Genomic DNA, 72,089 nt, shown 5'->3' on the forward strand with positions numbered 1-72,089 from the left:
TTTAGGATTTTCGGGTTGAGGGTTAGGTTTTTTTTAGGTTAGTGCTTTTCTTGTACACGTGAAGATGAGAAGATAGCAGGAAATGAAAAATGGATAAATACATTATAACTGTCACAAATATCTTATACATGAGTAAAAACATAACTTGAAAATGTTCATAAATACTAAATTTCGTGAGATAACCGTAGGTTGGTTATATATATAATTTTTGAATATACGTTAAAATTATAAAGAAACGTGTTGTTTTATATGTAAAATATTTATGAACTGTTGTTTTACATGTGAAATTTTAATGAGTTTTCTATTTTACATGTAAAATGTTATTGAAAAATGCTATTTTACATGTAAAATATTAAATTTTTACATGTAAAATTTTAAAGAACTGTTGTTTTACTTGTAAAATGTTAATTTGATTTGTTGTTTTACGTGTAAAATGTTAATGAAAAGTGTTATTATTTATGAAAGATATTAATTTTTACATGTAAAATTTTAAATAACTGTTGTTTTACATTTAAAATGTTAATAACATTTGTTGTTTTACGTGTAAATGTTAATAAAAAATGTTATTTTACATGTAAATATTAATTTTTACTTGCTAAATATTAAAGAACTGTTATTTTACATGTAAAACGTTAAAGAGATGTGTTGTTTTACTTGTAACATTTTAATTAAAAGTGTTATTTTACATGTAAAATATTAATGAACTGTTGTTTTACATATAAAATATTAATGAGATTTTGTTATTTTACATGTAAAATATTAATGAAAAGTGCCCCACCCAAGCTAAAAAACCTAGACCCACTAAAAGCTAAACTAAACCCGAATGCTAAACTGAGTTGAGTTTTTTTCTCGAACAGGGTGTTAGAGCATTAATGTCTAATGCTAGGTCTAGTGGGCTAAAGATTGTCAAATGTATTGTGTAAAGGGCTTAAAATGTCATTTATGTAAACTGTTTGGAACATATACGTCATAATCAACCGTATAAGACTTATACGGAGCGCATAAGTCTTATACGCTGACCATGGACTTATACGTGACATGGAATAGTATATATAGGGCTTTCATGTTCATTATTTGTAACATTTGGAACAGTTCTGAATTTGATCTCAATTTGTTAAGTGAATGTGTTGTTTATCCTTTACGATATTATTCCGTAATATTGTTAGTATAGCAAATAACAAGTTAATCGGTCCTTATCATAACGTTTACACGTAAATGATGTCATGCATGATCTGAATCATGTCCTTTCAAGTGGTATCGGAGTAAAAGGCTCATATTTGCTACTGATTACAACACATTATGTGGTTAATTGTTGAAGATTTGAATAATCTTAGCTAACGTCATTACTGATTGCATATTCTTCAATTACTCTCTGGTTTATGGATCATTTTTCAATACCTTTGGTAAAGATGTTCGTTGTTACCTAATAATCATTTTCGCACGAATGATTTTGATTAATTCAAGCTCAAATTCAAGATTAGATTATCAAAGATGATCAGTACGTATGGCATATAAGTTTTTATGTTCACGTATGAGTAAATCTGTTGGAACCTATGTTTTAGACCGACGCATCGAATTAATTTATGGGTGAAAAATATATTGGTTGGTCCTAACCAAGGGTGGATGGCTTGAAGACCAAGTCATGCTAGACTAGTATAAATAGATGTTTTTATTCATTTATCTAGGATGAGTGAGTATTTTGTGTATTGAGTGAGATCTAGGGTTTTATCCCTTTGAGAGAATCTCCACCTCCAGGATGAGCTCTCCTGGTGGCGTCTGATATTTATTAATCAATTGTATCTATGAATGTATGTATGAGTGATTCATCTTTCTGAGAATCATTTGACTAATATAGTCATACTACCGTTTCTTTCTTGTTTGTGTTTTGATTACAGTTGTTCATCCTATTATTGATTGTTAATAAAATCAGGCGCTCTCCCAATACACCTCATCCGTCCATACATCTTTCAAAAGTGAATATGAGTGAAATTCGATCCTAACCCAAGATCCGAGCTCCACACCGTTAATACCGATTATTCACGCTTCCACCATGGACGTTAAACGATGAAGTTCGTTGAAATTAATTTTGGGGGTTTTGAAATTATTTGATATTCGGAGAAAATTTTATGGATTGATGTTTGGTTTGATGACTCGTTTGGAGATCCAACATCAGTTTCATGTTAATTTGGTCAGAATGGTCCAGATCTGATGTAACAATATTATTTGGCTCGTTTTGGGGCAACTCTATTCATTTGATGATTTCCAGATTTGAAAAGGCTGTGGATAAGATTGAAGATAGATTTCTTTTATTTATTTCGAGATGACCTGGATATTGCTCATCGATTCTTTTCAGATTTCGGAACTACTTTTTCGATCTGAATGAATTAGGGTTTTGTTTGCTCGATATTGATTTTGATAAGTGTGCTGCACAAAAAGGATATGGTATGTTGGAAAACGTTTCCGTTGGTACAAAATGATATGAAGAAGGTACAAGTAAAAAATGAACAGGTACTAAGGGCAATATTATCATTGTTTGTTGTAGCAAATGCAAAGTGAATATTCAAGCAGGTTCTGCAAGGGCAAATTAGTGATTGATGATGCAGAAATGAATTTTTGATGTACCGGGCATACAATGAACATATAAGATTGTTTTCGAGTAATGATAATGGTTAAGTGTTGCTTCGGGCACAGTTTGTGTTTTGCCCAAGCACAAATTTTTGGTCGGCACATCTTATCTCGGGCACATCAAGTTTCAGTGTCGAGTAACCCCTTGCATATCCTTGGTCTTCTCAAGAAAACTATCTTTTAAGTTCCAAGCACACTTTCTACTAGTGAAGTGCTTCTGTACACACTTGTGTGCTAGTGAAAAAAATTGAAAAATCACAAGTTTTTGCTTCCGGGTACACTTCCGAGCACACTTTTGCTCCCGAGCATGCTCGGTGAAAAATGAAAATCACAAGTGTTTCTGAGCATGTTCGGTAAGAAATCCAAGAACACTTCTGTGCTAGGAAAGGGATCCAAAGCACACTTCCTTGCTAGGAAAGTGCTTTCTAGCACACTTTGTGCTAGTAAAGTGCTCCCAAGCACACTGTGTGCTAGGAAACAGAGTTTGTGAAACATTTCAAAGTTTTGAAGAAACTTTTGAGATTTTTGGTGCCGTTGACAGTTTGACCAAGTTGTTCTCTACGGAAGATATATACTCAGGGGTATTTTGGTAATTTTTCTCCAATCATCAACAAGCTTATGGAATTCAAACCTCATCTAATTTCACGACTTCATCAAAAGCTTTACAAGAACAAGTGTTGACCAAGCTTAAGGATTTAATCACTTTTAGTGTTAACCAACATATGAATATGTTTATTTTCATAACCCAAACATGATTTGAAGACACATTTATTAAAGACAATTGCAACGAAATTGGAGGAGTAAAAATCTTTGAATTTCATTGCAAATGGCAAGCTTCAAATCAAGTAAAAGACTCAAGTTAAGGAAAAGCTGATAAAGATCAATAATCCAAGGTTTTTCAAAGATGTTTCATCGTTTGTAAGTTTTCAGATTTCCTAGTACGGATGAGAAGATAGAGTCATCACGAGTAACAATGAAACATAGAGGATGATTAGTAGAGTTTAACCTCCAATGAAATAGTCACTTGAACAGTCAATAACGGGTTATGGTTGAATTGAATGCTATCTTGTTTCAGGGAATGGCTTGAAGATGATTTACAAGAGAAGAGACAAATTTGAAGAATTGAAGATTATTTGATGGATCACATTGAGTTTATTTCTTTTTGTGATAACCTTGTTACATGATGTTGATCTTTGAAGTTCAAAGCCTCGTTCATATGCCCATACAACAATATCCAAAAGTGGTATAAGAGTGATAATTTGAAATGAACAATGGGAGAAGCTTAACGTGAGGGGGGGGGGGGGATTTCAACGAAAGACAACTAGTTATGAGGTGATCATGGAAGAAATTCGATGGCATCGGTCTAAAGGGGAGATTGTTGGAACCTATGTTTTAGACCGAAGCTTCGATTTAATTTGTTGGTGAAAAATATATTGTTCGGTCTCAATCTAGGGTGGATGGCTTGAACACCAAGTTATGCTAGACAGTATAAATAGATATTTTTATTCAATTGTCTACGATGCGTGAGTATTTTGTGTATTGAGTGAGATCTAAGGTTTTATCCCTTTGAGAGAGTCTCCACCTCTAGGATGAGCTCTCCTGGTGGTGGCTGATATTTTTTAATCGATTGTATGTATGAATGTATGTATGAGTGATTCATCTTTATGAGAATCATTTGACTAATATTGTCATACTACCCTTTCTATCTTGTTTGTGTTTTGATTACTGATGTGTTGTAACACACACTTACTTTCCTTATCGTTTTATCATGATTTAATTGCTTTTTAGTTTAATTATTAAGAGGTTTAGCTTGTTTTTGCTTAATTTTACAAAGATGGATGTTTACTTGTAGGTTATGAGTTATAATGAATAAAAGTGGCAAGTTTGAAGACTCTAGGGGCTTATTTGAGCAACTTTGAAGACTACAACTCAAGGCCCGACCCAAGCCCACAAGTTAGAAGCCTTACATGCATAATATATTAATTAAACAAAAGAAAAAAAGAACCGTAACAACCTAAAAATCCCGAATTCAGCAGCCCCAAAATCTGCCCAAACTTGCGATCGGCCAGCAAGGAAGAAAGAAAGAAAAAAAAGTGTGGCGACTGAGTTGGTGGCTATAGTGACGGCTGGAGAAGAAGAATAACACCAAGGAGGGATTGCTACAGCAGCTAAGGGTTATAATCATCATAATCTCAGCCATATAACCATAAGTATTCATCCATAAACTTTGTGTTTTTGTTCAAGAACCCTAACTAGTTAAACTTGATCTTTTTGTTGGATTGTTTTGCAAGTAATTTGAAGTTTGACTTATGTTTGATTGTTCTTGATTATTGAATGAGTTTATGTTTATGTTGATATTTATGATGTTTTGTTTGAATATTAGCTGCTGTCCAAAATTAATGTGTAGCTAAACTTGTTAGTTCTACCTAGGTTAGATGATTATTGTTAGGTTTTAGTAAGTAGTTTGGATTGTTGATGATCATGACTTGATTTGTTAATGTAAAGTTTGGTTTAACATTGAATTAGGTTGTGTTTAGTGGCTGTGTTTTGATTAATAATACTCAATTACCTCTTGCTTTGATTGATTGAATCGGTGATAGTTGATTTTAGCTTGTTTGAACTCTCTACTTTGTGTTTAGAGATTGTTTGCGGGGTGTACAACCGTAGGGTAAGTTTGGGTATATTAATTAGATAAAATCAGCGGGTAGACACCATCCTTGAGACCGAGAGGTGATAGGAAGTAAACTCGTCTCATAGCTTTTACTTGTTAGGATTAGGATCGCGCGAGAGCGGATTCGGTTCTTGTCGGGTTTGGGTTTGTGAGTGATTAGTTGACCTAGTTTAAGTTAAACTGAATTGTTCCTCTATCCTTGGTTGCGTAGTATTCGTCTCCATTAGGGTAGTGTGTCGGTGACACCGAGAGGAGAGTCGGCATTAGGGCACGTTAACAATTCGTCACCCGGTTTGTTCTTAAAATCAACTAAGTGTAGGTTAGGGATTGTTAGTGAGACCGAGAGGTAATCTAGCTTCCTGAGTGAACCTTAGTTGTGTCATTCCTTAGGAGCCGGTGTCGTGAGATTCTACAATCCAGTAGCTTATTATACCTTCAATAGGATTCTTATCTAGGTAGACGTTTTTCCCATTGATAAATCTTATTTTCAAAGTTTCGTTTAGTCTTCTCAAATTTAGTCTTTTAAGTTAATTAAATTAAGTTAGGTTAAGTATTTAATAATATAAAAATCAATTTAAAATATATTATTCTTAGGTGAGTCTTATTTAGGGTTAAGTATTAGATACGTTTTCACGTGTCCATGTGTTCGACACTCGGACTTCCTTAGTGCTATACTATTAGTGATCGGTACACTTGTCGGTTTTGTGTGGCTTCTTTAAGAATTTCATTTAATAAATTTAAAGCTTAGTTGTTAGAGCATCGTTAGACACACATCAATTACAGTTGTTCATCCTATTATTGATTGTTAATCAAATCAGGCTCTCTCCCAACACACCTCATCCGTCCATACAACTTTCAAGAGTGAATATGAGTGAGATTCGATCCTAACCCTAGATCCGAGCTCCACACCGTTAATACTGATTATTCACGCTTCCGCACCGGGGCTCGGTTATCGCAAAATCCCACATCTAATGTAGGGCACTGGGATTGGGGCCTTACAGTGCAGTTATTTTATTAATCATGCATATCCCTTAAGTTGCGGGAACTTTGAATTTTAAAGTCAATTGGTTATAGTACAATTTTAAAATAAACTGTTGCAGTCAAATTTTGGGTTGAAAGTTTTGATTACGGCACAACAGTTTGCAAGCTGGTCAAACTTAAAAAAAATAATAATTTCGTTTTAACATTTTGTCTAAGGGTTAGTATTGATATGGTCAAAACTTTAGTTGAGTGTTTTGGATATAAGTCGATGTAAAAAATAAATAAATTACTAACAGGTCATTATTGACTTCAAGGGACAAGATTAAAATTGTTACTGACAAATTTTTGGTTTCGAGGTGTGTCAAGAGTTTAGAATACGGGTTGAATATAAGTGTAACAACTATATATGAGCTAACTAATTATGTGTAAACGGAGTATTTGATTGTTTGACTTTTGAAAGTCAAAGTTCCACAAGAAAGCTTGTCAAATATGTTTCTAAATGATTTATTGGCTAAATTTGTAGGTTTGCACGTCAGTGAGTCGTGATCATGAGAATGTTGGAGATACAAACACATGGATGGTGATATCTGTGTGGTTTAGATTTACAATTGTTTTGTGGTGACATGAAGTATGCATATTCCAATATCAACATAACATCTTATTATTAAATCTGCATTTTTTGTTTTGTACATAATTAGATTGTTGAACTACGATCGATATTCGGATCCCGCCGCATCGCTTGGATATCATACTAGTATATATATATGTGTGTGTGTGTGTGTATATATATATATATGTATAGTTAGGTTCAAAAGTGAACACCAAAAAAAGAGAGGAACTGGGAAACACTCTTCCCAACCCTTAATCAATTCTTCACATCCCTATGGTGCACCATCAATCACCTAAATCACATTATTTTTTTAAAGAGAAAAGAACCCATAAAAAAATTAAAAAATAATCAAAAAATTACATAATAAAAAAACGTAAATAAACCAAAATGTTTACTTATTATCACCGGTAAAAAAAACCCCTTCAAACACATCGAAAAACTAAATAAAAAACCAAAAAAACCAAAAAAATATCTAGCAACCCAGCTCCACAAAAAATCTCGGTTTTGCATTCGGGTTTATAGCTTTTAGTGATAGAATTTTAGGGGGTTTAGGATTTTTGGGCTGAAGGTTAGGTTTTTTTTGGTAGGGGGCTTCTCTTGTACACGTGACGATGGGAAGATAGCAGGAAATGGAAAATGCATAAATACATTATAACCGTCACATTGAAACTCGCTGTTGAGTCAACATTTGACCTAAGAGAAGTATAAGGAAGATTGAAATCTTCTCATCCTCCTCAGAAATCGCTAGGTATGGAATCCGAGCACACTTGGATCCCCAGGCAAGATTTTCTTATCCTAGCAAGGTATTTTGTCCATCGGGCAATGTTATCTTCTAGAAGTCTTCTTTAGTGTATACCCGAGCAGGGTTCACTATGTCAAGCAAGTTTGTTCTTCATAGCCTAGCAGGGTTTGCCTTCGAGTAAGCTCTTGGCTAACCAAGCTCAAGAAGCCAAGTGATTGGAAGATCGGGCAAGGTATTCATTAATAAAACAATGGACCAAGCAGGCTTGATGTGAGTAATGAAATTTCTCAAGTTACATCGGGCTGGGTTCAACTCAAGTAGGATACAGTGTTACCAGCACACTTTGCTTTGCTAATAAGTTATTTTGTAGCAAGGAGTTGGAAGGATCATTGAAGAACAAGGTTGATCGTAAGATCATGTCGGGCAAAGTCTGATATGATCAAGAAGATTGAAGTCTTCTAGGTGAGTAAAGTCTACCCAGAGAACTGTTCCCGAGCAAACTTCAAGGTTACCAGGTCTACCCGAAGAAGACAAAAGGCACAAAGCCTACTCGGTGAAGACAACTTATGCAAAGTCTACCTGGAAGACCTGTTTTTACCCTAAGTATAGTTTTGAATATGTAATTTGAATATGTATTATTTTGTTAGGGTTTCTAAAAGGAATGACAGCTGTCTGGAGGTGTCAGGCATATAAAAGGAATATTTTAGGGCACGCCTCCTGATGGACAAGCCAATTAATTCAGAGAGAATATTTGTGAGTGTGGCGGCTGTCAAAGAATAGTACAGATATAACTTTCCATCCAAGAAACCCTAAATAGATTAACGTTTGTATGACTTGTTTCTATGAATGGAAATCTTTTGAGTGATTCTTGTGTGTTAGTTACCTTTCATTAATCGTATAACAACTACACTGTTTGTTATTGATTCCGCCTTTAACAAACGGTTTTCTTTCCCAAAATAGAAACCTTCATTAACTCTCTTGTCGACACATTTATTGTGTGAGTTATGACTTGATTGTGATTGTGAGTGATTATTCGGGACCGTCAAGTGGTATCAGAGTTTATTCGTTTCTGATTTGGGTAAAACATTTGTTGCTGATTGAAGATCTGAAGAAGAACAATAACGTAAGCAGAACACTGTTTCATTGAATAGTGACGTCAGCTGCTGTGTTCTTCATTTCCATCCAGATCTACATATTACCGGTGTCTTCTTTTACTTATTTTTTTTAAAGTTCTCATCTTTTTTACTTAATCTTGCTCTAATCTGTCACACCCCAAAACACGGCCTAGGAATGTGATGCTTATGTTGGTACCACGTTTGTAAATTAATCAGAGTTACGTTCAATTAGCGGAGGACTTATAAATGTGCGGATTAAAGTTGTAAATATTTATATAAAAAAGACGGTACATAAAAGTTTCCCGTTTTAGTGTTCAAAATATTACTTGTTTTATTGTTAGAAAACCACCATTTATAATTTAAGTTTATACAAAACAAATCCGAGCCATCAGATATTCATAGCACTTCGACACTCCAAACACTATCCTTGTTCACCTGCAAAATGTAAGAAAATACGTCAGCAACGAATGCTGGTGAACACGCTGACGCTAAAATATTTTATTTTACTTTATTACCCCTCGAGACTAAGCCTTCCTCAGCCCATAGTGGCTTAGGAATAACAAAGTTAAACAACACATTTATAAACTCGAGTCTATACACTAGGTCACCTCAGCAAACACCACAGCGTTCGACTTAGTTAAGTACCCGTACGTATACACATGGTCGTGCTTCCCTCGGCAAAGCATCCTGCGGCCAGGCGTGGTGCGATGTGCCCACCGCGTACTACCACATATGTAAGGATCCAGAAAAATGTATACTATAGCCTGAGGGCTAGGCTTATACTCTTATTTATAACGGTTTTAGGAACACGTAGTCCCTTGTAAATAATTTTCATATACATATTTGACTCGTTTGAAAATATGTTGTAAACTTTTGGGGGCGTATTTACTTTTTCGCTTTGGGATTGGCTTCAACACCATCCGAGGGTCTTTCCCTTGCTATCTCGCACCTATAGTACGAGTATAACCATTTGTTTGTCGGATATACAATCCGGCTTAAGACCTTTAGTCTTATTTTATAAACTTTACCTCGATGAACCTTTAGTTCATAAATCTCTTTTACTTGAAAACCTTTAGTTTAAAAGTAATTATAAACCTTTAATTTATTTATAAATACCCGACGTTTCTTCTTCTCTAAGAAATGTATTCTTTTCTTTATTATTTAAGAATAGTTATTATTACTTAAATAATATTTTCATAACAAAGAATATATATATACTTGCACACTTATATATATTTTCTATCACTATTCACAAACATATCCTTTATTCTTTCTTTGTTATGTTTTCTTTTCTTTTCTTTTATCGAGGTATCGAGTATAACCTCGACTTAAGGTTTAAGCCTTTATAATATTTTATTATTATATTCATTGGCGTTACGCCTACCTTGTTGGCGTTTAGAAACCTTAACAACTTGAGCAGCACTCCAACACCACTTTGCTTTCTTGATTTTTTCTTGATACACCTTTCTTGACACGCCAACCGATAGCACCAATCTTTCACCACTTGACGATACACCTTTCGAGAGTAATCACCATCTTGATATTGAGAACAAACACCTTTTTGGTCGGTATGTTGGTGGAGGGTGGCACAATCTTCGAGTAGACGTCAACACGGAAATCGAGAATCGGGATACGTTTATCGAGGAATTATGGCATGAACTTCGAGGTATGATATAAAGGCTAGTGAGATGTTAGAGAGAGAAGTGAATAGCTATGTTTCGGATGTGATGGCCTCCTGGGCACCCTTCGCGTATCGCGAAGTAGCCTTGGACAGTCACCATATAGGTCTGCCACGTTTCGCCACGTGGCAGACGGTGTGCCACGTGTTGACACGTGACGGGCGACGTTCCACGTGTCGCCACGTGTCGGGACATGTGGCTGATGGTGTGCCATGTGTAGACACGTGGCAACACTGGTGCCAGAGGTGTCAGTCCACGTCATCGCCATACGTGATGACCGCTTTGCTTTCTTGATTTTTTCTTGATACACCTTTCTTGACACGCCAACCGATAGCACCAATCTTTCACCACTTGACGATACACCTTTCGAGAGTAATCACCATCTTGATATTGAGAACAAACACCTTTTTGGTCGGTATGTTGGTGGAGGGTGGCACAATCTTCGAGTAGACGTCAACACGGAAATCGAGAATCGGGATACGTTTATCGAGGAATTATGGCATGAACTTCGAGGTATGATATAAAGGCTAGTGAGATGTTAGAGAGAGAAGTGAATAGCTATGTTTCGGATGTGATGGCCTCCTGGGCACCCTTCGCGTATCGAGAAGTAGCCTTGGACAGTCACCATATAGGTCTGCCATGTTTCGCCACGTGGCAGACGGTGTGCCACGTGTTGATATGTGACGAGCGACGTTCCACGTGTCGCCACGTGTCGGGACACGTGGCTGATGGTGTGCCATGTGTAGACACGTGGCAACACTGGTGCCAGAGGTGTCAGTCCACGTCATTGGTTAACAGTAATCGCGTATCGCTGTTAACTTCTTCTGGCACCTTTTTGACCAAGCCGTTCGCGATACGCGATGGGCTTGTCTTTTGTCCCGTCGCGTAGCGCGATAGGACAAGAAAACAAAATTTTCATTTTAATCCCTAAGGTTTGGAATTTTGGCATTTTTGTCCTTAGACTTTGGAATGTTGACAATTTGAACTCGGAATTTTCACGATGTTACATAATTGAACCAGATACATCAGATCTGAAGATCCGGTTCTCAAATCTGATTATTTTCAAAATCTATTTTTAATGATTAACTGATTCTGCTTTTCAAAATGTCTGGTTACGAAGAACAAGAGGTTTCTACTAATAAGATTCCTAGACTTAATGGACAGGAAAATTTCACGAAATGGTAGGTCTTATTTGAAGCAGCTGTTTGCGATAACGATGTGGATATGTGGAATTCGATTAAGAATGGTCCATAAGATACTACTGATGGTGCAAATGCTACTACAGCTATGCATGAAAGAATGAGAAAAGTGGACGACAGGGCCTTAGCCATGATCAAGCTAGGAATGTCTTGGGAGATCTTGACCAAGGTTGCTCATCACACAAATGCTAAGGCAATGTATGATGCAATCCTTGAGATGTTTGAGGGTAACACTGAACTGAAGAACATAAAGAAACAAAGGCTCAAGCAACAGCTAGAAAGATTCAAGTACAAGGATAGAGAAAGACTGAAGTCAATTCTAGAGAGATTTCTAGCAATTGTGAATGATTTGAGAACAACTGACTATGTGACGACTGACTTTGATTTAAACACCAAGTTGCTCAATTCAATGCCGAAGGAATGGTACACTGCCTACAAGTTCATCCTTCAAAAACCCAACTTTGAACAATTAAAGGTGGATGATGTAGTCTGCTTCCTTCAGGCTGCTGAAATTGAGATGCTTGAGAAAGAAATGATCAAAGAAGAGAAGCCATGTTTCCATGTGACCAATGCTCTCATTTCACCTATAGGAAACTTGTCAACCAAAAACCAACAACAGATTCCCATCATAGAGGAACCAATTGAACATGGTGTTGATACACCTAAATCTTTTGATGGTGGTAGCTCAAGCAACCCAAGAAACCAATCAAGGTTCAATGTCCAACTCTTAGAAGACAGTGATTCAGCCTCAATGGCAAATGGACATGCACCTTTTCTTGGTGGAAATGGAAGTCATGGATCTAATTACCAAGCCTTGCTCTCAATGTTCACTGTATCTTATATTACTTTTGTAGCAAAGAATATGGTTCATACCAGCATTGTTCAAGATGATTTAGAGCAGATAGATGCTGATGATCTTAAGGATATGGACTTAAAGTGGCAAGCGGCCATGTTGGCTCTTAGAAGCAAGAGGTTATAGAACAGGACTGGTAGATCACTTCTATCAGGGCCAAATGAGAGAATTTGTTTTGACAAGTCAAAAGCCATCTGTTATAATTGACAACATCCTGGTCATTTTGCCAGAGAATGCAACATGCCAAGAAACTTTCAAATGAATCAGTTCTATAACCAGTCAAGAAATCAGCAGCAACAGTATCAACAGAACAAGCAGAGAACCAACAATTCCAACAACTTCAACAACTATAATATCCAACTTCAACAACTTTAAACAGCCTCAAGTGAATAATAAACAAGTTTTGCCTCATAATCAAAGTTTTCAAAGAAACAACAACCAAAACCTTCAAATTACTCCAACCAGCTCAAGTAGAACGAATCAAAATCAACCAAGAAATCAAGGGAATGTAGCTTTGGCTTCACAGCATGAGGGTGATTTTGACTCGAGCAACCATGAAGAGGACATCTCAAGAACAAATGTTGCTTTGATGGCTATTGCTGAAAAGGAGGCTGGAACATCATCGTAGGTACACTCTACTCCTATAGTTGATTTACATGAAATTATCAATGGATTAACTATAAAAGAAGGCAAGCTGGAGAGTGAGTGTTTTAGGAAACAAAGTATCATCAATGGGTATGAGTCAAGTGATTTGATTAATGAAGAGAAAATAAAGAGTTTGGAAGATGATTGTATGATCAGTTATAGAGCTGATAAGAGATATATCACTGAGATAGATGGATTGAAGAAGATGATTGTTGAGGAGAAAGTGCAGAACACAAAACTGCAAATTGAAATTGATTTTCTGAAGAACTTGGTTTCCACAGGAAACATATGTGGTATATTAAACCAAGTGAATGAAGAAGACAAGTACAAAGCAGTTCCATCACCATTCAACAACAACTTTTTACCTAAAGTTGACAAAGAAAAGAGATAAGCATATCCGACTAAGTGGGTATTTAAGTGTAAGAAAGAAGATCGAGGTGTGGTCGTAAGAAACAAAGCACATTTAGTATTGCAAGATTTTCATCAGCAAGAAGGTATTGATTATACTGAAGTGTATGCAACAGTTGCAAGATTAGAGTCGATTCGAATCTTTCTGGCGTATGCTGCTTATAAGAATATCAAGGTCTATCAAATGGATGTTAAAAGTGCTTTCCTCAATGGTGAACTACATGCGGAAGTGTTTGTTTTACAGCCTCCTGGTTTTGAAGATCCTGATTATCCGGACCAAGTTTACCGATTAAACAAGGCCCTGTATGGTCTACATCAAGCCCCGAGAGCTTGGTATGGCACGCTCGCCGACCATCTTACTGATAATGGCTTCAAACGTGGGACTGTCGACTGCACTTTATTTCATAAATGACACGTTGTCTTTGGGTCTACAAATGACATTATCTTTGGGTCTGCAAATGACACGTTGTGTAAGGAGTTCGAGAACTCCATGCAAACAAAGTTCAAAATGAGCTCGATGGGAGAGATGAACTTCTTTTTTGGGTTGCAAGTTCACCAGTCTGCAAACGGAATTTTTATTCACCAGACCAAGTATGTGAACGATGTCTTGAGCCGATTCAAGATGTCTACCGGAAAAATCCCTTCTACTCCTCTCCCCGTGGGTCACAATTTATCACCGGATGAATTGTAGGATACTGTTGATCCTACCCTCGATCGTGCCATGATCGTTTCATTATTGTATCTAACGGCGTCTCGCCCCGACATTATGTTTGCTGTTTGTCTTTGTGCTAGGTTTCAAGAAAGTCCCTGAGTGACTCACCTAGGTGCGGTTAAGCGAATACTTTAGTATCTGAGGGGAAATCCAGACATCGGGTTATGGTACCCCAAGGACGATAACTTTGACTTTACTGCCTTCTCAGACTCGGATTACGGAAGTTGCAAGATCAACTTCAAATCAATGACGGTAGGATGTCAATTTTTGGGAAACCGGCTTGTTTCCTGGCAGTGTAAGAAGCAGACAACGGTCTCCACTTCAACCGCCAAAGCTGAGTATGTTGCAGCATCGAGTTGTTGTTCCCAAGTTTTGTGGATACAACAACATCTTCGCGACTACGGTTTGAATTTTTTTACTACTCCTATATTAATTGATAATTCTACTGCTATATCTATCACAAAGAATCCCGTACAACATTCAAAAACAAAACATATCGAAATTTGATATCATTTTATACGGGATTGCTTTGAGAAGAAATTAATTGACTTTGAGAAAATACATACTGACTTTCAGAAATCCGATCTATTTACCAAAGCTTTTGACAAAACGCGTTTTCATTTTTTGCTTGGTTTAAATGGATTGAAGACCCTTACTGATATCCTGAAACAAGGATGACTATCTTTATTTTCTGTTAATTTTATTTTATACTTTATTTTGGTTTTTGGTTTTAGGGGGTGAGAAACTAGAAAATACAAAAATATTGTACTTTTCATTTGTATAGGTAAAACCCAAAAACATTGAAAATTAAAAATTTTAAAATCCAAAAACATTAGAAAATTTTGAAAAAATCAAAAATATTGTGATCCTTTTCTTTACTGTTTCTCGTAAAATATTTTGAAAATCCAAAAGTATTTTAAAAAATATGAAAAGTCAAAAAGATTGTGTTTTTGAGTTTGTACAGAAAAATCCAAAAATTCAAAAAGATTGTGAAGTTTGTTCTGTTTATATGAAAAGTGAAAAAGACAAAAAGATTGTGTTTTTAATGTATGTATAGAGAAAAACTAAAAAGATTTTTGCATGTGTTCACTGAAAAATATGTCAATTACCCAAATTTGAAGGACATGTACTCGTATATGTTTGGTCCTAACGTTTACATGTAAATGATCGGGTAAGCCATTCACCTGATAATGGAAAGTAGTTGGGGCGTTCGTTATGCGTTTTAGAGTATTTTCTCGCGGAAAATTATGTCGATTATTTATGTTTGTGAAGCATGCTTGCATGTCTTGGTCCTATTATTCACTTGTGAATTAATAGGTTAGCCATTTATTTATAGACTTAAGTTTATTGGGGCGATTAAATTTTATCTTTATTTTTTGTTTTCTACTCCTCAAAATTTTGAGTTTTTGAAGCAAAAAGGGAAAATGATAGTACATTGATTATCTTGACCCCAAATCCAGCAAGAAATAAGCTTAAAAGACTGTGTGCTTAATTGCATTGGTGCATTGGTAGGTCTTAAAACAAACAAGTAGAATAAAGTATGTGATATAAACATAAAGAAATGCCAAATTGAAAGAGGTGTGAGTCTCTAGCAAAAGTCTCGGTCAGGATGGCAGAAATGTAATAACCTGTCATACTCAAGCCTTATATTTGTTTGATCACCCAAAAATAAAATAAAGCAAATAACAAGCTTTGAGGTTCTGGACACTATGAGTCTTTATGCGGCTTAATCATCTGGATATTCATATGCATGAATATTTCACTCGCTTTTAGAGCAAACCCAAAGTCATTAAACTTGATCACTGTTGTACTTCGTACAAATCCAAATTACTGACTTGATCAAAATCCGCTGTTAGTCATACTTTGTTCCTCCCTTGTGTGCGTCTCAATACCATAAAGAAACAGACCCCAGGGGATAAAATGTATGTAAGCCGACAGATGGACTCGTGCATATTCACTCATAGTAACAGAAACTCATTGCATTGCTCATAAATCTTTATAAAATTCAAATTTTGATCAGCAATATAATGGTTTAAGTCAAGTTGTGGTGATATGGAAAAAATCAAATTAAGCTTGAATCGGGATTAGAGGCTGATAGTTTATGATATTCTGTTCTTTAATTGAACCGTTAATCATGTCACAAAACTGCTTGAAAGTTTGTTATTAGATATAAGTGGACAACAATACCAATGACCGACTTAACACAGTCATAATATCGCTGTGATGGAAGGGCAATTTGGTCAATATGATTCTCTGCTCAAACTCAACAAAATTCCAAAAATATGTATTGCTTTTGAAAAACATTCAAAACTACAAAAATATTTTCTTGTTTACATTTTATTTTTCGGATTATTTTCTGGTAAATATTTAGTTTATGTCGAAAAATTTAAAATACAAAAAGGGTTTACATTTTCTTTTTACATATTATTTAAATACCTTATTATTGATGCATCAGGTGCAGTTCCTGCCTTGATACAATTGAAATTATTTATATTCTTTTAAGTTATTGGTTTTCAAAATGTGAAACGTTTTTAAGTTATTCAAGTATCTCCTACACGTTTTAGTTCATTGTTTGGGTGGGCGTCGAGGTGGATTTGATGAATGCCGAATCATGCTGCAATCGGCTTTTGTGGCACTTGTTCTCAAAAAACCATTTAACTTCTCAGAAATGATATTCTATCATCTAAAGGAACAAGTTCAACAAACGGCCCAAAAGAAGATGTTCTTAATGTATCCACGGTTCCTAATGCTTATTATTCAAGACCTGATTCCAAATTTGGTCATCAATCAAAATTTGGTAGAGTATGTGTTAGACATAGAGCACATGAAAGCTGACATTGTACGTCGAATGACGATCTATCGGAAAGAAAAACCAAGGACCAAACGCCTGATTGGTCACCTTATTAATCCTGATTATGTATGTCCTCCTGAGAATCGTTGGATCCATGATGACTTGGATTCCGAGCGTGAGGGAGGAGAAGGTGGAAACAATGATGGTGATGATGGAGATGATGGAGGTAATGGTGGTAATGGTGATGCAGCTCTTCGAGAACCACAAGCTGCAGTTGAAGCTGCGTTAGCTAATACTATTGCAGCTCAACAAGAACGTAAACGAAAGGGTAAAGAACTGGCAACTGAAAGTTCATCAAAACGTTGAGTGTCGGCTGGGGCTGGCATTTCATTTGGAGTTCAACTTCCTAGGTCATCCACTCCACAACGCCCTGCAGTGCCGCTTACTACTAGCACTCCGGAGCTTACATTGATGATGAAGATGGTTGCTCATGACAGGCTTGGTATGATTCCTTAAACCGCTTTGGCTGAGATACCAAGACCTCCTATTACTTCATCAACTGTTTCTCCAACACCGTCCATGATGCCTCCTCAACCACATTTTGTTCCATATAGACCTCAGGGACCAATTCTGCCAGTTCATCCATCTCTATATGCCATGCCAACACATTGTCAAACTAACATGCTTTTGAATCTCCATCATCTGTATGAAAATCAAATTGCTGCTGATCGTCAAAATCAAGAACAGTTGATGGAGAATCAACGAAAGTTGATGGGTTATATTGCTTATTTCCAGAAAGATACAAAGGCCCTTCGTGAGAGTGTTGAGTCTCAGGGGGTGAAAATCAAGGAACAAGAGGTGCTTATTCTGCAACTTACATGCAAAGATGACACGCTGAAAAAGCTTAAGAATGATGATGAGGATCCGGATGAGTCTGGTGTTGTTCGTGAGAATAAAAAAGCTCAAGACCCAGCTTCTAGTGCGGGTACGAGTTTGGTTTATGATTCGGGCAAGCAGGTCATTGTTTATCATGATTATTCGGCTGCAAAACCAATTGAGATGATTGAAGCTGATACAATTATATTTGTGGATGGATCGGGGGTGGTCAGGAGTATGGTGAATAGAGATGAATTGAAGAAGGCCAGTTTGTTGATAAGTCTCTAACACGAGAGCAGATTTCCATTCTGCTTGGTTTGAATGACGATGAGTTGACCGTGTTAGAGGCTGAACCCGATGTTGAGGTCGAGAATGATGAGGAGATCTTGAATGATCCGTTCACTCAGATGAATACGAGTTTTATTTATGAAGATGAGGAAGTCGAGGTTGAAGATGTCACTAGTGAGGAGTATCCTGACTTGTTTCAACACACAAACGTTGATCAAGGTGCTCCTGTATTTAATGAGAAAACTGTAAAAGAAGCAGAAGATCATCTTGAGAAGACGACCAAAGGGAAGAAGGTCGTTGATACAAGATTAGACTCGCTTGAGAATCCAACTGATGATGACATTGCTTGATGGTTCAGTCATAAGAAAGTTGGTTAGATTATTGATGCATTTCCGTACGTGGATCAGGAACAGAAAGAAGAAGCTGTTGCACGTGCCAAAGCCAACCAGAAGACTAAATTCAAGGCCGTGTCAAAAGTACAAGGTGATATCGTTTCTTGGCTTTTTGATTCTGATCTTAAAGTATGTATTGTCAAATGGGAGAAGGGCGTCCAGTACTATGAAAGGATGTCTGATGTTCTCTCATTACCGAGATGGGACGCACGTACTCTGGCGTATCGTCCATTTATTAATCGTGGCAGGAATCATCATGAAAAGTGGTTTCACCAACATTTATTGTTTGAGGTAAACCACAGTATTAAATTTTTTAAGCCACAGATTCCAATCCGCAAGCGTCTTGATGAGAACGACCCAAGGACAGGTTGGACAAGCCGGTACATAAAGTAAAGCCGCCGAAGACGATGAAGCGTGTTCCGGTGAAGCTGATGAATCAACACATTTATTTATCTTTCAACCGATGGTACTATGACAATCGTACTGGCCAGGCCGTCATTTTCCTGGGTAAAGGGTTGAAGACCGAGCTGATCAAGATCATCGATCCGATGTAGCTGGTTAACTTAACTGAGACCGATAACGACATGCTACACAAGAATAAAATATTGATTGAGCGCAATGAAGACTATGATCTGGCTATGCAGTTCCAACGCGTTGTGCGTGTATGTTATGAGAACGGAATTCATAGTTGCAGAGACTGGCGGTCCAAGCATTTCAAGTAAAGTAAAGAAAAAGACAAAGAGCTCGAGACGAGGGGGTGTCTGTTAGTACACGGTTTTGCGTCTCGAGTCTTTGTATTTATCATTAACGTATTTATCATTTTGTTTAATGTAATAAACAATTATTTTGTCTTATAGTTCGTTAATGTAATGTCTAGTTCGCTAAGGATGTTTAGCGAACTAGATCTTTGTTATTATCCCCTCTGATTCGTTAAGGATGTTTAACGAATCAGGGGGTTATTCGTTAAATATATTTCATTTAATGTATGTAATGAAGTGGATTCTAGTTCGTTAGGGAATGTTAACGAACTAGATCCATCTTCTATATATAGTGAACACTGTTCACTGTTAATTTAAGCTTGGAGTTTTTATTATCGAAAAAAAAGTAAAATGGCGGGAAAATTTTTCTTGCGCGAATTTTTTCCTGAATACACCTCGTAAGTGAGATATCATTTTTAAAAATTTTGGCGATAATATTTATTTTTCAAAAATTTTCGGTGAATTTTTGCCAGGAAAAATATTTCTAGGATGTTCCTAACGTATTGGAAACTCTCCGTGCAAATTTTGGTAATATATTTTTTGGCCGACTTTTTATGCGTTTCAATTGGCCGAGGGGAGCCCACGAGTAATTTGAAGAGGAGCTTATTTTGTCAAGAAAAGGGGGACATAAAACTTTCAGCTGAGTTTATTAAGCTTGCATCTTCCTATGTTTGCAAGATTTCTTGAAAAAATACTTCAATTTGGTTGGTAATTCATGCTTGCAATGCTACGTTTGACTGAGTTCAAGACTGCAAGTGTTCTTCGATTGGTGATTGATCTGTTCAAGATTGAAACCTGACTATGTGGGATACGAGTGTCTATTCGTTTACTTCTTTTTGAGGGACTTTGATCCTGACTATGTTGGCTACGAGTAAATGGAGGATTACTTCTGTTGAGGGGAACGATCCTCGAACGAGTTGATCTTATTGAAGAATATACGAGTCTTGTCATTGGATTGAAGAATTTGATCATTTGGGGTTTATTAATGGAGGTTGGAACTCTGAATCTTATGCCCAAACATTAGTGCATCTTTGCAAAGGGGATGTGGAAGAGCTTCAAAGGGTATATTTGGGATACACGTTATCAATAGAGGGAAAACCAAAGTGAAAGATGTTGAATGATCGAGTTGTTCACGAAGATGTGTGACGAGGTAAAACGTAAAGATATGTTTTCTTTACCGGTGCTGACAGATAGCTGATGACTTGCTGCTGATTGTTAAAAGATTGAACCATATCATACGCTAGTGGATGATCGGGATGATCTCCAAGAGTTGCTCACTTTGAGGGGGAGATCTAATATGAGAAGCTACAAGTTATTGGTTTGCTGAAAAAGAATAAAGATTGTTTATCTGCACAAGCCCGAAAATAATCAGGCAAGGGAAAGACTGTTAGTGCACGGTTTGTGACTGGTGATTTGCAGTTAAAGTATTCGATAGCTACGGAAAAGGGGGAGTCTGTTAGTGCACAGATTCGGTGTCCTTAGCGATCGAATAAGTTATAGGTTGTCTAGTATGTGTATTTAATGTATATTGTAAAATAGCCTATAAATAGGGAGCTCATGCTCATAATTTAGTAGAGAACTTGTACATAGATCTAAATTATCCTCTCCATAACTTATTATTCTCTCTAATGTATTCATCCATATTTACCAACAAAGTATATATTTAAAGTATCGATTTTGTGTTGATGTATCGTATTAGCAGCTAGATCTTGGTCTTTATGACGTTCTCTCAATAACCGTAGGTTGGTTATATATATGTATATAATATTCGAATATACATTAAAATTATAAAGAAACGTTTTGTTTTATATTTAAAATCTTTATGAACTGTTATCTTACATGTGAAATTTTAATGAGTTTTCTATTTTACGTGTAAAATGTTAATGAAAAATGATATTTTACATGTAAAATATTAAATTTTTACATGTAAAATCTTAAATAATTGTTGCTTTACTTGTAAAATGTTAATGTGATTTGTTGTTTTACGTCTAAAATATTTAATGAAAAGTGTTATTTTACATGTAAATATTAATTTTTACATGCTAAATCTTAAAGAACTGTTGTTCTAAATGTAAAATGTTAAAGAGATCTATAGTTTTACATGTAAAATGTTAATTAAAAGTGTTATTTTACATGTAAAATATTGATGAACTGTTTTTTTACATGTAAAATGTTAATAAGATTTGTTGTTTTACGTGTAAAATGTTAATGAAACGTGCCCCCCCAAGCTAAAAAACCTAGACCCGCTAAAAGCTAAACTAAACCCGAATGCTAAACTGAGTTGAGTTTTTTTTCGAAACGGGGGTGTTAGAGCATTAATGTCTAATGCTAGGTCTAGTGAGCTAAAAATGTCAAATGTATTGCGTAAAGGGCTTAAAATGTCATTTATGTAATTTTTTTGGAACGTATAAGTCATAATCAACCGTATAAGACTTATACGGAGCACATAAGTCTTATACGCTGACCATGGACTTATACGTGACATGGAATAGTATATATAGGGCTTTCATGTTCATTATATGTAACATTTGGAACAGTTCTGAATTTGATCTCAATCTGTTATATCAATATATCAGAGCTTAAAAGTGATGTTAATCCTCTACAATATTATTCCGTAATATTGTTTAGTATAGCCAATAACAAGTTAATCGGTCCTAATCATAATGTTTACACGTAAATGATGTCATGCATGATCTGAATCATGTCCTTTCAAGTGGTAACGGAATAAAAGGCTCATATTCTCTACTGATTACAACACATTATGTGGTTAATTGTTGAAGATTTGAATATTCTTAGTCAACGTCATTACAGATTACATATTCTTCAATTACTCTCTGGTTTATGGATCATTTTTCAATTTCTTTGGTAAAGATGTTCATTGTTACCTAATAATCATTTCTGCACGAATGATTTTGATTAATTCAAGCTCAAATTCAAGATTTAGATTATCAAAGATGATTAGTACGTCTGGCGTATAAGTCTTTATGTTCACGTATAAGTTGTCATTCGTGTGTATATGATGTTATACGGAGTATAAGCTTTGTGTTGACCGGATAAGTTTGTTAAACGTATAAGACCATTACATATAAGTGAGTTACACGTGAATTTAGTTATACGCTATAATTGTCCGGATAAGGTGTTATTGGGAATAGGTTATACGTTTGCTTGCTATACGTTCCAAATGTCCGTTGATGTGGTCTAAAATATACATATTATTATATAAATATTTCCTTCACTTTTAAGTGTATTTCAGATTGTTTTCAATATATTATACTCTTTCAAGTTCATATTAAAAGTTTAAATGTTTATAGAGATAACGAATTAAGCCGATTTAAAAATTAATATTTAATGTTTCGACATTTAATCTCAAAAACATGATTAGAAATTTAATATCATATTGGGAATGTAGAACTGATTCTAGTTCTCATTGATTATTATTGTTTGATTATATTAAAGAACAACTTCTTTTATTTATAAAAGGAATAAATATTTATGTATGATCTCAGGGAATTCATAAAAGAAGTAAGTTTAACCGTGGGCTCAAAAGAAAGAAAGAAAGGCATAACTATCAAGGCCCATGAGATTGAAAGCCAATTACTTAAAAAAGGCCACATAACAAAAAAAGAAAAAACCTACAGAAGTCGAGAGGTGGTGAGGAGCAAGTAATGTTTCCCACGAAGGTTAGGTCCAGCAGAGTAAGTTGTACTTCAGGGAACCTGCAAAACAGACACCGTAAGCTCGTCACTGAGAAGGGGGGGGGTTCCTCCTTGTGACCACCCTCCGGCGTGAGAATCAGTCTATATTGCTCTTTGAATATAAAAGTATATGAATACTATTAGAGCAGTTATCAAGTAAGTTATACGAGATAGTAGATGATGAAATGATAATACCATTTGCTGTCTTTTATAGCCGAAGGTGGGTTTCCAAGGGGTTTAGCCGGCCCAACACGCTACCAACTGTAACCTATGCACGTGCCCTACCTGTGAGTGGTGGATAGGTAGCGGCTGACACAGAGCAGGCGTGCCGTGCACTCTTCGTCTTCTACCAACTGCAGGCTAGGCACGTGGTCTGGCAGGAGTTGGTGGGCAGGCGGCGGCTATTGGTCACAGTGCTGTGGCGTGCTGTCTGCCACGCTGCTGTCAGTGAGCTGTCGCATTCTTGGTCAGATCTTTTGTCTTTACCTCGTCAGGTATCACGCAAAAGATCCTCCATCATACGGACTGGCCCATTTTGGCGGGAGTTTTCCCCCTCCCGCCTTTGCTCATTCTTTCAGGTGACACTGAATTTGTAAGTGTTAAGCCTTATGCGTGTAGCTATGCTGTGCGGGTAGCCTTCCCTGATGGCTTGTATCCGCAACTGCGGGAACAGGCGGGTTACTTTACCATTGGGAGGCTTTTCCCTGCGTATGCAGCTTGCATACTGCGCGTAGGCTTCTCTGAGCATGGTGGGTCCTGCGGGAGTAGATGGTCTTTGCGCAGACATCCCTGTTCAAGGTGAGTCATGCGGGACCAACTGAGCCCTGCTGGGACCTACCTCTTCAAGTCCCCCCAGTCCAATGTTCTTCTCACGAATGTCTAATAAAGTGAGGTGAATTTTTGGACTTAAGCAAAGGGTTTTGAAAAGGGGTTTTTGTAAGGTTTTCCATGGGGGTTCTTCCCGCGGAAGTCCTTGTCACTTGCAGAAATTCCCGAGTTTCCTGCTTGGTCTTTGGGTATGATGCGGGTAGGTCTGTAACCTCCTCGCAAGTCAGGAGCATTGAGTCTTAGTTGTGCGGATTCTCCCTGTGGTTCTGGTAGTTTTTGAACATAGTGATCAATTATGTTTAAACCACCAATTCCATCTTGGAGCCTCAAACAACGTAGTACTCGATGTTCCCGCAATGCGGGGATATTACTTCCGTTTTCACAAGCATTGCCCAGAAGATCCTTCCTGGTTTCAATTCTCAGCGGGTGCTAGGTATGTGAAGGGTTTTGCCTTTACACTGTACCTGCGTCCGTCTTACGGTTACTTTACTTCCAAGGTATTCCTGGCGTCCATTCCCTGCGGGTGCTAGGTATGTGAAGGGTTTTGCCTTTACACTGTACCCGCACCCGTCTTATGGTTACTTGGTTGCCAAATATTTTGGCTTCAATTCCCTGCGGGTGTTAGGTATGTGAAGGGTTTTGCCTTTACACTGTACCCACACCCGGCTTATGGTTACTTGTTTGCCAAGGTAAGGGGTATTTTCCCGCTTACTTTTTTGAACCTTAGTCTTCAAATTTTTAAATTTTGAAATTTGAAGAGTTGGATGGATCAATACCTCAAACGTCGTGCGACGGTTTCTTCTGACTGTGTCAGGACGTGCCAGAAGTTATGGCGACATGACATTATGTGGTCATTCCAGTTGCTTTTTCAGGCGCGTGGGCACGGGATTTCGGGCGCGTGGGCACGGGATTTCGGGCGCGTAGCCGCGAAATCTCTGGCACACGTCCTTTTTGACAGCTGTTGCCAGTTTGCTTTTGCCACGCGTCATAGTTTCATTGCACCTTTGATTTCTCTCTCTTCCGTATTAAATTCATCGCATTAATTGCGATTGCTATATAAAGGGGGAGAAGGTTATTTGCAATTCACACTTTCCACTTTCATCTCTTCTTCTCCAGTAATTTCCGGCGAATTTCTCTTTTTCAGTAAAGCATTGCTCTGAAATCTCTTCTTTCTTCCACCATGTCTTCTCACGATGCTGATGATCAGAAGACTGCTGGCGAATGCCAGTGTTATCTTCCTGTCGAGCTGTACCAGTATATCGTCAGGAAGTTCATGCTCGAGTCTCTCGAGCCTGAGTTTCCTGAGCCCCACCATACTGTGTACGATGCCCCTAGTGGCAAGATCGGGGTTTATGCTGCATTCTTTGTCTACGGGAACCTTAGGTTTCCGTTGACAAAGTTTGTGTACCGTGTCCTAGAGAGGCACGGTGTGCACCTGACAGAGGTGCACCCCATGGCCATTGCCAAGGTCCGGCACTTTGAGTGGGTGTGCCGGATACTGGGCCTTGAGCCCCTCGTTGACCGCCTGATGACCTTCTATACTTGGAGGTGCATCCAAGGGTGGTACACTCTTACAACCCGTATCAAGGGTTTAAAGATTTGTACCACCGAGCGGAGTCTTCGCTCATGGAGAAGAGAGTTCTTCTTTATATCCGCTCGAGCCATCCCCATTGCCATGAAGTTCAAGAATGGCCAGCCGCTTCCGAACCTTCCCGCCATCAACTACGAGGAGGCGGAATGGTTCGCGAAGATATCCCGGGTCCAGTCTCCGGTTTTCCGTTTTCCGGAGTCGGCGATGGTGATGCTGGGGATGAGCCGGGTGTGGAAGGCGGCGAATGCGGATAAGGTTCCGATCGTCCTTGAATATGGTTCGAACTCTACCCCTTATGGTATGTCTTGTTTCTTTTTTGCTGACTACGATTTTTTCTAACTTTCTTGTTGATTTCAGAGGGTAACGATCTTCAGTCGCTCCTGAATCCGCGGGAGGAAGATGGTCCTGCGCGGATGGGTACTCGTGCTCTGGACGAGAACGAGTTGCCCATCTTAGAGCAGACTGCGGGTCGGTTCGTGGAGGTTTACCCGCCAGGCCAAGAGATCCTGAGCCACCGACGGCCAGGTAAGCCTATCTTCTACCCTGAACCTCTCAATGCTGTGCCTGCTGCCGGAGTTCATGACATTTCTTCTTCTGAGGAATCCGCAGAAGGTCCTCCACTGGTGCGGAAGAAAAAGGCTGCCGTCGGGAAAGGCAAGGAGAAGGTGGCCTCTACGGCCGACCCGGTAGTCCTATCTGACTCGGAGTCAGATAATGCAGAGGTGGCGGGGAAGCCCGGTGGTGAGGAGACCACCGCTCCGGAGGCTGCAGGTGTTACCTCCGGGGAGGCAGCGACGACGACGGTTACCGGTGTCAAGAGGCCGGCTCCATCGGGTTCGCCCCCGCTCGTCCGTGCGTTCAAGCTCAAGAAACCCCGTAAGTACCCCCATAATTCTTGTCTAGATTTGTTGTTTCAAATAAATTTTTCTAACACTTTTGCTTGTGCAGGTGTGGATGTTGACGCATTCCAGGGTGGAGTTGGAGTAAGTATTCCCCCGCCAATGACGGTAGGCTCGGTCAGCCTTCCCGAGGCGTCGACCCAGGCGTCTACGCTTGCTTCCGCTGGTTCCAGCCTTCCTGAGGCTGTTCCAGCTGAGAAGGTGTCTCCGCCGGCCGTGAGTGCAATTTTTACAGCATCTTTCACGGAGCCGGCGGTTACTGTTGCTGAGGAGACGGCGCCAACAATGGCTACCACGGCGGCTGCCACTATACCTGCGCCACCGGCACCGACGGCCGGACCATCAGGTACGCGCCGGGCTTCCCGCCGATCTATGCCACCTTCCCATCTGCCTGACCTGTTGGATGGATTTCCTTTAGGTTCAGGTGATGGGTTTGGCGGCTATCGGCCTGTTATTGACCCTACAGGTACGTAGGGTTCTTTTTTCTTTGTATATTTTTGTCATCTTTTCCTAACTGCCTTTGTTTCTTTTGCAGTGTCGGATTCCAATGAAGTGTATGTTCCAAGATGGAACATACGCCGAGGAACAACCCTTCGCACCCCTGTGGAGTGCGTGGACTGGGCTCGCCACGCTGCTCCTCATGGTGCGTTGGGGGAAGCCATGGCTAGCTACCAAGAGGGTAGACTAACCAATGAGCTTCGGGTTCTCCAGGCCCGAACGCAGCCCCGCGTCGAGCTGCTTTGTATTGAAAACGACAAGTTAAAAGCAGCTCGCGCCAAAGATGTATCTGAAGCGCGGGCTCTTCGGGAGGAGAACCGGCAGTTGGCCGCTGCCGCAGCCGAGAAGGAGAGGGCATTCAAGGCCCTCGAGGTTGAAGTCCAGGCGCGACTCGAGGCCCGCTCCAAGGCTGCCCAAGCTGTGAATGAACAGCTTCGGCTGGCCAAGGAGACTGCGCGAAACTCAACTGAGAGGGCTGCCAAGGCTGAAGCTGTTGCTGAGCCACTTCGCGAAGAGAATGAGCAGCTTAAATGCAAATTAAAGGCTCTTCAGCATGCGCATGACGCCTTGGCAATGGAAGATGCCAAGAAGCTGCAGGAGATCCTTGACCAGAGGGGGATGCTTGACCGTACTGAAAGGAAACTCAAAAGCGTCGAAGAAGCTGCCGCCAAGGAAGTTCAACTTGCCAACCTTGATAAAAGCGGAGCCGAACGTGCTTACAAAGAAAGTCAAGCTACCCTCCAATGGCTGCTTCGAGAAGCGTTGCCTGAGGTATCTTTATCTTTTTCTTTACGCTTTCCGCTCGTAATTAGAAAATGTTCTAACTTGTAATTTTCTTTTGTAGGTTGTGCGTCGGGTCCTTTCAGAGACCTCTTACGACGATGCAATGAGCGCAGCCCTCAACGCTTCTCATGAGGATGGGCAGAAGACTGGCTACCTGCTTGGTCTAGGGTTTGCTGAGAGAGGCTTTCCGCCCTCCAACTTCCCTTTATTCAATGTTAATACTGAAGCTGCTTATGACCAAGCTGTGAATCAGTACGCTGCCTTCCCGCATCCAGTGGTGGAGAAGGTGAATGAAGCTGCTGCTGCTGATGATGGGCTAAGCATCCTTAAGGCTTTCCTTGGGCAGCCGCGCTCTGACGGTGCTGGTCCAAGCGGAGGTGGCCCTGAAGCCTGATCCTGATGATCCCTTCCCACTGCTAGGATAGACAGCCTTGTATAGATTTCTTTTAGGCGGGTAGTTACCCAGCCATTCTTGTAATTGATTGTGAAATATTAATCTCTTTGCGTATAAGATTGTTATTTCCTTGGGTTCTTTGCTTTATAAACTTATGACTTGCATACTTAGTTTAAATTAGCAATTTCCCAAGTGTTTAGAATAAGAACCTTTGAACGTGGTTGATGATGGGTTAAAGTTTCGCCTCCTCCTTCGTGATTGTGCGGGTAAAACCGTCACTTGCACTTGGTAGGATGGCTAATCTTTACCCTCTATCTGACCTGCGTGTAGGTTTTCCTTTTCGAAATTTCTAAGGCATTAAGTTAAACCTTTGAACGTGGTTGATAATGGACTAAAGTTTTCGCTTCATCTTTCGTGATTGTGCGGGTGTAACCGTCACTTGCACTTAGTAGGATGGCTTTAACTTTAGACCTATATCTGACCTGCGTGTAGGTTTTTCTTATCCTTTTTTAAGTGTTCATAAGTTAACCTTTTAACGTGGTAGACGGTAAGTTAAGTTTGGCTTCCTTGTTCGTGATTGTGCGGGTAAGACCGTCACTTGCACTTACAAGGATGGCTAAACTTTACCTACATCTGACCTGCGTGTAGGTTTTCCTTAGAACTTTTTAACATTTTGGCGTTGTGTTTATGCGGGTATTGCCGCCTTCCACACGCAACTACTTCTTCCCGTAAGGGAAGTTCATAGGTTACAAGCTATTAATACATCATGAAAGGAGAATCATTTCCATTAGAAGTGGCTCTAGGCCTTTTCTTTACAAGTTGGAATTGATCTACATATAACATTTGCGTAATTGAGCTCCATTCCATGTTCTAGGGATGGGAGTGCCATCGAGCCTTTCGAGCCGGTACGCGCCCTTTCCCAGAACTTCTTTGATAATGTATGGCCCTTCCCAAATCGGGGCCAACTTTCCTGGGCGTTGTTGGTTCGAAGCCTCGTTGTTACGCAGTATGTAGTCTCCTTCCTTGAAGTTGCAGAGTTTTACCCGCGTGTTGTAGTATTTTTGCATTTGTCGTTTGTAGTTTTCTTCACGCACGGCGGCTAAGTCTCTGCGCTCTTCGGTTAGCATAAGGTCTAACCGTCTTTCCGCATCATTGTCTTCTGGTTGGATTAAGACCCTTGGTGAGGGTAAACCGATTTCGACTGGGATCATGGCTTCAGTGCCATAAGTGAGACTGAACGGGGTTTCTCCCGTACTGGTCTTCTTCAGCGTTCTGTTTGCCCAAAGGACGTGTGGAAGCTCGTCCACCCAACCGGATCTATGTTCCAAGAGTCTTCTCTTTATGCCTTCGACGATGCTCTTATTTGCTCTTTCCACCTCACCGTTACCTTGCGGGTGTGCCACTGAGGTAAAGGTGTGGGTGATTTGAAGTTCTTTCAGCCACTGCTGTAGCTTCTTGTCAGCAAAGTTGGTGCCATTGTCGCTTACCAAATTCTGTGGAAGTCCAAAACGACAAATAATAAATTCCCAAATAAATTTTTTGATATGCTTTGCGGTTGTTTGGGCTAAAGGTTTCGCTTCTATCCATTTGGTGAAGTAGTCAATGGCTACCACTAGGAACTGAACATTCCCAGCTGCTGTTGGAAATGGGCCTGTCACGTCAATGGCCCACTTCTGAAATGGCCACGAGGAAGTGACAGGAACAAGTTCATTTTTCGGGCGATGCGTGTTGGGTGCGTAAAGCTGGCAAGATCTGCATTTTCTGATGTATGCCAACGCGTCCATATGCATCCCCGGCCAGAAGTATCCCGCGTTGTTTAGCTTGGCTACCACAGCGCGGGGGCCTGCGTGTACTCCACAGATGCCTTCGTGAACCTCCCTTAGGAGGTAGTCAGCATCTTGGTTGTCCACGCATCTTAACAATGGGCCAAGAAAGTTACGTCTGTAAAGGGTGTCATTGACCAGCTGATAATTCAGTGCTTTACAGCGTAGTTTTCTTGCCTGTGACTTCGACTCTGGTAACGTTCCTGCTTCAAGGTATTTTATTATTGGGGTCATCCATGTTTCTGTACCGGTTTGGATGACACAAATTTCCTTGTGCGGGACTGATGGTGTTTCGAGGAGTTCCACGCGGATGTCCTTTCCCAAGTGGGTGAAGGCCAGTGATGCAAGCTTGCTTAACGCATCCGCAGATTTGTTTTCGCTGCGCTTGACGTGTATCACTTTACAATCATTAAAATCGCGCATGATGGCTTTGGCTTGGGCAAGGTACAGGGCCATTGTGTCGTTCACAGCCGTGTACGTCCCGTTTATTTGGTTTGCCACTAGCATGGAATCTACGTGGGCTTCCAAATTTTTTACACCCATCTTTCGCGCAATCCTCAATCCGGCCAGGAATGCTTCATATTCAGCTTCGTTATTCGTACTTGGAAAATCCAGCCGAATAGCATAAGTATATTCCTGGCCTGCTGGATTTGTTAATTTTAACCCTGCGCCTGAACCCTCGTTACTAGCTGCTCCATCAGTGTAGAGTCGCCAGACTTCATCGATTTCGTGTGCTGGGGAGGGTTGAACCTCCTCCTGGCACTCTTTCTCCCGTGAAGCGGGGACTTCTGCAATAAAATCAGCCAGGACCTGACCTTTAATGGCTGGTCTCGGCTTGTATTGAATCGCATATTCTCCCAATTCAATTGCCCATTTGGCTAGACGTCCCGATAACTCGGGTTTGCCTAGAACATTTGAGAGTTTGAAGTTGGTGAGAATAGTGATTGGGTGACCCTGGAAATATCGTCTCAACCTGCGTGAAGCGTGTATAAGTGCCAAGACCAGTTTTTCCAGGGTAGAGTACCGGGTTTCCGCGTCTGCCAGCACGCGGCTAACATAATAGATTGGCATCTGGATGCCTTTTCGTTCTACAAGCAGGACTGCCCCGGTTGCTCTATCTGTTGCGGAGAGGTATAGGATTAACTCCTCCCCCGCTTGTGGTGCCGTGAGTGTTGGGAGTTCGATCAGGCGTGATCGAATCTCCTGAAAAGCTGCTTCCGCTTCTGGTGTCCAGCGGAAGTGCGTTTTCTTTAAACAATTTCTTAGCGTTGACACAAAAGGGAACGACCTATCCGCATGGTTTGCCAAAAAGCGGTTAAGCGCGACTAGTCGTCCATTAAGTGTTTGAGCCTGTTTTATGGTGGTAGGTGATTCCATTTTGACAATGGCTTCGACCTTTTCAGGGTTCGCTCTGAAGCCATCTTTAGTAATAATGACTCCTAAGAACTTCCCTTCTTCCACCCCAAATGAACACTTGCTCGGGTTGAGCTTCATGTTTATCTTTCTGAGCGTGTTGAAAGTTTCCTCAATGTCTTTCAACATCGCCTCTGGCTCGGGGCTTTTGATGACCAAATCATCCATATAGACTTCCAAGTTTCTCCCAATTTGGGCGTGAAACTCTTTGTCCATTAGTCGTTGGTACGTGGACCCCGCGTTCTTAAGTCCGAACGGCATCATTTTATAACAAAATGTGCCATCGGGCGTCCGAAAGGCGGTTTTGTCCTGGTCATCTACAGCCATGTGGATTTGATGGTACCCCTTATACGCATCCAAGAAGCATTTAAGGCGAAATGGTGCCACCGAATCCACCTTGAGATCAATTTCTGGCAACGGATAACAATCTTTGGGGCATGCTTTATTCAAATCTTTGAAATCTATGCACATGCGCCATTGTTTGTTATTCTTCGGTACCATTACGGGATTTGCAACCCATGTTTGATATTTGCTGACGCGCACGATGCCCGCATCAAGGAGTTCCTTGACTTGGGTTCTGCACGCGTTGGTTTGCTCGGGCCCCATTACTCTGCGCTTTTGTACGATCGGCGTAACGGCCGGATCGCATTTGAGCTTATGCTCTGCCTTTCCCCGGGGTACACCAGTCATGTCGGCTGGTGTCCACGCGAAGATGTCTGCGTTTCGCTGCAGTAAGCGCTTGAGTAAGGTGCGTGTTGGATCAACAATTGTCGGGCCAATGGTAACGGCCTGATCGGGATATTTCCCATTGAATGCCCACTGTTCAGGTTCAGTGATGGTTTGTTTGGCCATCTTCGGTTTGGGTTTAGAGGAGACAGATGCGATGCATACCTGGGGAATGCCCGTGATCATCGCTACGCCTTCAGTTGTTGGCCATCCCATCATGCCGTGGACTGAGGATACCACGGCGTTGAATCTTGCCATCCCGTCTCTCCCGAATAGGATGTCATACGTATGATGTGGTTTTTTCATCACAACAAAATCCACATCCTCCGTGCGTGAATAATTCCCATCGGTGAGAGTGACGGGGAAAGATAGGATGCCCAAGGGAGTGTTCATGCTGCCGTCAAACCCTTCCATTGAAGCGTAGACCGTCTCCAGGCGTTCCTTGTCTTCATCATCGAGCTTGTCGAAGAACTGCCTGTACATCACTGTCGACGATGCGCCATTGTCAACGAGGGTGCGGGAGGTGATGTAGTGCCCCAGCTGGCTTTTAATGATAATGGGGCCTTCTTTGTTTGGGCCTCCCGGCACTCGCGGGAAGCGCACTTCTGCTTCCTTCCATGCGCATGGTTCGGTCATCGGTCTCTTTCTTCCTCTGACCTTACCATGGACCATGTTGATGCTGATGTCGACGGGCTTTCGTCCGTTACCCCTGTACCTGTTGTCGTTCCTTCCTCCCTTCTTGATAGATGCCACGAGGTGTGCGAGCCTCCCATCCTTGACGAATGTCTCGACGATGTCCCTCAAGGATGTGCACTCCTCAGTGCTATGGCCCTTTGTCCCATGGAAGTCACAAGACTTGCTCTGATCCGCATTGGGTTTCTGTCGGATCGCTGGGGCTTTTGGCCATGGCAGTTTTTCCGTGGCAAATATCTCCGTGACGCTCTTGGTGAGTGGCGTCCAACGGTTTTTCCGGTTCGAAGGGTGCGTGTTGTCCCTTCCGCCAACCAGAGGGCGAGAGCTTGAGGGGGTGTCAAAGTTTATCCTTGACTGCCAAATACCTTGCCGCCTCTTTTTGTTTAGCCGGGCGGTTCTCACATTGTTCTCCCTTGTCCTCTGTGTGTAGAGGTTTGTATTCTGGGGGAGATCTCTTCCCAGCTGTTTCTCCGTTTCGGCGAAGCGCTTGGCTGCCGTCATTATGGCATCCCATGTAGATGGCATGCCGTCTTTACCCTTCTGCAATGTCCCTTGCAAATTTTGACCTTCCTGCGTTTGTGGCAGTAGGTCTAAAGGCCTTGGAGAAGTCACGCGAGCTTTTTTCCGTGACTGGTTGGAATGCTTCCCCAAAATTCCTTTTTGGCTGGGGATCCGTTTCCTTACGCTTCCCTTTCGCCCTATGGCGAGGGTTCGCGTCGGTGTCGGAGTCTTCCCTCTCGTCGTCCGAGTGCTCGTACTCACTACTCATGTTGAGGTGCTGGCGAGTACTACCGAATTCCTCAGCTTGTTGGACTGAACGCAAGCGTTCGTCCAACTCAGCCTGAAATTCTCGTTGACGTGCCTCGGCCCATGCCTTCACTTGATCAAGTGTTTGGCGAGGGGCTCGAGTTCGTTTTTCCAGCTGGGTATCAGTGAATCCCAGTGGAATATTTACTCCACTTGCCCCTACATGAGTGACTGGGGTAGTGTTCGTAAAATGTACTTCACTTGCCCCAGCTTGGGTGGCTGGGGTAGTGTTTGTAAACATTGTGTTGCCGGTGTTTACCCCAGTGGCTGGGGTTGTGGTTACCGGAATTTCTCTAGTCATCTTGGAAGTTTTGAAAAACTGGAGAAAGATGTAGTTCTAGCTTTATGCACGGATGGCGCCAATGAAGAAACACTAAGTGACCCCGGGCAGATTATAGGTAATCTGGGGGCTAAGTAATGTTTCCCACGAAGGTTAGGTCCAGCAGAGTAAGTTGTACTTCAGGGAACCTGCAAAACAGACACCGTAAGCTCGTCACTGAGAAGGGGGGGGGTTCCTCCTTGTGACCACCCTCCGGCGTGAGAATCAGTCTATCTTGCTCTTTGAATATAAAAGTATATGAATACTATTAGAGCAGTTATCAAGTAAGTTATACGAGATCGTAGATGATGAAATGATAATACCATTTGCTGTCTTTTATAGCCGAAGGTGGGTTTCCAAGGGGTTTAGCCGGCCCAACACGCTACCAACTGTAACCTATGCACGTGCCCTACCTGTGAGTGGTGGATAGGTAGCGGCTGACACAGAGCAGGCGTGCCGTGCACTCTTCGTCTTCTACCAACTGCAGGCTAGGCACGTGGTCTGGCAGGAGTTGGTGGGCAGGCGGCGGCTATTGGTCACAGTGCTGTGGCGTGCTGTCTGCCACGCTGCTGTCAGTGAGCTGTCGCATTCTTGGTCAGATCTTTTGTCTTTACCTCGTCAGGTATCACGCAAAAGATCCTCCATCATACGGACTGGCCCATTTTGGCGGGAGTTTTCCCCCTCCCGCCTTTGCTCATTCTTTCAGGTGACACTGAATATTTGTAAGTGTTAAGCCTTATGCGTGTAGCTATGCTGTGCGGGTAGCCTTCCCTGATGGCTTGTATCCGCAACTGCGGGAACAGGCGGGTTACTTTACCATTGGGAGGCTTTTCCCTGCGTATGCAGCTTGCATACTGCGCGTAGGCTTCTCTGAGCATGGTGGGTCCTGCGGGAGTAGATGGTCTTTGCGCAGACATCCCTGTTCAAGGTGAGTCATGCGGGACCAACTGAGCCCTGCTGGGACCAACGTCCTGACACAGTCAGAAGAAACCGTCGCACGACGTTTGAGGTATTGATCCATCCAACTCTTCAAATTTCAAAATTTAAAAATTTGAAGACTAAGGTTCAAAAAAGTAAGCGGGAAAATACCCCTTACCTTGGCAAACAAGTAACCATAAGCCGGGTGTGGGTACAGTGTAAAGGCAAAACCCTTCACATACCTAACACCCGCAGGGAATTGAAGCCAAAATATTTGGCAACCAAGTAACCATAAGACGGGTGCGGGTACAGTGTAAAGGCAAAACCCTTCACATACCTAGCACCCGCAGGGAATGGACGCCAGGAATACCTTGGAAGTAAAGTAACCGTAAGACGGACGCAGGTACAGTGTAAAGGCAAAACCCTTCACATACCTAGCACCCGCTGAGAATTGAAACCAGGAAGGATCTTCTGGGCAATGCTTGTGAAAACGGAAGTAATATCCCCGCATTGCGGGAACATCGAGTACTACGTTGTTTGAGGCTCCAAGATGGAATTGGTGGTTTAAACATAATTGATCACTATGTTCAAAAACTACCAGAACCACAGGGAGAATCCGCACAACTAAGACTCAATGCTCCTGACTTGCGAGGAGGTTACAGACCTACCCGCATCATACCCAAAGACCAAGCAGGAAACTCGGGAATTTCTGCAAGTGACAAGGACTTCCGCGGGAAGAACCCCCATGGAAAACCTTACAAAAACCCCTTTTCAAAACCCTTTGCTTAAGTCCAAAAATTCACCTCACTTTATTAGACATTCGTGAGAAGAACATTGGACTGGGGGGACTTGAAGAGGTAGGTCCCAGCAGGGCTCAGTTGGTCCCGCATGACTCACCTTGAACAGGGATGTCTGCGCAAAGACCATCTACTCCCGCAGGACCCACCATGCTCAGAGAAGCCTACGCGCAGTATGCAAGCTGCATACGCAGGGAAAAGCCTCCCAATGGTAAAGTAACCCGCCTGTTCCCGCAGTTGCGGATACAAGCCATCAGGGAAGGCTACCCGCACAGCATAGCTACACGCATAAGGCTTAACACTTACAAATATTCAGTGTCACCTGAAAGAATGAGCAAAGGCGGGAGGGGGAAAACTCCCGCCAAAATGGGCCAGTCCGTATGATGGAGGATCTTTTGCGTGATACCTGACGAGGTAAAGACAAAAGATCTGACCAAGAATGCGACAGCTCACTGACAGCAGCGTGGCAGACAGCACGCCACAGCACTGTGACCAATAGCCGCCGCCTGCCCACCAACTCCTGCCAGACCACGTGCCTAGCCTGCAGTTGGTAGAAGACGAAGAGTGCACGGCACGCCTGCTCTGTGTCAGCCGCTACCTATCCACCACTCACAGGTAGGGCACGTGCATAGGTTACAGTTGGTAGCGTGTTGGGCCGGCTAAACCCCTTGGAAACCCACCTTCGGCTATAAAAGACAGCAAATGGTATTATCATTTCATCATCTACGATCTCGTATAACTTACTTGATAACTGCTCTAATAGTATTCATATACTTTTATATTCAAAGAGCAAGATAGACTGATTCTCACGCCGGAGGGTGGTCACAAGGAGGAACCCCCCCCCCTTCTCAGTGACGAGCTTACGGTGTCTGTTTTGCAGGTTCCCTGAAGTACAACTTACTCTGCTGGACCTAACCTTCGTGGGAAACATTACTTAGCCCCCAGATTACCTATAATCTGCCCGGGGTCACTTAGTGTTTCTTCAGTATATGTTAGCACAAAGGGGTGTGCTCGGTCTGGGTCGTTATGGGCTCAAACCAAAAGTTCGATTTTTGAGTTTTAAAAAACTATTCAATCTATGATATTTGGTTTAATCATTGGGAACATTAATCATTTGGGCTTTAAAATTTTGACTAAATAAACAATTGTCTCAATTTAATGAATTTGAACACAATTTTTTTTGTTAGTAAATAGTTAGTTAATTGATTATTATGTATTTGTCCTAAAATATTTGGATAATGCTTTTTATTAAAACTTGTAAATTATATAACATTCAAAATAAAAAGTAAAAACAAAAAACCCGAAAATCTATACATTTGGTTTGGTTCTTTTTTTTTAATTAAATACAAATCTGAAACTGGACTTATAATTTGATTTTTACTAAAACATAAAACTAAACTGTTAGTTTTTGTTTCGAGGCAACCTAACATTTTCGTTATGATCTTTAACAGCCATCAGAAGAACTAATTCTACCCGAAGACAAGAAATGGCCGTTTCTTCTCCGGTTTCCAATCTCATCATTCGGTATATGCCTCGGCGTAAGCAGCCAAGCCATAATGTGGAAAAACTTATCCTCCACACCTTCAACACACTTCCTACACATAAGTCCAAAGATCAACTTAATACTATGGTGCATTGCGGTCGCTCTTTTCGCAGTCGTGGCATCTTCATACATTCTCAAACTCATCTTCTACTTCGAAGCCGTTCGCAGAGAATACTACCACCCGATCCGAGTCAACTTCTTCTTCGCCCCATGGGTCTCATTACTATTTCTAGCCATTGGACTTCCACCAACTGTTTCAACACACATACCACATGTTTTATGGTATTATTATTATTGTTCTTTCTTTTATGTTTTTTTGTTTTTGTTTTCTGAGCGTCCGATTTTCTACTCCTCTGACTGCAGAGGAGCATGAAACGTTTTATTAATCAATCCATATTATATCATATTACAGGTACATTTTCATGACACCTATTTTCATCATGGATGTCAAGATTTACGGGCAGTGGAAGTCGGGTGGGCAGCGACGGTTGTCCAAGGTGGCGAATCCGGTTAACCATTTATCCATTGTCGGGAACTTCGTGGGGGCCTTGTTGGGTGCTTCTATGGGGTTAAAAGAAGGTCCTATTTTCTTCTTTGCGGTTGGCATTGCTCATTATACGGTGTTGTTTGTGACTTTGTATCAAAGGCTTCCGACTAACGAAACTTTGCCTAAAGAACTTCATCCGGTTTTCTTTCTATTTATTGCTGTTCCGAGCGTTGCTTCGCTTGCGTGGGCTAATATTAATGGGTCATTCGATTGTGGGTCGCGAATCGCTTACTTCCTTGCCATGTTCCTCTATTTCTCTCTGGTTAGTTAAAATTTTATAAACTGTTTATATTCATGGCAAATTTTTTATTAAAACCAATGTTGTAAAATTTTATAAACTGTATATACTCTCTGAGTGCTCGCTACAAGGTATGTCACCGAGGCGAGTTTATTTAACTCTGCCTAGTTACTAAGAATCTATCAAAGGTGGTCAAACTCAGCCAAAATCACATCTAGTCGGTGAACTTGGGCCGAATTTGACTTAAAAAATTAAAACATAATTCATATTTCTATAATATTAAAGAACAAATATCATATTTTTTTAAGGCATAGGTTATTCCCACACCATATAGGTTATCTAGACACCATATGCATCTATACGGCTCGTATAGGAGCTATACGAGCCGTATAGGTGCAAACTATTGTCTTTTTGTGTTGGAGAGTGTCAGGTATTTAAAGCCTATACGGCTCGTATAGGGGCTATGCGACCCGTATAGATGGGAAAAGTTGTCATCCGTACATTAGTTAGTCATATGATCAGGGCTATACGAGTCGTATAGCCCCTATACAAATCGTATAGAGTTGTTAACACACCATGGGGGTGGTGTTTGAATATAACGACCCTTTTTTTAATTAATGATTTAACAATTTTTTGAATATTTTATTATTTAAAAATGTATTTCTCTTATTTATATTGATATTCACTTATTTTGTTATAAATATTAGTAAACTTACCATATTCGACATATATATAGTATCCAAAAAATAATTTTCTTTATATTTACCATGTCCGAGTACACTCCGAGTACTTCGAGTACACCCAACTCCCTAAAAAGCAATCAAAGATAAGATTGAAGAGAATGAAACGCACGTCTCTTCTTCCTCTTGAAAACTAACACCCAAATTAAATCGAATTTTGTTTTTTTCAAGTCTGATTATATAACAAGCCCATATTATTTATTTAATTTATATCGATCATAAGTTTTTCAATCCTATAAATAAATAGCCCATATCATTTACAACAAAAAACCATATTATTTACATTAACAGTAACAATAAAACATTTTGAGCTGACAAAAATTGTTTGATATAATTATACAGGCAGTTAGAGTGAATTTCTTTAGAGGCTTCACATTCTCATTGGCATGGTGGGCATATACATTTCCGATGACCGGAGCTGCAATCGCCACAATCCGATACTCAAACGAAGTCCCAAACACCTTCACTAAAATACTAACAGTCACCCTTTCGGTGATTGCAACACTGACGGTTTTCGGCTTACTTGTGACCACAATTCTGCGTGCTTTTGTGATGAGGGATCTCTTCCCAAACGACATTGCCATTGCGATCAGTGACCGCAAGCCCACAACTGTCCGGAAGTGGTTCCACCGAAGGACTGGCAGCTCAGAGAATGACATTGAACATTACCTGAAGTATGTGACTTCAAATGAGAAAGATGTGGAGGTTGATATGAATGTGAAAGAGACAGATGTTGAAAGTCAACGTCCGTTGACATGAAGTGGTTTGACTTTTGAGGAGTTAGTTATGAACTTATGATGCAATTGAGGAACATGGCTTCCATTTTCCGATGATGTTGGATGTTTATAGAGTGTGAGGATTATAATGCTAATAATAATAATGGTTGGTGAGTTGTAAGTTATGTTCATTGTATTTTACCTATGTGCTTGTTGAGACATTTCTTAATATTTTGGAATAATGTTTTGTGAAAAACTTTTTTGTATATTGGTTTTGGTAACAGGATAGTTGTGTAGACTGGTTAAATCAGAAACCGGTTTTTAATGGCTTAATAAACATTCGTAAGATAATGTAGACGAGTCAACCTATCGAATATCTTCATCGAAGGGTGTAGGGACCAGGGAGCTTCTCCCATTGAAGGAGCGATTCGTAAAAGGTGACCACCAGTCACAACTCACAACATGTGACATCAATATAATGCAACTTTGAAGCTAATACAAGACTTTGTCACGTATCTCATGCGTATAATATTAAAGTGATGTCAATTAACCGTCACCAAAGGAGCATTTGATAATGGCAGACGAGTTTAAAGCTTATACAGGACTTCGTGTCACGTATCACATGCGTATGATAATGACGTGTTGTTAGTTAATTTCATCGAAAGAACATTTGATAATGGTAGACGGGTGAAAAGCTAATATGGGTTTTTTTAACACGTATCATATGCATTTAAATTGATGATTGGACAAGCCGCAAACGACTAGCTTCACTCATGTCACATCTATAAAAATGACCTCTCTTTATTAGAGTTGTAACCGGGAGTAAATAAGTACCTTCACTTATTAGGACTAACCGTAAAAGATTAAACAAATTATAACTAAAATCGAAAATTGATTTTATAACATCCATTATCAGTTTGCTTTTAACATTAATTTACACATACCAACATCCAATTTGACATCAAATGAACCTATACTACTTCAACAGCATACCAAACATCTAACTTAGAAAAACAATAAAAACGATACGGTTACAATTACATCAATAGTCAAAACAAATATGACATCACCTCATAAGATCGATAAATACAAAGGCGTTCCAAAGGCTATGTAACAACATAGACGGTAGCAAGTTTCTTGACCGTGCAAAAACCGTCCCCATCACCATCCCAAGAAACACAAGTGGCAACATTCTTTGCATATTGAAATGAGCCAATGCAAACGCTACTGAACTTATAAAAATCGCACACCAAACAGGCATATACCTTGTTAACGAAGGAAGAAGAAACCCTCTAAACACAATTTCCTCCCAAACAGGAGCACAGACAGAAACAACAATCGCATAAAGCAACATTGCCATTGGATCGCGTGCAACTATCGACTGTTCGACATTGGAAACCGTGATGGGAGCAGGTGGAGGCATGGGTACCAGGTTAAGGTTGACTTGTGAGAGACGGTTGACCAAAGGAAACATTAAACATCCTAAACCGACATCAAAATACCAGTTTCCTTTGAAGGTGAACTTGAACCAATCGGATGAAAGAGGGCGGAAGCTTGAGAGGCAAAGTTTGAGAATTGCAATTCCGGTTAAGCCCTCCACAATGTCGGTTAAAAGACTGTATAATGCTTGTCCTCTGTATGTTAGGAACTCTTTTCTGAAACCTGCTGTGTGGGCTATAAATGGTATTATCCAAGAGCCTACTAACCAAAATGAGGTGATCCATAGGAGCATTACCTGCATTGTTAACATTTGTTATTTGTTGGAAGGATACACGTTTCATATCCATCTTGTATGATCTATTTCAAACACTTTTCATATTAAATGAACTTTCATAAACCACTTGACTATGCTAGACGAATAATGGTATTAACTCACTGCAAACAATATGGTATTAAAACTGAAAAAAAGCTGCACCTGCAAAATGGTCTTAGCTGTCCATGGAACTGCCCACGGTTCTGTACTTAGTAAACCATATGCAACCTGTAAATAACATCCACTTATTAACCATATACTAACTCAGAAGTTGGGCAACATGCAACTGGGTTGATAACAGCATATGTATAAAAGAACTTAAAGAGCAAAACCCTTTTCTCCCTATAAATTGGGACATAAAGAAGCGAACAATTCAACGCATACTAAAATTGTAATAACTACACTAACTACTTGAATAAGATACCAAATAAACGCACCCGCACACACACAAAGATGGTAAAAAAGCTACCTTTTTGAAGTTTGAAACCCAATTATGCTTCACATTTGGTTGTTCTCCCGCCAATTCCACCTTCTTTTCTGGCAACTTATTTTCTGAAGTTTCGGGGACGGTATGTTCCAAAGAAGATTCATCGTGTTTAAAGCATGAAAATCTCCAATTCTACAGATAAACAACAATTTAAAAAAAAATAGTACCATTAAATGTATTTCAAAAAGGATATACAAAATGCATTCATTTTATGTTATGTTATTAATCCAAACAACAAATATAAAAAAAATACGATGAACGAGGTTAAAATTAGAATCACATCAACAGATTGGTAAAAACTGTTTCTTGATTTCCAAGAAAGCTTAACTTTTGATATGTGTTGTCATGGTGAATTTGTTCTAACAAACATTAACAACACAACAAACTACAATAATAGCATTAACAATAACAATAATAATAATAATAATAATAACCAATTTGGGCAAAATTATGGTCATAATAAGTCAACAATAAACACGATTACAATCAATTAATGGACAAAAAATCGAACTTGAGCTTACATTTGTCCGTATCTTGGAAGAAGATAACTGTACGAATCGATTGGTTCGTCTGAATGATACATAGGGTTTCAAGATTTTAGTACTACCAGCTCCGGCAGTAGAAGGAAGTGAGCCGATAGAAAGCGTGTGGCAGCACGGCGACGGAGCGACGGACATGATGACGTGGCTTCGCCGGATTGATTGAATTCCGGTGGAGAATTGGTGGTGGTTGCTGATGCATTAGAGGGGTAAAAACCTAGTTGGGTTGTTGGTACATGTTGTAGACGGTGGTTGAAATGGCTTTGACGCGGTTGGTTGGTGATGGATGAGGGCGGCGGCGACGGTGGTTGGAGATATCGGAGGAAGGAATCTCCGGCGAAGGTTACCAGGAAAGAGGGGATGGGAAAAGGTTAAATGTCATTATGACATTGGGTTTTATGGACACGGTACTCGTGTTCGTGTTGTTCTTTTAATTTTACACACATAATTAAATGAACGGGATTTTTTATTCGCGTTCGTTCTTTAGGAAAATAAACATGTTCGTGATTTAATATTCTAAACAACCACTTCGTGAATATAAACAAACAGTTAGGGGTGTGCAAGAAACCGGAAAAACCGATCCGAAACCGAAAAACCGAACCGAAACAAAACCGATGGTTTGGTTTTATGTTTTTGTAAAACCGCACTAACTGTTCGGTTTTGGTTTTGCATGTAAACAAACCGAAAAACCGAACCAAACCGAATTCCTAAATTTTTGTTTTTTATATTTTATATTAAGTAATTTATAAGAATTTAATAAATATGTAACTCAAATACTTTTAATCAAATGTATGACAGTCTATTATTTTACAATTAACAAAATTATTTATACCTAAATTCGTTATTTTTTGTCAACTTTTTTTCAGCCTAAAATTTTCAAGCTTAAATGGCAAAAATCGAAACCGAACCGAAACCAAAACAAAAACCGAAAAAACCGAAACCAAACGGTTTCAAAAACTGAAGTTTTGGTTTTCGGTTTAGTTTTAGCCAAAAACCGCACCACACATACCCCTACAAATAATCATAAACGAAACCAATTTAAATCTATTTCATTAGAGCATTTTTAGTAGTTTCTCTATTTTCATCTTTATAGTTACATTAAAATATTACATTTTCTCTTTCATTTTTAATCAAATAATATTTTTTTTATTATTATATTTTCTCTCTTATTCACTTACGGACACATTAAAAAAAATTATAGGTGATAAATAGTATTTATTTAAATTTACTTATAAACATAACTTTCTCTCTATCTTCCACTTAGAATTACTCCATAGAGTATAAAAAACTTACGTAAGTATAAAAACCTTTCGTGAATGCTCTTACATAGATTAAAGTATTCAATGATGTCAAAAATTATCAAACACATATAAATTAAAGCTTATTCCATTACATAACTTTGAAACCAAGTCAATCTTCATCTTCAAATCACCATCCATGATTCATCATCACGTATTATAATAAATTGCACTAGTCTGAAATAGTGGTTAAACGATCATAAATAAACGAACATAAACGAATAATCACGGACAAAAAAAAGAAAAAAACAAATAAAACATTCGTTCATGTTCATTCGTTTAATTAAATGAACATAACATTTTGCTCATGGTCATCTGTTCATTAAATAAACAAGTATAAACGAACTTACAACCAAACAGTTCACTAAGCGTTCGATTCGTTTATAAACTTAGGGGCTGTTTGTTTACATCTGAATGGAACCATTCAGATGTAAACATCTGATTCATTCAGACTTCAGACTGTTTGGTTCCAGACAGAAAAACATCTTAATGGTTAAAATTAGGGGGTTGTTTGTTTACATCTGAATGGAACCATTCAGATGTAAATATCTGATTCATTCAGACTTCAGACTGTTTGGTTCCAAACAGAAAAACATCTGAATGGTTAAAATTAAGTCTAAATCATTCAGACTTGCTGTTGCCTCTGAATGGTACAGAGGCTCATTCAGACCTGAATCATTCAGATCTGAATGAACCAAACAACCCCTAGGTCTGAATCATTCAGACTTGTTGTTGTTGCTGAATAGGATAGAGGCTCATTCAGATCTGATTCATTCTGAATGAACCAAACAGCCCCTTAAACAGAATATAATTTTATCATTTAGCAGTTCCTTTTCTTCAGTTTAGATATAAATAGAATCACATACTAAATGCCAAAATCAAACTTGATAGAAAGTTTGATGGTAAACATTGTTTCTCATAACTCATGCTCCCATTTAGATGTATTCTGTCCTAGCATCCATTCATAAACATCACAAGTTAAACAAATGGTCATTGCCACCAAATATAGAATTGCTAAACTGTCGGGTATTCAAGTCGTTCCCATCTAGAGCCGAACCAAATCGATCAAGCCATTGAGTGGGGCTAGCGTTCTCGGTTTCTTCAACCCACTGTGAAGTCATATCAATGTCTTCTAGTTGTATCGGGTTAGCATCTGTTGACTTTGACTTCGTAGAACTCGCTAGCTTTAGATTGTAATGCACGTAGGCAATATCGTTCAATGTTTCCTTGTTAATTTTATTCCTTTTGTCGGAGTGTATTTGTTGAAACATACTCCAATGTCGTTCGAATGGGGAAGTGCTACAAACCTGACTCAGTATTCTCATTGCAACTCGTTGTAAAGTTGGAGCTGAGTCCCCGTATTGTTCCCACCAAATTCCTGACAAACAAAATAGTTTTAACGGGAAATTATAACATTTAAATGGTAAAATTCAACGAATATGCTGATAGATCCATTAGTTACGAATGTGTTGATCTTACATATAAAGCTTTTGAGGGAAGGCAAACGTTTATAACAGCAGCATAGTTACATAAGCGCCACTTATATATCAACATAAGTGGCTTGTTCATGTTCGTTCGTTTAACTTTAACCGAACGAACACAAACACTTAAACGAATGGATTTTCTTGTTCATGTTCATTTGAATCATTTCTTAAGAAATGAACCGGTTTGTGTCCGTTTATATTCCAAACAAACTGCAACGAACGTAAACGACAAAACGGACATAAGTGAAGATTTTCTTGTTCATGTTCCTTCGCTAAGAAAATGAATGGGTCCGTATCTGTTTATATTCGTTCATTTATATTTCAAAGGAACAACAACGAACATAAATCAAGAACATAATCGGACGTAAGTGATCAAAGATTAACGAACATTAAAAAAATGTGACTAATGCATGTTGGACAATTAGTATTGCTAATAAATAATATTTAATTTCAATATATATGTGTAAACAAACTAACGAAAATGAACAAACATAAACGAACGTAAGTAAACGGACACAAACAAACTTAAATGAACAAACATTAAAGAAAATATCTCTCGTTTAACTGAAGAACAAACTTTTGTGTTCACATACGTTCTTTTATTAAATAAACAAACTTTCTTCCGAACGGTTCACTTAGCATTCAGTTCGTTTACAGGCCTACTTTACCTCGGACGGATCAAACACGTAAATAGAAAAACCTGGCTTAAAAGGAAACGAGCCAAAAGTTGCCAAAGTGTATTTTTGATGGGTAAAGCCACCTAAAATCATTTGTTAAAAACATTTCAAAAGGAAATAACATGATCTTTGTATCATATCTACTGACTATTTATAAAACATTGGTAAAATTTGTTTCGACTTATAACATAAATTTATGCGTTTTGACCCGTTATCCAAATTATATCAAACTGACTACTTCATCGTAGTAAAAAAGAGAGTGACTAAAACATACCAGGTGAAACAGAATCAATGGCCTCCTTAGCAAGATTACACCCAAACATACCAGTAGCCCGCGTAAACAACAATATTTGACTCGTAATATCTCGCCTTAATTCAGGAGTCGGTAACAGCTTCTCCAAAACCCTAAAGAAATCTTCTTTTATAGACCCGAGAAACTTAATCTCGGTGTTATACTGAATAGCCGGATTCAAAAACGCAGCTGCTGAATGCAATGGTGAATGAAGATTATTTTGCCATTTCTGATCCACAATATCAAAAAAGATCTTACATTTGATATCATCCATAATATAATATGTTCGAATCGACTCTTTCGCTTTTGTCATCAACTCATAAACCGACCCAACAGCAGGTTTTCCACCCGAAACCTCCCTCATCACCTTCAAATACGGTTCGGAAACCGCCACACATTCTTCAACCGCGCGCCAAAACTCATTGTCATCAAGTATGTTAATGCATGCCATGCTTTGTGGCTTGTTTGAGTAAGACGGGTTGCTAGTATACACGGGGCTGTTAAACATGTGCTTCAATCTTGACCGTTGTTTTAAGATCGATTGTAACGTTAAGAAGTGCGAAACATATTTCGTGATACCGGTTTTAACGATCTCTTCATCCTCTGTGAACTTTTTCATCATGTCAAGAAGTGATGAGTTGTTGTATATGAACTTTGAAACGGTTTGTGCTTGCGAAATGCATCGGTTAACCCAGTCGATCTTTGAAAACTCTTTTAAAATCGCATTTAAACATTGCGAAGCGCACAGTGATACAAAGATTGTTCCGTATGTTTGCGAAATATGATTCACTATACTCTTGCAGTTAAGCGTGTTATCCAAGATAATCTGCACGATGTTTTCGGGCCCAAAATCTTGAATCACGGAATCAAACAAATCAGCAAGAAACTTTGTGTTCTTGAAGTACGAAGACGCGTCTACGGATTTGTGGAAGAACGTGCTCGATGGTGATGAAACTAAGAAGTTGATTAAAGCTCTAGACTTGTTATCAGTCCATGTTTCGACTATAATCGTGCAACCCATTGTTGACCATTCTTTCTCGGTTTCTTTTGACTGTGTGTTGACTTCTGACTTTATAACCTCTAACCAGTTCGTTTTCAGAGATTCGGGTGTGGGCCCCTTAAACCCTTTAACACATTTCACAATCGAATCAATCATTAACTGGTAAGATGATGATCTGGCAACACTGAAGTCTAACTTATTCTCGAAAAGGAAAAGTGCAATGCTTCTTTTCGCATTTTCTTGATCACTTACATTATCAGAAGTTATGTTTTGGATGATATTTTGAAAAACTGGTGCTTCTAGCGTTGCTAGACTTCTACTTGGATAAATAACAATATTATTACCATTACTGTTATTGTTGTTTTTGTTGTTGTTGTTGTTAACGGGTGGGATGGGTTCTTCTCGTTTTCGTTTTATGGTTAAAAGTACTTCTCTGGTATCGTCTTTTTTTGACACGATGGCAAGAACTTTCTCGGCTACATCATCTCTAACTTTACTGCACGGGTTTACACCTTTACTTGGAAGTCTAGATAGATGATGTTTCAATCTACTTATGCCACCGTTCAGAATCCTAAGACAGAATTTGCATTTAACCTTATTTCCTTCAAGTTTCTCAGCATATTCCCAACAAGCATCTTTCACTCGAACCACTGTCGTGAAAAAAGTAAGTTTGTTTTATGAAAATTATCGAGTATTTCATAGTGTGACATATAATGATTTCAATTTGTGTGAAATCAAACTTTGAATAGACAAATAGATGCGGACTTACTTATGTAGTTATGTAGAAGAAATACCTTGCATTCCACACTGTTGACATTAATAGTCAAACAAAAAAGTTTTGTCATGGTTAGTACTTAATAAGCAATCCTCAAAATGAGTTAAAAAAACATTTAAAAAAAAATGTCTACAATGACTGACAGGATTACAGGGTGTATAAAACTGCTTATTATAGCTGTTAATCTAAACAATTTACTTGATTATGTACCAGTAAAATAAGCGGTTTTGAATAAACTGCTTATTTTAAAAAGCAAAAAACAGGTATATTATACAAGTAATCCCAAAAAACACCTAAAATCAGAACCAATGGAGCAAAGTTAGTGTACTAGTTACTTGCAGTCACCTTTAGGGCTGTAAACGAACCGGACGTTCAGCAAACTGTCCGTGAACCATTCAGCGGGAAGTTCGATTTGCCTGTTCGTTGAATAAATGAACGAACATGAACACATGTCATGTTTGTTCAATTGTGTATGTGAATGCTCAATAATGTGCTCGTTTACGTCCATTTATGTTCTTTAATATTTGTTTGTTAGGTAATCAAAGGATTTTTTTATTATTATAACTTTTACTTTTTTAATCTTATATAGATTTAAGCAAAATTACTAACTATAAAATAAATAAAAAAAAGTATATGACTATTATGTGATTAATTTATAAGTGAAATTAACATATGATGTTAAAAGAACACTTGCTAAATAAAAATAAACATTGTCCGTGTTCATTTGTGTTGGTCAACTGTTCACGAATAAGTTAATGAACAAACACGAACAAGAAATTTCGTTCGGTTAGTTGTTTGTGAACTGTTGACGAATAAGTTCTTTTCCTTAACAATCACTAACTTTGGTTAAATAAAAGAATGGCTAGATAGCACAATTACATTCAAAATGATTCAATTATACCAAATAATTGGTTGTGTAATGTTAATCTAGTAAAACATAATATAATTGGATCATTCGATGTTATAAAAATTCACAATTAGAAGCTAAAGTATACGATGATTATTGAATTTCATAACCTAATAGAAAATTAGGGTTTAATTGAGCAAGTAATTTTGAAGAGAAAATGGGAGAGAAAATAGCGAGAAATAGAAAATGGCTTACAGAGAGAGAGAACTCAAGGAGTTGGCAGATTCCAGGAAATGGAATGATGTCGGCAAGGGGATTTTCTCGCGATATTTTAAAGCGATTAGAAGAATTGGGGCTTTTTTGTTGTTCTCCTTTTATAATAAAAAGTTTTATCGTTTTGGAGATTTTGCTGTGGGTGGGTGGATGACAGCCGATATATCGCGGGTTTGTGTTTTATAGTTTGATGAAATCGTATTTGCCTTGAAAAAAATTAAGTAAAATTAGATTACATACGGCTAATCCGATTATCTTAATTTCACTTTCAGGAGAAAACCCATAAAAAAAAACCTCTAACGTGTCTTGAGCCCTACGTTTTTTGTCTTTTAACATTTAAACTCAAGACCCGTCATCAAAACTAAAAAATCATTTTACACAAGAAAACTATAATTACAAAAGAATATTAGGTAGTGTTTGATAAAATGAAATGTTGCGAGAATGAAAAAGAAAAAAAATGTTACTTTTAATAACGAAATAGAATTATCTTTGCACATAAAATTATCTTACTCTTTAAACACATCAAAATAATTCATTTATATTCATTTAATTAATTAATTTATTTATTCCCTTTTTCATGTTACTTTTTCGACTACACGACCATCACCATTGCTACCTCCACCGACGTCACCACCGCCATTACCATTTTCTCATTTTAGTAAGTTTGTTAAGTATTTGTCATTATTTTTTTTTGCCTATCAAACAATACAAAGTATTGATTCATTTCTTACTCTTATATTAACCATAATAGGATAATGGAATGTTAATTATCCATTTCACTTTCTTGTCAATTACATTCCATTGTGCATTCTATTATCTTATACTAAACAGACCCTTATAATATTTAAGAAATCAAGAAAAATTAAAAAAAATATATTGTGTAAGCCCACATCTATGCGTAATATACGTGCAACAATATCTTCCGAGCACGTAGAGGATCCAAGCAATGAACTAGTGGCCTACAATATTCTTACACTTTTACGTTCCTGGACAGTCTATGTTAGCCTTCGATCGGATATTGTCTAGCATTTGGAGCATTTATACCAATTGAACTAATTAAAAGCAATTGGTTATTTAATCAGTTCAATTATAACCGATTTCACAGTGATCGTGTGACATACACATTCCTCATTTATAACCGAATTCACAGTGATCGTGTGACATACACATTCCTCATTTATAACCGAATTCACAATGATTCGTGGTTAAACTTGGTTTTTCTCATGATTGTTTTACTTAAATGATTTCATTTAATTATTATTATTATTATTTGGGGGGGGGGGGGGGTTATGAAAATCCACGTTGATTAATGGATACTCAAACTATTCACTTCAACATCCTCATCTTGATTTTGATTTGGTTTTTCGATCATTTTGTTGAAACATGAAAACCCATGGTGATTCATGTATGTTCTAACACCCAGAATTTAGTGTTGATTTTTGCTTGTTTTGTTGAAATAATCATGGTGGTTCATGAATTTCAAATCCCTCATTTTCACTTTTAGTTATTTTAATTGTGGACGGTCCACTGTAGCCTTCGATCATCGTCATGTTATCCTATTCCTCATCGTTCAACCATTTGAATTCCCATCATTCACCCTCACTCTAACATTCATCATTTTATTTTTCTTTAACTAAATTAAATTATTTTTAAATTAAAATAACATAATCTAAAATAAAAGAACAAGTTAATTTTTTTAACAAATAAATTAACTGAGTTGTTTATTACATAAAGAAAAAAAATAAAAATTTAATTATATTTTTTTAAATTTAATCACTCTTCAAAATTAATATTTTAAAATGTAATAATGAAAAGTAAATTAGATATAATAAAAAACAAACAAAATAGCAATTAATTCAGGCTAATATCAATAGAAGTTTTATCTTCCTGCTATCAACGTTTAAAAAAACACAATATCATCTTCCAGCCACAACTAAAACCAGCTCACCACCACTGCTCTGTCGTGCTCCAACACTGCCCCACCACCATCATCCACCTCATCTCTTCACCACAATCACCCACCTCTCATCATCATATTCTCATCACTGCTTGGTACTAATACCCACGGGGCAATGTCTCTGTCGAGACTAATTAGGCGTCAATGCACCCATCCAGGTGGGCACTCTGTATATTGGATTTTCGATTCCTATATCATTACTTTCCATATAATTTAAAGAAAAAAATTATTGCTTTTATTATTTTTTTTACTCAGTTTTCTATAATACGATATAGATATATAGATTATTATTATTCACTCTATATATTTCATTCATAGATTTTCTTTAGTGAATAAGCTAAAAAGTATAATCAAAAGAATAAATACATATTATTTGATGGAAGAGCTAGATAAATATGAGGAAGTAGACACAAAAAGTTTCATAAGATAAAACAAATTCTCATATATAAAAGTGTCTTTTAAGTTAAATTACATGTACATATGAGTTAAATTTCAAATATGAATACTTTCATGCCCTTACAAATTAACCTTCATACCACTAACATATTCTACACACCACTGCCTTCGATGTAAAGAATTAATGATGTCACATAAACGAATAAACTCATTTCAGAACATAGAGTGGATGGGTGTTAAAATAAGATTAATTTGGACAGAAACATATCCGATGTATTAAACGTTATAAAATTAATAATTATCTGTCACGGGATAATTTCAACAATTCCTAGGATTTTACAAAATTAAAGCCACGGATATTCTCAAACATTCGAATAACTCCTTGTAGAGCACGTCTAAATGTCATAATGTCATAATATTCATAATAATCACCAACCTCAATCAACTCGAAAATAAGATAACTGTGACGTCAAGAACTAATGGCTTCTAACAACCTATCAGTACTTGAAGCACTTGATTCAGCTCGTACGCAATGGTACCATGTCAAAGCCATAGTCATTGCCGGCATGGGTTTCTTCACTGATGCATACGATCTCTTTTGCATCTCTACAGTCTCAAAATTGTTGGGCCGCCTCTATTTTCCCGAACACAACAAACATTTAACAGAAACCGGAAAACTCCCTACAGGCATCAACAACATGGTCATCGGTGTCGCCCTTATCGGAACGTTATCCGGACAGCTCGTGTTCGGTTATCTAGGTGATAAGCTCGGTCGAAAGAAGGTTTACGGTATCACCTTGCTTCTCATGATGATTTGCGCCATCTGCTCGGGTTTGTCGTTTGGGTACACCCCGAAAGCAGTGATTCGCACGCTTTGTTTTTTTCGGTTTTGGGATCGGCGGAGACTACCCTCTCTCCGCGACGATCATGTCCGAGTACGCGAATAAAAAAACCCGCGGCGCGTTTATCGCCGCGGTGTTTGCTATGCAAGGCGTGGGGATTATTTTTGCGGGTTTAGTGTCCATGATCATTTCTTATATATTCCTACAAGCCAGTGAGGCTCCGTCATGGAAGGAAAACCACGTGCTTTCCGCGCAGCCGAACACGGATTACGCGTGGCGAATCGTTCTCATGCTCGGAGCCTTGCCGGCTTTGTTAACATTTTACTGGCGGATGAAGATGCCAGAAACCGGAAGGTACACCGCAATAATCGAAGGGAACGCGAAGCAAGCCGCGTCGGATATGGGATGGGTTTTGGATATGGAGATCCAAGCGGAGCAAGAGAAGCTCGCAATGTTTAAGTCGAGTAACGATTATCCTTTGTGGTCTAGCAAGTTCTTTGAGAGACATGGGCTTCACTTGATAGGAACATCGACCACTTGGTTCTTGTTGGACGTTGCATTCTATAGTCAAAACTTGACTCAAAAGGATATCTTTCCCGTGATGGGTTTGACCCATAAAGCTCCAGAAGTCAACGCTTTACGAGAGATGTTCGAGATCTCTCGTGCCATGTTCGTTGTCGCCATGTTCGGTACGTTTCCGGGGTACTAGTTCACGGTGGCGTTTATCGAGAAACTCGGTCGGTACAAAATACAACTCATGGGATTCCTAATGATGTCACTTTTCATGTTCGTAATCGGAGTGAAGTATGATTGCCTCGCGACACATGAAAACCGATGGATGTTCGCGGCTCTCTACGGGTTAACCTTCTTCTTTGCGAATTTCGGGCCGAACAGCACGACATTTGTTCTACCCGCGGAGCTGTTTCCAACGAGAGTGAGGTCCACGTGCCATGCGATAAGTGCGGCCTCTGGAAAGGCGGGAGCCATGGTGAGTGCTTTCGGGATACAGAAGTATACTTTGAGTGGCGAAAGAAGTAAGATAAAGTTTGCGATGATAATATTGGCGGTGACGAATATGTTGGGGTTCTTTTGTACGTTTCTGGTGACGGAGACGAAAGGGCGGTCGTTGGAGGAGATTTCGGGCGAAGATGGAAGCAAAGATAAGCCGGAGGCGGAGATGAGTAATAGAGGACATCGTCAAGTCCTAGAGAGTTGAGTGTATCGGCTTATGGTGTCCCATAAAATATAGTAATACAAGTAAAACAATAAAAGGTGGCATGTAAAATAAGTGGATGATAATTAAATAAAACAGGCCAAAGAGTCGTATGTTTGTGGTTTATTATTGTTTTATGTAATTTTGTTTTTGATTATGATTTAGAACGTAGCAGGTTCTGTAAACTTATTCTAACTATGTTTGTGGAATTAGTTGTCTACTCTACTTTACATGCTCCAATAATTAAGCCTTCCTTATCATCATGAGTCATATTAGTATCTTACTTTACTATATCAGTAACACCTAACAACATATACATCACACTTTTACAAACCGTCACATCAGTTACACATCAAATTTCAAACTTTTCACAAAAACTTCAAATTTTTTCACAACAATAAACCTTATTAAATATATTGAAATTATATATGCATATATAATATGTATATAAGTATGTGAGAGAAATTGACATTGAGACTCACCCTAGAAATTTGAAATTAAGTTTGGTTATGCAAACTTTATCTCACAAACTTTGCTCTACAATGGATAAAGTCCTTAACCATCTAGTTTGTTTGGTGCGACATCATCCAAACCTTGGAGAATTCACCTTGTTGTAGATGCTCTAAGAACATCTACAACGAGCTATTAAACCCAAGGTTTGGATCTACGTGACGTACCAAGGACTTGGTTGTTACAAACTTCTTTGTTGTGGAACAAAGTCCATAGCCCAAAGTTTGTTCATGCAAACTAGTGAGGTGGACAACTTTCCTCTCTCTATCTCACATACATATATAGATATATTATATACACATATATTATATATTATTTTAATGAGGTTTGTAAAGGTTTGTTGTTGTGAAATAAATGAAGGTTTTTTAGAAAATTTTAAAATATGATATGGAGCTGATGTGATGGTTTGTACAAGTTGGGTGTTGTAGATGCTCTAGTAAGTTACGAAACATTCTCTTGGTTGGTTTAAGAGCATCCACAACAAACTCTTTTACCCTAGGTTTGAATTTACATGGCAATTGACAAACTTTAAGAACACAAACTTTCTTGTTGTGGAGTGAAGGTTTTGGGTGTGAAGTCCTTCTCTACAAACCTGCAAATTACAACTAGTGATGTGACACTCTCTCTCACATGCACACACACACATATTATATATATATACACATTTAATATTTTTTAATAGGGTTTGTAAAGGTTTGTTATTGTGGAAGAAAATGATGTTTTTGAGATAAGTTTGGAATATGATATGACGGTTTGTATATGTTTATTGTTGTATATGCTCTAAGTATATCAGGTCGTACTTGACAGTTGACATGGCGTTGATCCGTAAGTGGTTTATATACGGCTTAGAGTGAAGTTCGTAGACGACATATCAAATCTGCATAAGTTGAGTTGATCTATAGATGAGACGTGTTGAATAATCGCCTAAGTAAAAAGTTTGTAGAAGATAGCATAAGTCAATATATGATGAATCCGTACATGATGAAACGTTGTCCAAGTCAGGAGTGCGCAATTGTGGAATTCGTGAAATTTTGACCAAGTATATATGGAATGGTTAGCAGATGTTGTAACTTGATGTATATGTTAAGTAAGAGATCTATGGATAAACAAATTGAGATCTATGAACTCCCCAAAATCGATGTACGGATTGTGGGGACATTATAATAGTATGAGATCTACGGACTTAGAGTATCTATAACAATACAATCCGACACATAATTGTCAAATTAAATTCCAATTTTTTTTTAAAAAACCCTCACTTTTTTCCAAAACAACAAACCTTCACTAAATTTATTAAAAAATATTAAATATGTATATATATGATATATTATGTGTGTATAAGAGGGATTACATCTATGGACTTGGCACCACAATGATGGATTATTTCCATATCAGGTATGCTTCCTTGCCATATTAGTCAGACCATGGGAGTGTGTGGCTTGTTATAGATGCTCTTAGTCATCAAGTCTATGGATGTCATGAGAATATCACTTGGTTTGCTGCTGTTAAAGATCCACAAATAGTATACGAGATTCACGGAGAAAAAGAACTAGCTTTACGGAAAGTTTACCCGGATGTTTTTGTACTTAAAAAAATCGATCGTAACACCACATAACTTGTTAACATAGAATCTTACCTTTAGGTTACAGCTACGCCTAATGACATTCCTGGCTTTGGTCTCATTCGCAGTTTAATAAGAATGCTAGACCTCTCAAACTATAGCACCACACCCCTGGTAGGCCCCACAGTTGGTAAATCCTAAGTCAAACTGGAGTAACTTAAAAACCATTGTGACGGAAGTAGGCCATACAGATATCATCATCATCATCATCGTACTCAGTATATCCCACCAATAGCAATGCTATGGTAGGGTCTGAGGAGGGTAAGATGTAGACAGCCTTACCTCTATCCCATAGGGATAGAGAGGCTGCTTCCGGTAAGATGTAGACAGCCTTACCTCTATCCCATAGGGATAGGCCGTACAGATATACAATCCATAAAATTTATACAGAACTATAAATGACAACAAGTCTAGTCTCATAGCAACGTACAGTCTTAAATGGGAATGCATGTCTGTAAGAAAGATGGGTAGCTGCCAAGATCGAGAACAAAAATTCTTTTTAACATAATGTACATGAAATCAATCTAGTATATATACATGTTATTCAAACTTGTTTAATTCTTCAAAAATTCTTTAGTTTGTTTTTTGCTTTGCAAACTTATTGATTTCTTTGTATGCTAGAATATATATTACTTTGACCGATTCAATTGACATTTCAGAACAATAAAAATATCCGACCAACGAACAGCTTAGCGTTTATTTTAACGTGTAATTACCATAAGTATCACGAACCCCGGCCAAAAGGAGAGAATTATGTTTGCTATATTTATTTCTTATTTTGCATGCATGCCAAAACGTCAAACGTACAATTATTTAGATGGATAGATTTTTATTCTTGGGATTGAAAACCCTCAAGTCTCATGTACTTGACTGTTCCGATATTCTCTGTTACTCGTCTCCAACTGATATTCCGCCTTGTCTTTGCTTCCGTCTTCGCCCGAAATCTCCTCCAACGACCGCCCTTTCGTCTCCGTCACCAGAAACGAAAAGAAGAACCCTAACAAATTCGTCACCGCCAATATTATCATCGCTTTCTTGATCTTTTTAGAATCACCATCCAGAGTGTAAGTTTGAATCCCGAACGCACTCACCATCGCTCCCGCCTTCCCTGAGGCCGCGCTTATCGCATGACACGTCGACCTCAGCCTCGTCGGAAACAACTCCGCGGGTAATACAAAAGTCGTGCTGTTTGGCCCGAAATTCGCAAAGAAGAACGTTAATCCGTAGAGACCCGCGAACACCCATCGGTTCTCATGTGTCTTGAGAGAATCATACTTAACTCCGATTATGAACATGAATATTGTCATCATCAGGAATCCCATCAGTTGTATCTTGTACCGACCGAGTTTCTCGATAAACGCCACCGTGAACCAGTACCCCGGAAACGTACCGAACATGGCGATCACGAACATAGCACGAGAGATCTCGAACATCTCTCTTAACGCGTTGACTTCTTGAGCTTTATGGGTCAAACCCATCACGGGAAAGATATCCTTTTGTGTTAAGTTTTGACTATAGAATGCAACGTCCAACAAGAACCAAGTGGTCGTTGTTCCTATCAAGTGAAGCCCATGTCTCTCAACGAACTCGCGAGACCACAAAGAATAGTCGTTCTTCGACTTAAACATTGCGAGTTTCTCTTGCTCCGCTTGGATCTCAATATCCAAAACCCGTCCCATATCCGCCGCGGCTTGCTTCGCGTTTCCTTCTATGACCGCAGTGTATCTTCCGGTTTCAGGCATTTTCAAACGCCAATAATATGTCAAGATAGCCGGGAGAGCTCCAAGCATGAGAACAATTCGCCATGCGTAATCCGCATTCGGCTGCACCGAAAGCACGTGGTCTGCCTTCCATGACGGAGCCGGATTTGCTTGTAACAACGCGTGAGAGACGATCATTGACACTAGACCGGCGAAAACAATCCCCATTCCTTGCATAGCAAACACGGCCGCAATAAACGCCCCACGCGTTTTCTTATTCGCGTACTCAGACATGATGGTGGCGGAGAGAGGGTAATCTCCGCCAATCCCAAACCCTAACCAAAACCGGAAAAAACAAAGTGTGCCAATCACTGCTTTCGGGGTGTACCCAAAGGACAACCCGGAGCAGATGGCACAAAGTGTCATTAAAATCAAGGTTATACCATACACCTTCTTTCGACCAAGTTTGTCACCAAGCCATCCGAACACCAGCTGTCCGGATAGCGTGCCAACAAGCGCAACCCCGATGACGGCGTTGTTGATGTGAGTTGGGAGTTTTCCAGGCCCTTTGGTCAGCTCATGCTCTGGGTAGTAAAGGCGACCCAAGAGCTTTGACACTGTCGATATACAAAAGAGATCGTACGCGTCGGTGAAGAAACCCATTCCCGCGATGACGATTGCTTTGGCATGGTACCATTGTGTTTGAGCCGAATCAAGGGCTTCAAGTACTGATAACTTATTGGAGTCCATGGTCCTTAGTGTCTTCAAGAGTGAAAGCAAAAGCTTCTTCTTGTTTTGCTATTGATTTATTGTTTATGCATCGATATATAGACAACAAACGACAAGATAGTTGGAAATGAGCGTATGAAACTAGGGACGTGCTTTGGATTGGTGAAGAATATCCATGATAAAAAAACGTAAAGATCTAGGATATATATATATATATATATATATATATATATATCGGTGCATGAGAGTGTATCATGTGAGAAATTAAGCTTTGTTATAAGATACATCAATAATATTAATATTTGTTATGTTCTTTAGATTTTATCCAACGTTGTAATTTTCGAAATGAGCTGCCGATTACCAGTCATGTTGGCATATATGATTGTCACATGAAAAACAAAAGAGCTATAATCTAATATTGCTACAAATATATGTATTCTTTTAGAAAATGACAAAATTCATAATTGTTTTTTTCTTCTCATTATAAGTTCAAATTCAAAACCTGATCATGATGGTAAAAACATCGAACGACTACCAATGAGGATCTAGTCACACTCACAAACGAATTTTAGAATGTTTTTATCAAAATGTACAGACTAAACTATGAACAGGAAATTGGATTGCCGAATCAATTTCTTTGCTTCTTCAGAAAGTTCAGGATATTTATTTAAAATCTTGCATGTAATAGTTCTTGGCTAAATGCATGAACACCGAGAGGGTATTGGAAAAAGGTTGTGATGAACATAGCACCAGCACCAAGAAAGAAACTCGAAAATTCTAGTCGAATATGACCAAAAGAACATCTACATGTGTTCAGTTTGGTGTGGCGACTCAGTTTTGCACGTCAAAACGTAACCACGAAAAAGTTACGTTGTTACGTTTAGACTATTGTATCATGGGAAACAAACGAATTCCCTTGGGAGACATGTAATCTGTTTTAAAAGACCCGTGTTGAACATGAATTTTCAGCTATCATTTTCTGTTTGATACTGTTTCTTATAATTTCATTTCATAGTTATAGCGCTTTTATCTACTAGCTACCCACCAATATACCAACACCGTAGACGCTTCCAATCACAAATTGAGCAGTGAGGTTTGCGCTTGGAATAAGCAGGTCGTCAGAATTGAGCGGTGTCCGGCAAGGGTTGCGCTTGGAATAAGCAGGTGAGCGGCGACGGTGTTCAGTGGTGGCGACGACGTCAGAGCAAATCGATGGAGAGAGAGAGAGACAACAGAAATCAACGGCCGGGGGAAAGATTTAGGAGAGAAGCTCCGGTGGTGAAATTGTGTGGAGGTAAAGAGAATGAATTTGGAAGAGAGAGATTGGGATTTTAGGGTTAATTTGGGGGAGACGCACCGGGGGGAAATAACCCCGCCTAATTTTTTCACTATGTCGCCTCTATTAGTTGCGTCGCCGCTAAAGGTGTCGTCCCTACGGGAGAGGTTTCTTGTAGTGAAAAGCGGACTCACATACTACAAGGACCAAAAGGTCCTAAACTTTAAAGAAACATGCATGTATACAATGTTAAACGTGTCCAACACTAAACTATTCTAAAATCTTGAAGAATATTTAATATAATAATTACTTTATTATTATATGATAAGTTAGTCTTATTTTATTTAATCTTATTTGTTTTGAATTCAAATTGTGTATTTGAGTTAGTATAAAATTAGAAGCGTGGACCGACACGTTAAATGACAATTGTATAGGTATTCTTTATAAAATGACAAAATTCATAATTATTTTTTTAACACTTGTACCCACCTGTTACGATGAAGCGGGTTAACTAATGCATTACAGAAGTTTCATTACGAAATGGCAGAAGTAGGTCAATATCTGTTCAATTTTTTAAGGTAAAAATTTTGTCACAAAAGTTTCATTACCAAATTTGAATGACCAAAATGTAAAGACACATGACAAACGTTTTATTACCAAAATTGAGCGGTCAAAAAGTAAATATGTGAAACAAACATTGAAGGGTCAATAGGTATATCTATGTGAAACTTGTGTGGCATGTTAGCGGGAAGTTGATTGGTATCTTTTCGATTATTAATGGTAAAAATATCTTGACAAAAGTTTTATTATCAAAGTTGGGTCAAAAAGTAAAGATGTAAATAACAATTACAAATGTTTCTTTATCAAAGTTAATAGGCCAAAACAATTTATTATTAATGTACAAATCATAGATGTTACGACAAAAACTTATCACCTCACATGATCATTGTTCCTTTCAAATATGCATATCTTGATTGTACAATTGGCTTTACCTGTAGATCTTTTCATTTCATTTGGCTTCGTGCTTTACGTTTGGTACGTACCCTATACAACCTATGTAACATTACACACTGAATCCCCATTCTCTTAAAAGAAGGTTATGTTATCAAAAGTTGAATGTTATTCGTTATGACCCTTTAAATACATGAGGAATCATAATTCATTATAAACACAAAACATCCAAAATATTGAGATAAATGACATACTTAAACAAATCTATTTTCTAATAATATATCTTGGATATCCTCATAATAATTTGTATATTCTAATACGCCCCCGCAGTTTGAGCCGGCGAAACGCTCAAACTAAACCTAAAACTCTCAAATAATGGTCATGGCAAACCCTTCGTAAAGATGTCAACGTACTGATATGGCTCAGGAATATGTAAAACACGAATGTTACCTAAGCGAACCTGCTTACGAACAAAATGTATATCAATTTCCACGTGTTTAGTCCGTTGATACTGAACGGGATTGCCTGAAAAGTAAACAGCTGATACATTATCACAATAGGCATGATGTAATGGGACGTGAAGCTCCACCATGAGATTACGTAACCAAGAAATTTCTGCCACCGCGTTGGCGAAGCCACGATATTCAACTTTAGCACTTGAACGAGAAACTGTTGTCTGACGTTTCGAGGACCATGAAATCAGAGTATTAACCTAGAACACATAGTAACCAGAAGTCGACTGACAAGAATTCGGACAGCTGCCCCAATCGGCATCAGAATAAGCAGTGAGAGAAGTAGTAGGTGAAGCCGATGGCTGTAAACAAGTTTAAAAATATCATCATTTGAAAATGCTAATCGGTATTAATGATTTCCTAGTTTTCTTCATACTTAACAAGTTTATTTTTGTGCTAAATGAGAGTTAGGAAAGCATATTTAACATCAACTCAAACTTATAAACTATTTCATGGCCATTAAATTTTTATTAGTATGTGTTATGGTTGTCTATAAAAAAAAGATGGGTTGAGAAGCAAGTTAAAACAGATTAGAATCAAAACGAGTCTTGATCAAAATGAGATTGAATTAAAACGGGTTTCGACTAAATCGGAAGCTAATAGGTTTAAAAACATGTGTTAAGTTGATTATAGCATAATTTAAGTCGACCCAAATTTACCCATTATATAACTTTAGTAGACCCAAATTGACCAATAAACAACTTTAATATATTTACACGAGTTTTAACGCTACCGGTTTGATCCTCAATGTTTGCCATCCGTAGCATGTATTGCCAATTCGCACTAACACGCATAAATGCTTTTATAATAAACCTTTCTTTCAACAACCGGTTTAAAAGTTGAAACATTTTCGGGTTTTAATAACATTTTCGTTTTTATTTGAAGAAAGGTTTTTTAAATCTTCTACAACAACAAAGCGGTTTTTTGACAAAATGTTTATTTTAGAATGCATTTCTAAAACTATGCTCTTCCTTGTGTTTTAAGGAGTGGCCGCAGATCAACAAACTAGTTTTCTAAATCTCTGGCGACCATTTAAGTGACATCTCACATCCAGATTCAAAACATAATATTGCGATACTAAAGAAAATATAAACTTAAAAAAACCATACTAAACATCAAGCAACCCGCTCAATAATATTCCTGTTCAAAACCATGACAGACAGATTATTTAAAGCATGTGAATAACCCCCCAACCAAACAGTCTTTAGCACATTAAAAAGAAAAAATCAGTCTTGTTGCAAATAACATGTTTTAATATTGATTATACCTCAATGTTCAATCCTTCTTCCCCATCGGGGCCGTAGTGTCTGGCTCATTGTTTTTCACAGCATCCTTGTCACAATTAACAGGCAGCAGTTTGTCTATGTAGTCAGGGACATTGACGACGACCAAATCACGTCTCTCAAGCTTGATTTTGAGGCCGTCTGTGGTGTATATCCGACCCAACTTCGGGAGCTGGACCTCAGCAATGTCCTCATAAGTTTTGCAGTTGAAAACCCGCAACATGACTCCTTTAACTTCGAAAGCGATATCATCGGGGTGAACCTCAAGTAGTGGTATGTAATGCCACATGCCTAGTTTGTTCTCTTTGATAGTAGCGTCCATCCTCTCGAGGATCCTGGTCCCTTCACTCAACTCGGCGATGGTGTTATTGCGGACAGCCTTTCCCTGGCCACCTTTGAAGAAGGTGCCTAGCCTGCTTACAAATCCTGGCATTCGAAAATCAAGATATTAACAACGTTTAAAGGATAGCCTTATGTTTACTATGTCACCCCGACCGACAACGGAATTTACGTCAGGGCGTGATGTATAGATTACCACACGTGACACTATTAAAAGTGACAATAATATCATTATTATTATTTCCACCAACAAGTGCACAATTTACACAACATAAACACAAGACTAATATAATCAAAATTCAAATACAATTTGTTTATTTGATAACCTATGGGTATTCTAAATGTGTGGGTATTCTAAATGTCTTTGGTATTGATAATGTCATCAAACGTTAAAACCTGTAGCATATATATAAAATAAATGTCAACAAAAATAGTTTAAGAGAGAATTATAATGGTATTATCTTTATATTTATTAATTATTTTAGTTCTATTAGTTATGTTAATTGAAGAAAATTAATGGTTTATTAGTTGTATTAATTAAAGAGAGAATGTATTTATTGTTTCATTTAAATCATTTTCATTTATTTTTAAACATTTATAATTTTTTCAAAATAAATTAGTGATTCAAATTGATTTTGTCGCACTAATATAACTTCTCGAATGAACTTAAGCATATGTGTGTGTGTGTGTATTGGTAGGTTCAAAAGGGAACTACAAAAATAGAGAACTGAGAGCTATATCTTTTACATTTAAAAATTCATTTTTACATGTAAAAAACACGATTTTAAAAATTTTAAAAAGTAGAAGTGTGAGAAATATTTATAGCCACACACAAAAACTCCTAAAAAAATTCAAAATAAATAATAAAAAAATCATAGCTCAAAAAATAATTATTAAGCGCAACAACTTTAAAAACCAAAAGGTTTCATGTATCATTCCTGTTCCAAAAAATAATAATACAAAAATAAATAATAAAAAAACGACAAAAAAACACAATGCCGAGAAAAAAGAGGCAGTGCCGAAAATGAACAAATAACACAATGATAAATAAAAAAATTGCACAATATGTCGCAAAAATATAACGCAATGCCAAACAAAATATAACACAATATTGAGTAATATAACACAATATTAAGAAAAAAAGACATAATGTCAAAGAAAAAAAGACACAATCAATGATGAAAATAAACAAAAAACACAATGATAAATAAAAAGACACAATTATCTTTTTTCCTTAACATTTTTTTAGAACGAGAAAGACGTTAGAAACATTTTTGTGTTTTTTCATATGTCGTTTTATCATTAAATTTTGAGTTATGATTTTTTATTAATTTTCATTATTTTTATAGGGAATTTTTTTATGGCTACAAATCATTCTCGTCTTTCGTAGAATAAGCTGACCCACCAAAATATTATCGGCAATTAGGATTTCCTAATTTTCTTTACAGTTAACAACTAAAATTTTGTGCCATTAAATGTTTATTAGTATGCATTATATATGTTTATATGTTTATAAGAAAACATGGGTTGATTAGCAAGTTAAAGTGTGTTAGAATCAAAACGAGTCTTGATCAAATTGAGTTTGAACCAAGGCAGGTTCCAAATAAAACAGAAGGTGGCAACTTTTAACTATCACTTAATTTGATTATATAATTTTAGTTGACCCAAACTCACACATTTGACACAAATTGACCAATAAACAACTTTTATTCACGCAAGTTTAAAATTCCCGATTTGATCCTCAATGTTTGCTATCCGTAATACGGATTGCCATTGGCACTAACAAGAATGCTTTTATAAAAAATCTTACTTGGAAAAAGAGTTTTAAAAATTGTTATATTTCAAGTTTTTAATAACCTTTTTGTTTTTATTCAACGAAAGGTTTTTTAAATTATCTACAACAAACGCGTTTTTTAATAACCATTTTTTTCTGAAAAAACGTCTATTTTAAAGTGCTTTTCTAAAGGGACAATAACCAAAAATAGCATTTTTACCAACAACATTCCTTCACTAACCACTCAAACCAAAAATACCTAAAATGGCCACTTTCTAAACTTTTGGATCCAACTTATTAGAACTTATATCCAACAAATATATATAACACTCATCTGTTTCTGAACCAACCACATCTAGACACATATACACTTAAATGGTCAACCACAAATTTATTCAGTCGGGCTTCATATCTAATCTGTCAGGCCTCATATCTATTCACACTTTACGTCGCTAACCCGTGGTGGATAGAGCTTGCAGGTGACGGTAAAGGTACCTCCACATTTCAAACCTCGGGAGAGAAGGACGTTGATCGAGCTTTTCCATGCCCAGTCCCAGTTTCGGTTAAAGACCCAGAACGGACTACAAATCTATACTAATGAAGTTTTTATGTGAGAAAGTCAAGCCAGGAAGTCCTTTTCTCATTTTGGTGCTTGTAAGATAACTAGATAAGAACGTAGATGAATTAGGAAGGAGGTCTTATGCCCGGTTAAGAAAGGCTGTAGTGATAGCGGCATGGCTTACTTTTTCTTTGGTTTAGCTACTAAATAGATAAGTCATTTATGCTTGACTATTGCCATCGGGGTGGGGATGAGGTAGAACACTTGCCACACGTGATAATGCCATATTAGATAGAACATTTCCTTATAAATGGAAGCATTCGATGAAGAAGGTAAGTAAATGCTACTTAAGAAGAACAAGCACCCCTTTTTATTCACTAAGGATGAGATGTGCAGGAGCGGGTCGATGATGACACTGGGGAAGCCCCAGTCAACCGATTCTCTCAGGCTTCATATCAATTATGTCGGGGCTGACATAATAATATTACATACGAAAATGAAGCCCGACAGAATAGATACGGAGGTCCGACTAGATATGAAGCCCTACATAATAGATATAAAGCTCGACGGAATAGATTTATGGCTGACCGTTTAATTGTATACGTGTCTAGATGTGGTTTGTTAAAAACGGAGGGGTGTCAAATAGATTAGTTGGATGTCAGTTATAATATGTTAGATCTGACATTTTAGAAAGTGGCCATTTTGGGTATTTTTGGTTTAAATGGGTTAGTCAAGAAACGTGTGGTAAAAATGGTCATTATCCCTTTTCTAAAACCACAGTTTTACTTATGTTTTAACGAGTGGACAACTATATCAACAAACTCGTTTTTAAAATCTTCTACTTAAGTGTAAAATGGCATTAAACCCAAATATGTGCAAGTGACATCTTGGTTCAAAACATAATTAATTGCAATATATACTCACAAAATTATAAAGCATCAATCTAGCGGTAGCAACTTGTCCTTGTAGTGTGGGACGTGGACGATGGCTTCATATCCCACCAACTTGATCTTACAGTCTTCTTTAGTGTACTCTCGGTCCATCTCGGGGAGCCGGATCTCCACTATATCTTCTTCAATTTCACTGAATCGGGAGTAAACATGCATGTTGTGTCCTTTCAGTTCAAACTTGAGATCCTCTAGTCGATCAAACCTCGGCAGTGGTATGTAATACCACATGCCTTACCCATCCTCTTAAAATCAAGATGTCCCTCCTCTTAAAGAGCTTGGAACCTGAAGCTAACTCAGAGATAGTGTTTTTTGGGTAAGTTTTTACGTGACCACCTTCCACAATGTGCATACCTTGTAGATGAATCCTAGCAAGCAAGTAAAGTAGGAGGATCATGAGCTAGTAACAGAGGCGTAGATAAACATGATAAACATGCAGTGGCGAACCTAAGAATTATTTTTATAGGGGTTGGGAGTTTTGAGAAAACTGTCTATCGCTATATATTAAATTTTTGGTATGTCAAAGTCGGTCAGGTTGGCTGGGGTCGGGTCGGGTCATACAATAAAATAAAAACCAAAATAAGTTATACATGCATCACAAAATTACAAAAAAAAAATTGGCTTATAAGGGTTAAATCCATATGCTTCAACTTATTCCAACTGTGACACTATGACTTCTAAATCTTCAAAACATGTGACATCCTATGAAGATGATGTCCACTTAACAATCTTTACCTGAAAACATGCTTTAAACAAAAGGGTCAACTATAAAGTTAGTGACTTAATTCACATGTTTATTAATACAAACAATTTTAACGAGCCCATGTATGATAATGCTAGTTAAGCCAGCAATACAATCCTGGCATAATATGCCCCTAGTCAAAGTCCTATCACGAACAAAGGACAATTTGAATGATATGCAATTCATATACATCAGATTGGTGTGACCAATCATGAATGGGAGTTTGTCAAACTCCTAGCAGTATTATACACAATATGATCCAACGGCTCCCCAAGTTATGAATGCTTCACATAGAGATCATGATGACCGGGCCTTTAGATTTCCCATACAAGTGGGTTATTGCAACCACACATGCAAGACCAAATCTGGACAAATTATATGACAGTTTTTAACAACTTAAAGCAAATATTTTGAATAAACATGAGCTTACCATCGCGTTCAGGACATCATTCCTCACCACCTCGCAGGATCACTGTCGGCCACTGCGCATCACCATCGGAAATCTTCAACCCCCTCCCCCTATATATATATATATGGTCTCTCCTCTCTCTCTCTCTCTCTATTGATTTGTGACAAGTGAGAAAAATGAAAAGAGTGGAATATATATAGCGAGTTTTCAGGCGGTCTCCAGTTGTGTTTCGATCTCTCGCTTCAACGAACTCATTCCAACAAGTGACATTATATTATCCAAATACAATTCGTCATTTTCTATCGGGCTCGACTTATTTTGGTCTTGTTAATTTATGTCTCAGTAATAATTTGTTGTCGATCGTTAAGCGGTATAGGTTCCACGTTAATACAAATTTAATAAAATTAGTGTTATTATTTTTCCCAAAAATAGTTCGTCAATATTCTAACTCTTTGTCTTGACATGAGTTGTAGGGATATCATCCAAGAACAACAAACTGAACGCATGTACGACTCCAAAAGAAAAAAAAACAGCGATAAAAAAACGGTTAGAGGTCATTATCATAATAGGGTCCACGGTCCTATCAAAGAAAATCTCCTTAGAATAGGACAAAAAATAGCCCCCACCCCATCACGCAACCTCTAACATAGTAGCGATTGGTGTAAATTAAAATATGTAATATATTATTATAACAGAGCTAAAACAGGAAATTGTTAACACTATTAGTGTGTACTTTTATTTATTTATCCTTACTCTCACATTATTTTCATGATAATAACTATAACTATCGATAGTGCATCCATCATCCTATGTTTATAATGGTTGTTTTGGGTTAGGTGGGCCAAATGAGTTAGAAGTTATAATAATTATTGGTATCTGATGGTCTGATACGCATCGGTTTTAACGGGTGCTGCTAAACGTACCCCGTCTTACTCCATTTTTACTAAATATACTCCCCCCTAAACTTATTACATAAATTACAATTAGCTCTTAACATTATTTATATATATATTAGTCCCTACAACATTAGTTTCATTTGATAACATCCACTACATATATTAAATTAAAAACTATCAAGTAGTACTATTAATTTATTTTTTTAATATTAATATTTTTAATATTAATATTATAAATATTTATAATATCCTTTTAAATTTTAATAGTATATGTATTTATAATATCCTTATTTTACACTTTATCTTTTACAAAATAAACCAAAAACCCAAAACCCGAAACCCTAAACCCAAAACCCTAAACTCTAAACCCTAAACCCTAAACCCGAAACCGAACCCTAAACCCGAAACCGAACCCTAAACCCTAAAACCGAAACTCTAAACCCGAAACCCAAAACCGAACCCTAAACCCTAAACCTGAACCTTAAACCCTAAAACCCTAAACCTTAAAACCGAAACCCTAAACCCGAAACCGAACCCTAAACCCGGACCCTAAACCCTAAAACCGAAACCCAAAACCCTAAACTCAAAATCATAAAAAGAAAACGCAACTTGTAAAAAATAATATTAAATCCTTACTTTTGTGCTAATTTGGTAATTATATTATTTTAAGGGTTAATATGAAAGTTGGTTTTTCCAGGGGGGATATGACAAGCAACTAGGGGGGTACATTTAGCCTAACCCGTTTTAACTTTTTATGTACATTTTATAATTATTTTAACGGTTTTTATCCCCTTTTTAGGCTATATTGATGTTTTTAATTTATATGTACAATCTAATTGTTGAATCAAATTGCTCACTATTCATTAAATCATATAAGTTGTGAGATACTTTGGGAATGTCATTTTATATTTCTATGGTTCGCTACTTCGCTATACATGGGTTAGGATGCGTTTGGTTAAAATACTTTTTCTTCGTACTTCTTTATTTTTGAAACATATTGCATATTAAACACGGATACCGATATTATATTACTGGTTTTTATCTCTCGTATTACATGGTTGTTTTACATTATTCGTTTCTAATATTTATATATTTTTTTAGATTTTAATTTTATTTATAGTAATGAAGTTAATTAATAATATACTTAGGATTTGATAATGAAATAGTTTCACAAATAAATAAGATGTTATAACCCGATTTAATAACTATATAGGTTTGGTGAACCCTTGACCCGCTTATTTTTTTTACTATAAAATTGTTTCTTAACTATATATAATATTTTTTCTTAAAAAATCGGATATTAATTTTTAGTATATCCTTATTATATAGGATTTTATCAAATATTTGATGAGATTAAATTTTTAATTTAATGAGATTTTGTAACCCGTTTAAGAATTATTTGAGTTTGGTGAGACCGATACCCGTAAATTTGGGTCAAATGCTAGAAAAGCCTCCATTTACAAATAAAACAATCTAGTGGCTTGAGAGAATGCAGGGAACAACCAGAGAACTTTTAAATGTTTCGTTTATATATATATTAAAGATTCCAATAATAATTTTAGCATTGAATTAATGATTAAAATGTTTTATCAAATAATAGTTGCACTTTGGCTTACTTTAACTGGTTTAACTTATTTGGACTGTAAGAGATAAAAATGTAATGTCTTAAACCCGAGAACCTTACATCTATTTGGATTTACTCATGAACATAATATTTTAATTATTAGAGTGAATTTAAAATATAACGCGGAATAAACTTTCAAACATAACATTCGATTAAAACATTCAACATTCTTATCTTATAATGCATAAACATAACACAACTTAAATCTTCGATCTTGGATGCTAGTGGTCTTCTCATAATCTTGTGTGTTCGCACCTCAAGCCAGCTGCCCATAGCTATTTGCATGTGTGCATGTCAAAAGTCTGCTACGCAGCTAAAATATGCTAAGTGAGTTCTTGTTTAGCGGGTAACAGGTCATACTTTCACATCACCGAAGATACACTTACCATACATAACTTGATTAATTCATACACACATATGTACATACCTCTTTAAGATGCTTTATGCTTATCATATGTATCACATACTCATTCACAAATATTTTAAGAGTCTGTCACCCTGACATATATTGATATTATAATGATCCGTCACCCTAACATGCACAAATATTTTAGAGTCTGCCACTATAACATATACATATATTATAAGGGTTTGCTCCCTAACATACACATATATTACAAGGGTATGCTCTCTAACATACATAGATTTTATAAGGATAAGCTCCCAAACATACGCATACATACATAATTTAATATATAAAAATATATATCACTTAACATACAATATACTTCACTTAATTAAAGCGAGGTATATCATTATACTTTCTTACGAGTATACACACAACCCCAACACGTTAAAAGGGAAGGGGTCTAGAAACTCATCTGGATCATGTTACGTTCGGAGTTGATGATAATTTCTTTCTTCAACTGAGCAAAGCTAACTGTTTAACATACATGTGTTAATTAATTGAGCTAATGAAACTATCAGGACTTAACTGGGCTATTTAACTGGTCATAACTGATCTAACGAAGTTAACTTGGTTACTAAGTTAAGTGAAGTATAATTCAATATATAAAAAAATATATCACTTAACATACAATATACTTCACTTAATTAAAGCGAGGTATATCATTATACTTTCTTATGAGTATACACGCAACCCCAAAACATTAAAAGGGAAGGGGTCTAGAAACTCATTTGGATCATGTTACGTTCGGAGTTGATGATAATTTCTTTCTTCAACTGAGCAAATGTCACACCCCCATTCTAGGCCTAGGAGTGTGAGCCATAGTTGGTACCAAGTTTGTAAATAAATCAGAGTTGCGAGTTTAAGCGGAAGACTTTATAAAAACAAAGGATCGTTATTAAAATATTTACAATACAAAAGACGAGACGAAAGTCTCGTTTTAAGTTTACTTGTTTATATGTTTTTATAAAACCACCATATTTTATATTTACACAAAATTATCCGAGCCATCGGATTCTTGAGCTTCTTCGTCTTTCAAGCTCTATTCCTGATTACCTGCAAAATGTTAATAAAATACGGCAGCAACGAATGCTGGTGAATATGCTGACGCTAAAAATATTTTCTTTACTTAATCATCCCTCGAGACCACATAAGTGTCAGCCCATCTTGGCTTAGGAATAATCAAGTTAAAACAATCATTATAAACTCGAGTCTCTGCTTGAGATCACCTCAGCGAAACACCGCAGCGTTTATGACATAACTTAGGTACCACACATGGCCATTCCCCACTCGGACGTAACTTAGGTCCGGCCCATCGTGGCTGGAGGTCGTGACCAAGCGTGGTGCGATGTGCCCACCGCGTTCCACATATGTAAGGATCCAGACAAACGTATACCATAGCATGAGGGCTGGCTTATACTCTTATTTATAATGTTTTTAGAGACACATAGTCTCATGTAAACCCTTTTTCATATAACACGTTTGACTCTTTTGAAAACATGTTTGTAAAGTGGGGCGTATTCACCTTTTCAATGGGATCGGCTTCCAACACCGTCCGTGAGTCTCTTCTTGCTATCTCGCACCTATAGTACGAGTATAGCATTCATTAGTCGGATACACGATCCGGCTTAAGACCTTTAGTCTTATTATCTCGATGAACCTTTAGTTCATTATTTCTTTTTACTTTAAAACCTTTAGTTAAAAAGTAATCTTTATAAACCTTTAGTTTATATTTCAAAACCCGACGTTTCTTCTTCTTTAAGAAACGTATTTCTTTTATTTAAGTATATTCATAATACTTAAATAATATATTCTATAACAAAGAATAGTTATATATTTATATATATATATATATATATATATATATATATATATATATATATATATTCTTTTCCTTCTTTTCTTTGTTATTTTTGTTTCTCATTTATATTCATCGAGTATAATTCCGACTTAGGCATTAAGCCTTTATAATATTTTAATATTATTTTGGTCGGGCATTATGCCTACCTCGTTTAGGCTTAGAAATGCCCTAGATACTTGGGCACCACTTCGACGCCGCTCGCTTATCAACTTTTACTTGATCAATACTTCCTTCCACACTTGGCACGCCTTTCGAGACGTCCACACTTTTGGCACACACTTCGAGGAGATCACCGTGTCGTCGGACAACACTTCCTTCTTGTTCGGAATGTCGTGGAGTGGCACGAAAATCGAGGTAACGGGCACGAAAAACGAGGTTTCGGGGCACGTTTATCGAGGTAGATTAGTGGCACGTAGTTCGAGGTAGTGAGAGAAAGCTAGAGAGAGAGTATGTATGTGTAATTGAGGTGTGAGGGGCTCAATCCCGTGGCTGCCTATTTATAGCCATATTTTGGACCCCATCGCGATACGCGATGGGTCACTTGGCAGACCTATCGAGTACCGCGATGTAGGTCTGCTGAGTCAGAGCCTAGACCTTCCACGTGTCGACACGTGGCAGGCGCCGCTACACGTGGCGGACGTGTTGCCACGTGGTGACACGTGGCGATAGGCGTTGCCACCGTGTGCCACGTGGCACACGTGTCACATGTGTTAGACTACCCTATTGCGGTACGCGATAGGTGTCTCCTCTGACCCATCGCGTACCGCGATAAGTCAGGAAAATCAGAATTTATGTTTTGGTCCC

At 38.2% G+C, this 72,089-nt stretch overlaps 2 protein-coding genes and 3 pseudogenes across 2 annotated transcripts; 2 read left to right on the forward strand and 3 right to left on the reverse strand.

The window, feature by feature from the left end:
• Nucleotides 1-17,613: 17,613 nt before the first annotated feature.
• On the forward strand, nt 17,614-39,562 carry LOC143559695 (S-type anion channel SLAH2-like; annotated as a pseudogene).
• A 633-nt stretch (nt 39,563-40,195) lies between these two features.
• On the reverse strand, nt 40,196-42,366 carry LOC143559679 (uncharacterized). Its single transcript, XM_077048178.1, has 4 exons — nt 42,075-42,366; nt 41,536-41,685; nt 41,229-41,294; nt 40,196-41,048 (listed from the first exon to the last, which is right to left on the reverse strand). The coding sequence occupies exons 1-4, from the start codon at nt 42,228-42,230 to the stop codon at nt 40,380-40,382; spliced, it is 1,041 nt and encodes a 346-aa protein (XP_076904293.1). The 5' UTR covers nt 42,231-42,366; the 3' UTR covers nt 40,196-40,379.
• A 1,958-nt stretch (nt 42,367-44,324) lies between these two features.
• On the reverse strand, nt 44,325-47,766 carry LOC143559687 (uncharacterized). Its single transcript, XM_077048183.1, has 3 exons — nt 47,613-47,766; nt 45,826-47,493; nt 44,325-44,768 (listed from the first exon to the last, which is right to left on the reverse strand). The coding sequence occupies exons 1-3, from the start codon at nt 47,686-47,688 to the stop codon at nt 44,362-44,364; spliced, it is 2,151 nt and encodes a 716-aa protein (XP_076904298.1). The 5' UTR covers nt 47,689-47,766; the 3' UTR covers nt 44,325-44,361.
• A 3,764-nt stretch (nt 47,767-51,530) lies between these two features.
• LOC143559688 (low affinity inorganic phosphate transporter 4 pseudogene) lies at nt 51,531-53,276 on the forward strand (annotated as a pseudogene).
• A 2,852-nt stretch (nt 53,277-56,128) lies between these two features.
• Nucleotides 56,129-57,896, reverse strand: LOC143559680 (low affinity inorganic phosphate transporter 4 pseudogene; annotated as a pseudogene).
• Between the last annotated feature and the right edge of the window lie 14,193 nt (nt 57,897-72,089).

The sequence above is a fragment of the Bidens hawaiensis genome, unplaced genomic scaffold (assembly GCF_021521415.1).
Source record: "Bidens hawaiensis isolate Kalapana, Puna unplaced genomic scaffold, B.hawaiensis_p1.1 tig00020021_1, whole genome shotgun sequence".
Taxonomy (NCBI): Eukaryota; Viridiplantae; Streptophyta; class Magnoliopsida; order Asterales; family Asteraceae; genus Bidens; species Bidens hawaiensis.

What these genes read in the sequence shown, in the direction of transcription:
- LOC143559679 (XM_077048178.1), bottom strand. Translation starts at nt 42,230, where the DNA reads ATGTCCGTCGCTCCGTCGCCGTGCTGCCACACGCTTTCTATCGGCTCA. An exon ending in CTTCCAAGATACGGACAAAT is followed by an intron (nt 41,686 to 42,074) that starts GTAAGCTCAAGT and finishes GTTTATCTGTAG; the next exon opens with AATTGGAGATTTTCATGCTT. An exon ending in GGGTTTCAAACTTCAAAAAG is followed by an intron (nt 41,295 to 41,535) that starts GTAGCTTTTTTA and finishes TGTTATTTACAG; the next exon opens with GTTGCATATGGTTTACTAAG.
- LOC143559687 (XM_077048183.1), bottom strand. Translation starts at nt 47,688, where the DNA reads ATGACAAAACTTTTTTGTTTGACTATTAATGTCAACAGTGTGGAATGC. An exon ending in TCTTCTACATAACTACATAA is followed by an intron (nt 47,494 to 47,612) that starts GTAAGTCCGCAT and finishes TTTTCACGACAG; the next exon opens with TGGTTCGAGTGAAAGATGCT. An exon ending in CATTGATTCTGTTTCACCTG is followed by an intron (nt 44,769 to 45,825) that starts GTATGTTTTAGT and finishes TTTGTTTGTCAG; the next exon opens with GAATTTGGTGGGAACAATAC.